Raw genomic sequence first — 71,862 nt, forward strand, 5'->3', positions numbered from 1 at the left:
AGTTTGGAACTTAAGCCTGAAATCAAAGACACTTCAAAGAACAAGTGAAAAATAGTGTGTGTTATGGCAATTCGTATCAAATAACCACTATTACCATTAGCGCCACGATGGGCGGCAAACTATTTACCCTAAAAATTGGATAACAATTGAATTTACACATAGTTTTAAGGATTCGTGATCTAACTTGATACAAATTGATAAAATCAGATTAATATTGAAATCAATGAACAAAAAGTAAATGCAAACCACACAAGTTGAACAATCTTGGCCTTGGAGGTTGGTCACGCTCGAGTTAAAAGTGCCTTAATCGGTATCAGAACATAATGATAAGATAATAAGAACTAGCAATTGTCACACCTCCTTTTTCCTACCTCCAGAAAGGGTATAAGGGAGTTTTTTCCAATTTACGTGACAATCGAAACGAGATTATTTTATTTAAAATTTAGAGTCACCACTTAGGATAATTTATGGTATCCCAAGTCACCGGTTCAAATCCCGAATTGAGGAAAGATTGGCTCTGTTTTACAGTTCGCGAACATAGAAATCCGGATAAGGAATTCTATTAACCCGGGAGAAGGTGTTAGGCATTACCAGATTCCGTTGTTTTAGCACGGTTGCTCAATTGTTATTATTGGCCTATTTATTTGATTTTAAAACATCTTTGAAACCTATGTACATTTTATTCCTTTTAAAAAATCGCTTTTAATAATCCAATTGTCATATAGCTAATTATTTAATTACACATTGCGAATCATGTCACGGGAACCGTACCCACGATCCAAAACGTGTTTATTTATGTAACAAGATTAAATTGTGGCCGGGATAAATATACCCCCAGATTTTAGAAGCTAAGCATCACAACTATGTCACGAGAACCGTACCGGTAGCTATGGCAATTTATTTAATAAAACGCGCCTAAAGCAAACTACGAGAGTTCAAGGCATTTTTTTACACTAGTTAAGATATTGATGTGAGGGCCATAGACTATGTGATTCAAATGTATGAATGGCACGTCTCAATTGCTTTCAAAGGAATTGCATTTAATTAAAAGAACTACGAATAATCATATTTAAAACTAAAGGGATTAAGTATCACAACTACGTCACGAGAACCGTACCCATAATTGCGATGATTCTTATTATAGCGCGCCTAAAGCAAACTACAAATATTTATAAGCTATTTTTCCTGAGACTAGTTTGAGATTATTGAACTCTATGCAAAATGGGTGAACAAAGCAATAAGCTCAGATAATTTGGATGGATGCGTATGAATTAGAGTTAGCATTGCAGAAGCAGAATTCGACGTTGGAGAGAAACAATGGAAACATCCGTAGACCGAGAACCAGAGACGTTGCTCTTCTCCAAATGCCACAAGAATTGGGACTACTACATCAACAATGTCCCTGCCTAAACAAACCATATCCATATAATATTGCATAAATTTGACCTAATAGAAAAGGGAATATATACTTAACTATACTTACATTACCACTGAAACAAAAAGAAACAGAAGCCAACTACAGAATGAGTTATTAAATCCAAAATATGAGGCAAAATAAAACTGACATCAGAATGGTCCATATTTCAACAATCAACAGCATGTACTTCATCTTCAAATTTGCATTCAAGAATCTTAGGATCACATTAGACAAAACTATTCAACACATGTGCTAATTTAACTAATGAATCATGACAAACAAAATAGCTACAGAGATCAACTGAAATAAGATTTGAAATATAATAAAAACTAAAACTATTCAAGCTAAGAGATCAAGTTAAGGGTGAACGAAATTTCAGGAAGCTCAATCAACGCAACATAGCTTGGTTCGAAAATTGAATGCAATCCCAGAAATTACTACTGATTTTAGCTCATCTTACTCAAATTAGCCTCATGAATCAGTTAAGAGAACACAATAAAGAAGATTTGAAATAACAACCATCCAAGCATCAAATTAGTCATCCATAATAGGAGCAAATCTCGAATCCAAAAACTCAATGAAACAAGTAGAACGGACCTTCAAATAAACTTTCTTCAATGTATTGACAAGCAAAAACTCCGACAAGCCAAATAATACAGCAGCAACAGAATCGGAACGGTACCGCGAACCAACAACGAAACTCGATTTGGCAACGACAATCTCCAATCAGCGAACTCACTCAAAATCAACAGTATTCAATTAGAAACCCTCCTCGAATGCAAATCAACTCCACGAGAGGAGATCAAAAATCACAAACTAAGATGCATTTTTCAGATTTAAGAAAGAAGAAAAGGAATTTTTTTTGTTTCTGTTTTTATGAACGAGAAAGAAAAAATCAGAAAGGGCAAGATTAGAAAATAGGATTAAACCCTCGTCCTCTCACTCTCACTATCGTTCTCTCTGTTTGTTCTCTGGCGAACTGGGTGGTATAGAAAGATGACTGATGCTATGGTGTTCTTGGAGAGATGACTCACGATTGAGGCGAAAAAGGTCCAGCTTGTTGGCTTCTGGTGTTTTGAGGTCGCTGGTTTTAGGGGGGTCTGTCGTGTGGGGTGTCAGCGGCAAATTTTCGGAGAGTAACGAAGAGGATCCATTGATGAGGGGAGGGGGGGTCTGTGTATTTGTTGAAGAATGACGCTCCTAGCGGTCTATTTCTAGCGTGATCTTCAGCTCCTCCAGCTTTAGGCGTAGGTCTAAGGTTATACTTTTGTTTATTTCTTGGCTAATTGCTCTTAGGTACTTAGAGTCTTTTTATTTATTTTTTGTTCCAAAAGAAGAGTCTAGAAGGGTCCATAAGTTTAACGACCTGACCGGTTGTTTTGAGCTTTTGCACTTGGATCACCAGTTCTCTGGCATGACTTGCCCTGTGTGATGTATTATGACTCATGTAAATCGTTGGTTTTGGTTTCCAGGGTAATTGGCATGAAATTTGGAAGAACAGTTCTCAGTTTGAAGCTTGTAATTCGAAAAGTTTGACCAAGATTTGACTTGTTTGTAGATGATCTCGGATCAGAATTTTTATGATTTGGTTAGCTCCGTTAAGTGATTTGGGACTTAAGATCATGATCGGAATCCATTTTGGAAGTCCGTGGAAGGTTTAGACTTGAATTGGCGAAATTGAGATTTCGGTGTTTTCTGGTTGATAGGTGAAATTTTGATATAGAGGCCAGAATGGAATTCCGAAAGTTATAGTAGTTCTATTGTTTCATTTGGGACGTGTGCGCAAAATTTGAGGTCATTCGGACGTGGTTTGATTGGGTTTTTTATCAAAAGCGAAATTCGGAAGATTTTAGAAAGTTTGGCTTGAATCCGATGTGTTTTGGGTGATTTAATGTTGTTTGAGGTTTATCGATGATCGGAAAAAGTTTGAATAAGGTATTAGAATATGTTGGTGCTTTTGTTTGAGGTCCCAGGGGCCTCAGGGTGATTTCGGATGGTTGACGGAGAAGTTTGAATTTTGTTGCAGCTGCTGAATTTGCCGCTTCTGGTATTTTTGCACCTGCGGATTGGAGATCGCAGGTGCAGTGCCGCATAAGCGGAGTTTTAGTCGCAGAAGAGGAAAAGGGATTGAGGAGCAGAAACCGCAGAAGCGACTATGTGGACCGCATCTGTGGAATCGCAAATGCAGAAGTGTGATCGCAGATGCGTAATTTCGGTTGTTTAGTGATTTCCGCAGAAACGGGCGAGAAACCGCAAATGCGGTACTGCAGGTGCGTGGATTGACAGTTGAAGCGGGTCCTGGTGTCATAAGTGAAATCCACAGAAGCGGATGTTTTTCCGCAGAAGCGGAGGCACAGATGCGCTTATAGGATCGCAGGTGTGAAAGAGCTTGGCAGAAGGTATAAAAATGCCCCTTCGCGATTTTCAGTCATTTGTTCACCATTATTGTACGGTTTTGTAGCTCCAAGCTGTGATTTCAAGAGGGGATCAAGTGTATCCACATAGGTAAGCTACATGGGTTTTATATCTTGTGTTTATGGTGATTATATCATTGTTTAATCATGAAAATTTGGGGGAAATTAGAGGAAGAGTTGAGAATTTAGGGCTTGAAATTGGAGAGTGAATTTTTAGAATTGAGTGATCAGATGAGGACGGAATTTGGTAAATTTGATATGTATGAACTCGTGAGAGGATGAGGATTTCATTGATGTTAATTTTATCGAGTTTTGAGACGTGGGCCCGGGGGCCGGATTTGAGCAATTTCGGGATTTGGATGTAAATTGGATATTTTCGAGTGGGCTTCGTTCCTTTTGCATATTTTAATGATTATGTACTGATTGTAGCTATATTTGAAGCATCCGGAGGTTGATTTGTGCGAGTGAAGGCATCAAGGGCTAGAGGTTGGACCGGGTCAAGTTGAGTAATGATTGTAAATGATGTTCTGAGGGTTTGAAACCCCGGATTGCATATCATAGTGCTATATTATTGTGAGGCACACGCTTGATGACGAGCGTGGGGTCGTGCACTATTGGGGGTTGTGACTTGGTCCGTCCCGATTGATGATTTTACCGCATATTTGACTGAAAACTATTTGCTATCATCATTATTTGGGTTGAATGCCATATTTGGGCTTCATGCCAAATATTTGAACCCTTCAGGGATTTTTATTGATATTTCCTCACTGTTTTGACTTTAAACTTGTACTCAATCATGCTATATTCTACTGTTTTCAAAACTCAACCATGTTTACTCTGCTTTAACACTTGAAATGATATTTTAAATCGTATTTTGGGCTGAGGATCATGTTTTACTGTTGCCCGAGTGGCTTATGTGATTTTTGACTGAGTAAGGTTGAGGGCCTGTGTTGTGAGGATACTTTTGGTCGGGTTGCACGTCGCAGCGGTGATACACTGATTTGATTACGAGGCCCAGGGCCTAAGATATGTACACCACGAGGTGGCTTGTTGATATTGATATGAGGCTGAAAACCTGTTTATGATGTCACGAGGTGGCTTGATATTGCGCTTGGCCACAAGGTGCCCTTCCAGGAGTCTGCACACCCTAGTGAGCGCGGGTACCCATTATGATGTGAGATATAGCCCGAGGGGCTGGTATTGTTCTGAGATATTGCCCGAGGGGCGGATTGGTTGACATTGTGCCCGAGGGGTGAACCTTATGTGCTTATCTATCTTATTTGCCTGTCATGTACCTATTTAATTGAGTAATTGTGCCAGAGAGGCGGATTTCTGTGCTTATCTGCACTAATTGTTTTGCATTCATTTGTGCAACTATTGAAAAAGTCATTTTCAAAGAAGTTTAAACTGAGCTAAGATATTTTAAGAGATTTTACAGCTTCATTGCTTTCTTACTGGTTTTTGAACTGCTTCTATACAGCATGTTGATGCACTTTTCGTGATTTCTTACCATTTAGACTTTAGTTATAATTATTACTCACTGAGTTGGAGTACTCACTTTACTCCCTGCACCTTGTGTGCAGATTCAGGTATTTCTAAACTCGGTAGCGGGTATTGGCTGCTCGGAGGCAGAGTCATCGGAGTTTAGCAAGGTAGCTGCCGGCGTTCGCAACACTGCTTTTCTCCCTTTTTATTTCAATAGATCGTATTTCGTACGTTTCAGACTTTTCAGTTGTATTTAGACCCCAGTAGATGCTCGTGACTTGTGACACCTTGGTTAGGGCTATGTTGGGTTGTACTTCCGCATTTTTATCGATATTATCTGCTACTTCGTATTATTAATCATGTCTTAGACTATTTTACTGTTGTTTTAACTGTTTAACGTCGCATTGGGAATAGTTGGCTGGCCTTGTCTTCACGAGAGGCGCCATCACGACCGAGTCCGGTTAGAGTCGTGACAATAGGGTTAGCTTAATAGATATTGGGTATTAGGCTTAATGGGCTAATCCGAATTGGGCCCTAAAACTCTTAAAATTGTGATCCAACACCTTAATTGACTCCTTTTAAAATAAGATAAAAATACTACACAATGCAACAACTAATCCTAATTAATTAAACTAAACTATATTAAAACATGAAACTTTTATATATATTTTTTGTATTTTCAAAATTATATAAAGATAAAAATAAGGTACTACTTTTGTATTTTTTAAAAATTTATGAAAGATACATAAACTATTTTTTTTTTGTAATTTTCATTTTTCTTGTAATAAAATAAAGTAAAAGAGTCAAAATTAGTTGAAATAACGATATTAGACCTAAATTAAGTATTTACTTGCTAAAATATAAAAAAAATTGGAGAAGGTCAAAAATCACATGTCTACAACAATAACAATATATTGCTTTGGTATGCGTGTTACAATGTCTCTTACAAATAATCATACCCCCTTTATATAGTAGGGGAGTCCTTCTTTAGAAACAATTCTATCAAGGGTAAGGAAACTCATGATTTGCTAATTAATCGATCTCTCATTTATACATGCCGAGATTCCCCCCGTGATATTCGACCTGTTGCGGATATTTTGGCCTTCCATTATTTGTTCCGATAGTGTTTCCACGAGCTTATTCGGAGTCAGGGTCAGTTTCGAAGTCACGGGCTCGATGATCTTGAAGATGTATGTTGTAACTTCGTACCTTGGTTCGATGGAACCCGTGGTCAATCTTCAACCTATCACATTTCAGTCCCGATCTGTCGTGCAATGAATGATCCCGGTTTCGACCGTATACAATTTCTATGTGAAGAGGTAAAAACACTTACTTCAAGTTAAATATGCTTTGTTACATATCGCACAAACAAAAATAGAGTTTATCGACATGTGGTGAATCAAAATGCAATACCCAAATTTTAAAGTTTTTTTATTTTTATTTTGAAAATGTTTAATTTGATCCTAATATTTTATCTATTACATTTTATGTGAATTTGTTAGATTGACCCAAGCATTAAGAAAGAAAGAACTAAATAAAAAAAAGTGATGTTGGATGCATAAAGCATTTCATGTTGACGCAGGGGAAGGGTCGCACATCCCTAGGGGTATGGTGTAGACAATCTGTCCTAATGCAATCATTAATGGCTATTTTGTGGCCTATAGGTCATGAAGATAACTTTACCGTGCCCCAATGAAATTTTTTGTCTTAAGCATGTCATGATATTTTCATGAACTTTTAATTTTTGGAACGTTTTGGTCTTGAACATGACATAATATTTTTGTGGCTAAAAATATTTTTCGAATTTAAAAACGGAGCATCTTATTAGAAAATACTATCATAAAATTGTTGAACCTTAATATTTCCTTGAATCCATGAACCCTTTGATCATTTAAACTCAACTTGCTACTTGTGTTGCTCCTTCTGAATTATTTTCACATTTGATGTGCATGGCCAAACTTTCTTTGTATAATTAAAAAGCTGGCAACAGATTTTGAAGTACTTTCTTGCTTGTTTAACAAAAACTAACTGAAATTAAAGGGACTTAAAGAAACAAACTCAAAAATCGAAGCGATGTTGTTTCAAAACAATGAGAATAAAAAAAATATTTTGAAAAAGGTGTCCATTTGGGGAATGAAGGAAAATGAGATTTATCTAATTGGCGTAGTTACTCTAACGATCATGACATACATTTTAAATTGAACATCTTGATCTATCAAACCAATATGATCCTTCAGTTTTTGTCATACCTCCAGACTTTGAAATCGGGCTTCACTGATCCAACTCCTCAGTAAGATCCACAATCCTCATTTGATTTGTAGTGCCCAAGGATTTTTACTATCAAACATTTCTTATTTATTTATTTATCCCTCGTTTTTGCCTTAAGGTACTGTGACGACCCAAAGGGTCATCACCTGTTTTCTTACCCATTATGTGCTTTTAAGGCCTTGAAAATCTCATTTAGAGTCACTTCAATTTGTGTGCGCAATCCGGGCACGTAGCCGGAACGCTTAAATATGAAATTCTGTGAAAAATGTTAAGTCTTGACTTTAAAATGAATAAATTTGACTTCGGTCAATATTTTGGGTAAACGGGCCAGGACACGTGATTTGATGGTCCCGGAGGGTCAGTAGGAAAATATGGGACTTGGGCGTATGCCCGGAATCGGAATCCGAGGTCCCTAGTCCGAGAAATGAATTTTTAAGTGAAATTGTTTTTAGAAATTGTTTCAGGAAATTTGAAGTGAAAACTGATTAGAAAACAATGGTATCGGGCCCGTATTTTGAATCCGGTGCCCGGTACAGATTTTATATATGACTTGAGTCATTCCTGTGAAATTTGGTTAAAAACGGACGTCGTTTGACGTGATCCGGACTTTAATTGAGAAATTTGATGTTTAAAAGAGTTTTGTGAAATTTTATTGATCTGGAGGTTTAATTCGAGGCTCGTGATGTTATTTTGGTCATTTGAGTACACGAATATGTCTATAGGATGTTTTTTGAGGTTGTGTGTATACTTGGGTTGGAGTTTCGAGAGCTCGGGTGAGTTTCGAGTGGGCTCCGGAATGCCTTAGGCTTAGAAAGTCAGATGTTGCAGGTTCAGAAAGTTGCAGTCTCTGAACCCTCTAGTGCGGTACGCGAGAAATCGCGTACGACCACGGAGGGGCCAACACGGCCGCGGTCGCCTTTGTGCGGTCTGCGGTGGAGGCTGTGCGGCCGCAGTTACCTTTGTGCGGTCCGCCCAGGGTGCTGAACTACAGGTCTTCATGGAGGGGCCAGCGCGGCCGCGATCGCCTTTGTGCGGTCCGCGGTGGAGGTTGTGCTCCCGCAGTCCATTTGATGCGGTCCGCACTGGGGGTCTGAGAGGGGTATAAATAAACAGGAATTTCAGTTATTTTTCATTTTTCAAAACCCCAAAGCATAAGAGGCGATTTTTCAAAGAACTTTTCTTCTCCAAAACGTTGGTAAGTGATTTCTAACTCATTTTCTTCACTCCTTAACATCTTTTAACATGATTTCAACTTCAAATCAAATATTTTCATGGGGGAAATTGGGTGTTTTGGGTAGAACCTAGGTTTTCTAAAATTGGGGATTTGGACCTCAATTTGAGGTCTGATTTCAAAACAAATTATATATTTGGATTCGCGGGGGAATGGGTAATCGGGTTTTGGTCCGAACCTCGGGTTTCGACCACGTGGGCCCGGGGTGATTTCTGATTTTTGGGTACAACTTTAGAAAACTCATTTTCATGCATTGGGATTGATTCATTTAGCACTTATTGATGTAATTAAGTAACTTGTGACTAGATTCGAGCGGATTGGTGGTGGAATCAAGGGGTAAAGCTATAGTTGAAACTTGAGTGGTGATCAAGGCATCGAGGTAAGTGTTTGGTCTAACCCTAGCTTGAGGGATTAGGAGTTGAGTCATACTTGCTACTTGTTTCTTATTGAGTACGACGTATAGGCATGGTGACGAGTATCTATACGTTGGTGTCAAGCATGATCGTGAGTCTTAAATTGAAAGTTGTTGTGTTCTTAAATGACACTTGGGTGCTTAACTTAATGATCTTCGATGATTGAGCATTTTCAATAATTGAATTGAGTACAAGTTGAGTTGAGATTGGTTATAGCTGATTCTCCCTTGCCGGGATGACTAATTCAATATTGTGTTCCCTTGCCGAGAAGTTATTATATTATTTATGTTCCCTTGCCGGGATTTCTTGTGATTGTGTGATGAAATGTAAAAGGGAGTGGCTGGTACGCCTACCACAAGATACAATGATATGAGAGCGGGTGGTATGCCTACCACGAGATACAATGAAATGGGAGCGGGTGGTACGCCTACCATAAGATATAATGAAACGGGAGCGGGTGGTACGCCTACCACAAGATATGATGAAATGGGAGCGGGTGGTACGCCTACCACGAGATATAATGAAATGGGAGCGGGTGGTACGCCTACCACAAGATATACTGAAATGGGAGCGGGTGGTACGCCTGCCATAAGATATGAGAAATGGGATCGGGTTGCACGCCTACAACAAGATGAAACTGAAAGTGAAAGTTGCCTTATTTCTCTTTTTCCGTGTTAGAGTTAAATTGTAGTTTCCTTACTATTCTTTGATATTCTGTTTTATCTGCTACCCTGGAGCATGTTTTCCCTTTCCCAGCTTTGATTGCTTATTACCTGTTTACTTTTCTGCCATACAGTATATAATTGCACAAGTTTATCTGGAGTCTAGTCCTAGCCTCGTCACTACCTCGCCGGGGTTAGGCCAGACACTTACCAATACATGGGGTCGGTTGTGCTGATACTACACTCAGTGCTCTTTTGCACAGATCCAGGTCTTGGACAACAACAGTAGCGCAGAAGCCAGCTTTCAGTCTAGTGAGACACTGAGGTAGCCTTGCAAGCGTCCGCAGGCCCGACGTCTCCTCTACCTTTATTTCAGTCTGTTATCTCATGTATTCGAGACAAACAATTTATATTTTTCTTTCAAACGGTTGTATTTAGTACTCTTAGAAGTTCATGAGTAATGTGACACCAGTTCTTGGGTAGAGGCATATGTTGATTTTCGTATTATTGTTCAGTTTCTTTAATTTAAGTCTTCTGTACATTTCTTAAATTCCGTTGTTTTCATACTATCACTAATAATCGTTAAAAGAAGTGATTTGTTAATGAAGTAAGCTGTTAAGGATTGACTTGCCTATCTCACATTAATAGGCACCATCACGACTCCCGAGGGTGAGAAATTCGGGCCGTGACAGGTACCAATGATGATTTTTACTAATAAAACCCACTCTATTTAACTCTTCCTCATTGTCACCTTACGGTGTTCGTGATTATTTTTTACCAATAAAACTCTCTTATTTATTTAGCGATATGAGACCACTTAAAATTAATTTTAATTATTCATTTAGGAAGGTTATTCGCCAAGCCTTCTCCACTACTTGACGGACAATCTAGAGGGGTGTGCAGATGCTTTGAGATTTGTTGAGAAGCAATACCACATACCCGAAAAGTTATTCGGTGGTCAATTATTTTTCGACATGTTTTACACAATAGGGTAAATATTAGTATGGTACGTGAGCTATGTCGTTTGAAGTTTATGTGAATTTTGGTGTTGGTTATTAGCTTAGTAGCTTGTACTCAATGAGACGAAGCTAATGGATCAAGAACTATAACAAGCTGGATAAGGCTCGTCCATATTGTTTGGTTGAGAGCAATATTTTTTATTTCTTGTGGGATAAATAGTGTCACATAATATGAGACAACAATAACAACGACCCAGTATGTCACATACTATGAGACACTGGGGTATATTTTTTTTGTGCACATGAAAGTAAATTGATTCAAAATCAAAGGCGGAACTAGCCTGTTTGGTGCAGTCTGTTTGGTGCGAATTTAGCCGAACCCAACTATTTTTCTAAAAGAAAATAGTTGTATTAAAAAAATTGATAAATATGTATAAATATTTAATTGCAAACCCCAGTAATTAAGACGATATATTAGACGATATATTAGTTATGTGAAAATTCACAATTCATAAATTTTAAATCTTGCCTCTACCTCTATGAATCAAAACTAAAGATGTATCATGTGGAAAGGGCATGACCTGATAAAAAAAATGGTATTATGGTATCACAATTCTTCCTTCATATCTTCTAAAGGTAGATCTTTTGATAAGATAAGTGCACTATTACGAAAAGATTAATCTAAGCCGAAATTTAACGGGTAATCTTTAAGTTCATATCATTGAATCCCTTATCCTTTTGAAAATATTTGTTCAAGATTATTATCTTTTGAGTATATATATATATATGTAGGACCGGTCGATTTCACTGACTATATATTATCTTTTCGATTGCTGCTAATTTCAATATAAATATTTAACTTAATATAATAACTTAATATAAAATAATTTACAATGAGAAAAGTAAAATAGAGGTTTCAACATGTCATACTTCAAATTTTCAATAATCAAAACCAAAAAGAAAGAAAGAAAGAAGTACTAGATTAAAATGCAAGAAGGAACATTATGCATGCTCATCCCAAAGGGTAAGATCAATCCTAAAATAAGAAGAAAAATTAACCTAAATAATCGTTTATCTAACCGTTTAAATTAAAAATAGTCGGTAAAAATTTAGAGCCCGTTTGGATGAGCTTGTTTTAAGTGACTTTTAAACCAAATAGCTTTTAAGTCATAAGTTAGGAATTCTAACTTTTGGCTTTTGGCTTGTTTTTTTTTATTTTAGTCTAAAAACAAGTGCTTAAAAATACTTTTTTACTTTATCCAAATACTACAAAATAGCTTAAAAACTATTTTGGCTTAAAAGCACTTAAAATAAGCCAATCCAAACGGGCTCATAGTATGTGCATAATTTATATGAAATATGTGTATATATTGGTATTAGTGCATTTTATTATTAAAATTATAATATTAAAGTGCATTATTTCTTGTGAGGTAGCGGTTATAAATTGGCAAAAAAGTGATCAATTACTTTGGTGTAACTCATAAAACTACTAATGCCATGATCTACCACTAATTATCCACTAAAGATTAAATTTTGTAACCACCAATCATGTTCTACATTTTTATTATCCCACTACCTTATTCTTTATTTCATGGAAGAGATTCTACACCTATAAATAGTGATGTTTCTTCCTTGTGTTTGGAATGGGAAAAATATTGTAGTGTGCTTAAAAAAAAGTGAAATTGGTGTAGTGAAAAAGAGAGTTAAGAGAAGGAGAAAAATCTAAGCTAGGTTTGGCCATAGATTTCCAAATTTGTTTTGGAAAATCTGATTTGGGTGAAGTTTGGTTTGAAAATGAAAATGTGTTTGAACATTAGTTTTCAAAACATATTTCCCAAATTTATTTTGGAAAAATATGAAACATAACTTATACGCACAAGTTCTAAAAACTATCAAAAATAAACAACAATACATTCATCAATAACATTCATTATATTATCATAAATCATAGTCCTGAACATAAATAAATTCGGAACACAATTATCATTTTTATAATGAACTACATGATACACTATCACATGACCGAGAAGACGAAACAACATTATTACAAAATAATAAATGGTGGGCTCTTTTATAAAATACAAAAGTTTGGGGTAATTTTAAAGGAAAATTTTCGTTCCTATACCATATAGGAAACTATATTACCAAATATGTTTATAGTTTGCATATTACCTTTCATGCTAATAGTATTTCTACATAATATATACAATGCATTAAATAATGAATCATTATAGCTGTAGGATCCTTTATTTAGGCGCTAAAAAAAGGGAAATTAAATATTTTTCAGATCTTCCAATGCACATCATGCACAGTAATCACTATCGTCGACTTCTTTACAAAATTTCCATACTCAATTTTTTGCGCTAAACTCTGTTTCAACATTTTCTCTGATTTCACAAATCAAAATCGACAAAATCTTCTACAATTCTTCTGCAACAAAAGCAATTATGGCGAAAATACAAAGCAAAGGAAAAGAGAGCAACAATTTCACCATTGACAACCATTAAAAAGCTTTGAAACTTTGAATTCAAATTTGGGTTTTCAAAAATCATTATTTGTTTAGATTGAGTGTTGTTGAAAATAATTGGAAATATGGTTTGGAGTTTATATCTCAATTTTGAGGGGTTTTGGTGAAGATTAGACTTGGTTTTGACTGAATTTTAGATTGAAACTAGAAAAAGAAGAAGAAGAAGAAGAAGAAGAAGAAGAAGAAGAAGAAGAAGACGTATATTGCAAAAATTATAGAAAAATTGTAGACAGTTGTTTATTTATTTTTCTTTTATTCATTTACCTATTGTATAAAAGTTGAACAACATTGTATAAAAATTGTATTTAAGTGGATGATTTAGTACTGTTTTGGACAAAAATATGTATCAAAAATGTGAAACATACATTTCAGGGGAAACATTTCGAGTTCAAACATGTACCCAGTTTGTAGATATTTTGTGGATAAATTATAGATTATTTGTATTCTGATTGTAGATGCTTTATTTTCTGTTTTCACAAATATAAAAATGACTAAAACTTCTACAAATCTTCTGAAAAACGCAATTATGTCAAAAATCTCAATTATGCTACAATTCAATGAGAATTGGGATATTAAAATTTAATGTACCCAGTTTGTAGATATTTTGTAGATAAATTGTAGATTATTTGTATTCTGATTGTAGATGCTTTGTTTTCTGTTTTCACAAATTAAAAACGACTAAAACTTCTACAAATCTTCTACAAAAAACGCAATTATGTCGAAAATCCCAATTATGCTACAATTGAATGAAAATTGGGATATTAAAATTCAATGTACCCAGTTTGTAGATATTTTATCGATAAATTGTAGATTATTTGTATTCTGATTGTAGATGCTTTGTTTTCTGTTTTCATGAATCAAAAACGACTAAAACTTCTACAATTCTTCTGCAAAAAACGCAATTATGTCAAAAATCCCGATTATGCCACAATTCTGTGATTCTCCAATATGCTCTTATTACTCCTTACGAAACTGCAATTTTTCTCCAATATACTCTCTAGTATGCTAAATATGGAATCCAAAAAAATATTTCTGCAATTTTTCTTCAAGAAAAATAAATAAACAACAGTCTACAATTTTTCTTCAATTTATCTACAAATTTTCTACAATTTCTGCAATATACGTCTTCTTCTTCTTCGAATTTCAATCTGAAATTCAGCCAAAACCAAGTCTAATCTTTATCAAAGCCTCTCAAAATTGAGATATAAACTCCAAACCATATTCCCAATTATTTACACAACACCCAATCCAAACAAATAATGATTTTTGAAAACCCAAATTTAAATTCAAAGCTTCAAAGCTTTTTAATGGTTGTCAATGGTGTAATTGCCACTGTCTTTTCCTTTCCTCTTATATTACTGAAAAAACCCGAAATGGCATAGAATTGATAATTAGGTATACTAAATGTAATTATATCAAACTTTAAACATCGAGGGTAATATAGTTTCATATATGACATAGGAATGTAAAAATTCCATTTTAAAAAAATATAAATAGTAATATTTTGGCCCAAAACCAGCTTTTGAGATTTGGGATTTTGCCAAAATCTATGGCCAAACATGTGTTTGACAAATAAAATCTAAATTTATTTTGGCAAAATCTATGACCAAACGGATCCTATGTCTCAAACTTATTATCCACACAAAAAAAATATTTATTATTTTTTCTTCATCTTATTTTTGAACTGTAATTACTTGTATTTCACCAACAATTATGTATGGTCAATGTATAATTTATTTACAAACAAAAAAAAGAATTTTTTTTAACACGATTAAAACCACTTCAATAACATCACAAACCATTAACAAGAACTGCTGAATGTTTCTTTCTTTGGTTTCACTAATTATATGTTAAACCAATTTTAGATAAATTGTCTCTAATTATTGGTTCATGACTGTCGTCTGGCGAGTGCTGGAAATCACAGTCCACGTCATCGATCCATGTGAGAATAAAACAATTACCATCCGTCTAACTCCACCTTATCAACGGCCCATAATAAGCGATTAACAAACACGCGGATAGCAATCTCTAGCCGTCCATTTAAAAATTCCCCAAAATAATTCATTCCACCGCCAATATCTTCCCCCTTCTAAATTCAAAAGCCATCAAAATTTCCTCTTTATATAAATCCTTAGCTCATACCCCATTCTTCACCATCAATTCAATCTCAAAATCTTCTAAAAAAAGGCTTAAAAATGTCAGGCCGTGGAAAGGGAGGCAAGGGATTAGGAAAGGGAGGAGCGAAACGACACCGTAAGGTATTACGTGACAATATTCAGGGAATTACAAAGCCTGCTATTAGGAGGCTAGCTAGAAGAGGTGGAGTGAAGAGAATTAGCGGATTGATTTACGAAGAGACACGTGGAGTGTTGAAGATCTTTCTGGAAAATGTGATTCGTGATGCTGTGACTTACACTGAGCACGCTAGGAGAAAGACTGTTACTGCTATGGATGTTGTTTATGCGCTTAAGAGACAGGGTAGGACTCTTTATGGATTTGGTGGTTAAGTTTTTGGATCTGGGTTTTGGGTATTTTGTTTAGTTTACTTTTGTTGATGTAATTCACTGGCTTTTTAAATCAATGAAATATCTTGTTTCAGTTTCGATTTGGTTGTGAATGACTCTGAATGATAATTTTTCATTGTCAAGCTAGGAATAAAGGTTGAGCGGCTAATTTGAGAAGCCTTGTTACTAATCATCTTTTAGTATGTGTTACTAATATGGATTATACTATTCCTAGTACCTTTTGAGGATATTAATTGGTAGAATAATTGCTTTTAATGTTGTAATTTTTACCTCTTATAGCAAAAGTTAACATCTATTTATTTTAAATAAATATTATTTAAAAAATTATATTCTATAGATACTTTTTAATGTTTATAGCAAATATTTAATTTTAGTTAACTTCTATTCATAAGCTACTATATATGTTATTTAGTTACACAATTTTCTTTTTCTTTCTACTTTGATATGTGTAATTCTCTTCATTCATTCCCTGAAAATACGATGTTCAATCTCAAAATTCTTCTCGCCCACATCACCTATTGATCATACCCAACTATGCCTTATAAAAAGGACAATGCGGTCGTTGCAAATATAATTCGGTTTACAAGTCTGGAGTCGAATTCCACAGAGAACTAAGGCTTAGCTATAACTGTTCACTATCACCAAGAAGACAAGCTTGAACAATTCCTAACTTATAGATATTTAGATTCTTGTGTTTAACTAATTGATTAACAAATTAAAATAATAAATTAACAACTAAAGATACTAAGAGTTAGAGATAAGATTAAGGAGGTCTAGAGTTATGATTTCCCCAATTGTCGGAATCCTTCCCGCTATGTCTTCTATAATTTCGCCTAAGTATTCTCTACCGATCATGAGCACTCTTATTACCGTAAATCTCTCCTGAGTAATCACGACAATTTACTAGACGCACTCTCCCGAGCTATGCTAGCTGGCTTTTGATACAGCTCACTTCAGATCGCACCCATGGCTTCGTTATCCATAATCTCGCCTTTATACCCTCGGTTATTGATCCCTCATATACTTTGGGAGTGGTGTTGTTCAACAATTACCTAAATATGCACTCTCTCCCGAGTTATGCATACTAAATATGCACAACTAATTGAGAGCTCTTCAATTAACTACAATAAGAACGTAGTTGAACAAATAGAAATTATACTACGGCTCAATTATATAAAAACATAACAAGAATTTATCCTACAAAAAGTTCTATCAAAACTCTAGATAACAATTTAGCTATTCATAATAGTATGTAAAACTACACTACTAAAAGTCATAACCAACAATAAAAAATAGGAAGAGAAAAGAAAAAACTTGTAGAAGAATTCCCAAGCCTTGCTCCTATTGTGTTTCTGTCTCCTTAGGTCAAATCTATGTCAAAAATATGTCATCCCCTATTCTTGGCCGGCTTCCTTGGTTTAATATAGGGTTTAGGGCTTAAAATCCCGTGTTTTGCACTTTGGTCCCTGAAATTTACGCATCCTGCCGCGGTTCCACCGCGGTCGCGCCGGAACCGCGGCCAAACACCCTCTCAGATTCTTCAGTTGTCCGCGATTGCCCTCTGCCGCGGTTCTGCCGCGGTCGCGATTTTTGACCCTGTTCCGTTTGGAATTTGGAAAAACGTAAAACATGAAAGTTGTATCCCTTTGAGTTAGCTTTCCAACCATATATTGTGGAGCTCAAATGGAGTTCTGAGTAAAAAGTTATATCTATTGTACTAGACAGTGCACAATATACCTCTTCGAGTTTTTGTTTTGTTGTTTTATCATCCGTTGATCCCCGAACGCGATCCCGGCTTAATTCCTTGAGCTATTACTCAGACTTCAAAGCTCCAAACCACTTAAATTCATTACATAATATCTATATAGCTCAGAATCACAACAAGGCATAAAACACACAATTAGTGCAAACCACTAGCGATTAAAGCGCAAACTCAACTAAAGTGCAGTAAATTAGAGTGTAATAATCGACTAAAATATGTAATTATAGCCTATCATCACCTACGTTCTCTCTGATCCCAATTTCTCCAATTCCATCGGATGTTGCTTTCTCTTAAATTTTTTAATGTATACCCGATTTGAGCAAACTTCAAACACTACCACTTCCTTTTTCTCTTTTTCTTATTTTCTTTCTTCTTTGTTGCTGTTTGAAAGCTATAGTTATGTTAATATTGGAGAAAGAAGAAACTAATTGTTTGGATTCTGATAACTTGAATTGTGGGATTTGTTTTGAGCAATATACTATTTTTTTCTATCGGCGCGCACAACACAAGGGTTTTTGCTCGATGGCGGATTTGTCGAAAATTTGCGTTTGTTCTTGAACAAATATGACGAAGTTTGGGGCTGAACAACTTGATTTTCTGTTAATATATTTCAATGTATTTTCAACGTATCACGCTATATTTTCATGTATTTCATTGTATTCATTGTCTTTTTTTCATTGTAATTCAATATATCTTGTTGTATTCTATGTATTTCATTGTATTCACTATTTTTCTCTATTGTATTTCAATGTATCCCGCTGTATTCTATGTATTTCATTGTATTCGCTGTCTCGCTATATGCCATAAATGTATTCATATATTTTTTTAATTAATATAATTTATGTATTCAGATGTATTATATAATTTTTCTGAAGATTGCAATGTTTTTGGGGTATTTTTTGGTTGAGAATATTTTTTATAACTGGAAATACAAATATTTTGTGTTATAATTGAGTTTGTTGAGTTATATTAGGAGTCTATTATGTTAATTGATTTACTTTTCATTTAAAAATAGTGTAATACAGTGTAATCCCCCGTTTCACGCTGTGAATACAGTCGAATACAATAATCTGTCCAGCTGTAATCCCATATTTCACGCCATGAATACAGTCGAATACACTCGAATACAACAAATGATTAGCTGGACTTCCCTGATTCACGCCTATTTTGCTATTGTATTCATGAATACAGTAGCTTAAATACATCTAATACATCTTATAACAACATAAAACGTATCTACAATCCGTAATATAACAAATGATTTCTATAGATTGCTAATTACCACTAAAAGATAGTGCTTTATGAAAATTTTGTGAACGCTACTGTGTTAAAACACAAAATTAGAAAGACAGTTAGGAAAAAAACTGTAAAAAATAGTAAACTATAAAAAAAATATTCCGAGTCCACAATTTGCTTGTGCGTCCTTAAGGAATTTTAACCCCCTCACACGTTGCCAAGGTAATGGATTAAATCCTCTCAGGATGAAACGGAATAAACCTTCCTGCAACAGTGGCAATACAAACTGCAGGATCCCAACGAACTCAAAGAACAGAGCAAAATCATACTTACGAATTTAGAAGAGATTTTGCGGAAAAAAAATGCAGGATTTTCAGAAGGAAGGAAATTCTATCTATCTTTTTCAGTGTATGGAAAAAGAAGCCATGCCTCAGAATTTATAGGCAATTATCGGAAAAGGTGTGATGTCTATTCAGGAAAATGTGTCTATTCAGGAGGGAAATCAACGTTCAGCAAAGGCAGCTTAATTTCCTTAATGAACTGTGGCATTTAATTAATTAAATAAATTTTGTCCAAAAATAATCTTATCGATCGTTTGACACAGCCAAAGCCGAAGCCGAGCCGAGCGAGCGACGACGACGGCCTGAGGGTTCATTCTCTTCAACTCCTTTTAAGAGCTCTAAGAAGTGATCCTATATTTATACACACAAGTGTAGTTGTCTTTCACCAATGTGGTACAAAGTTCAGGACAAAACCTCACTTGATTCAAATTTTTATTTCCCTCCATTTTATTTCCCACCATTTTCCAATTTACACTCTTAGACTTTAAAGCCCAATAGTTAAAGTCTTTGAAGCCCAATGATTAAAGTCCAACAATCCCCCACATGAATGGGAATGGCTGTAACAAGAATGATCATAGATGAAAGCTGTGTGATTTGCAAGTAAGGATTAATTGCATCTGGATAAGTAGGTTTCCCTTTGAACTTTCCATAGTGAACATATGTCGGATATACTCGGTCAATCGGTAGATTTGATATCTTTGAACCGTCGAACTTTAGTGTATACCTAGACAGCCATATGCCACACAATAAACCCTTAACCGTCTTTTGGTTCTCATTGTTGTGTTTGTTTCAGCCATGAACACCGCCAGGTTTCATAAGTGCGTAGAGAATTGGCCTTACAGAATTCTCATTGAAGCGGCTTCCACTTCACACTTACATAGGTGATTCCTAAATGTGTAATCCTTTAGATTGACATTATTTGATAAATACCACATCAAACTTAGGTAATCATTAAAGAACGTGTAAAGTTTTATCCTTGTTACTGAACATTGTCTTCATCACGAGAAGGGACCAAAGATTTTACTTTGACAATGTTGAACCGGTCAATCACAACTTTGTTTGAGCTCCTTGAACCTAGATCTCGGAATATCCAAAATTCTAGGTAGAGTTACCGCTATGTTGACTTGTCCTTGGCCATAGTCCCATTCCCTTAGATGATTTCTCAATTCTCTCTCTAGTTAAGCCTTTTGTAAGCGGATCCGCCACATTATCCTTTGATCTTACATCATCAATAATGATAATTCCACTAGAAAGTAGTTGTCTAACGGTGTTATATCTTCGTCGTATATGACGAGACTTTCCGTTATACATAACGTTCCCTGCCCGTCCTATTGAGGCCTCACTATCGCAATGTATGCATATAGGAGCCAAAGGTTTTGGCCAGAACGGAATGTCTTCTAAGAAATTTCGAAGCCATTCAGCTTCTTCGCCGGCCTTATCCAAAGCTATAAACTCTGATTCCATTGTAGAGCGAGCGATGCACGTCTGTTTGGAAGACTTCCAAGATACTGCTCCTCCACCAACAGTAAAAATATATCCACTTATGGACTTTGTTTCTGTTGAGCCAGTTATCTAATTTGCATCACTATATCCTTCGATAACCGCAGGATATTTATTGTAATGTAAAGCGTAATCTTGGGTATATTCCAAATATCCTAGAACTCGTTTCATTGCCACCCAGTGATGTTTGTTGGGATTACTTGTGAATCGACTAAGTTTACTTATTGCACAAGCTATATCAGGACGTGTACAGTTCATGATATACATTAAGCTTCCCAATACACGAGCATACTCCAATTGAGACGTGCTTTCACCTTTATTCTTTATAAGATTATTGTTTAAGTCAATTGGAGTTCTTGCACTTCTAAATTCCAAATGTTTGAATTTTTCAAGTACCATTTTCACGTAATGTGATTCAGACAAAGCTAGACCCTAAGGAGTCCTCTGAATATTAATTCCTAGAATTACATCGGCAACTCCTAAGTCTTTCATATCAAACTTACTAGCAAGCATATGCTTAGTAGCTTGAATGTCGGCAATGTATTTGCTCATTATTAGCATATCATCAACATATAAGCAAACAATGACTATATGATTTGGAACGTTCTTAATGTAAACACACTTTTCACATTCATTAATCTTAAAGCCATTTGACAACATTGTTTGGTCAAATTTCGCATGCCAATGCTTGGGTGCTTGTTTTAGTCCATAAAGGGACTTAACAAGTCGACACACCTTCTTTTCTTTTTCCGGAACCACAAACCCTTCAGGTTGGTTCATGTAAATTTCTTCCTCTAGATCACCATTTAAGAAGACTGTTTTTACATCCATTTGATGGATTTGAAGACCATACAAGGCGGCTAATACTATTAGCATCCGAATGGATGTAATTCTTGTTACCGACGAGTATGTGTCAAAATAGTTAAGACCTTCTCGTTGTCTAAATCCTTTGACAACAAGTCTTGCCTTGTATTTGTCAATAGTACCATCGTCTTTCATTTTCTTCTTGAAAATCCATTTAGAACCCAATATTTTGTTACCTGGAGGAAGATCAACCAATTCCTAGGTATGGTTGCTCAATATAGATTCTATTTCACTATTAATAGCTTCTTTACAATATTGTGCTTCTGAGGAAAACATTGCTTCCTTGAAGGTACGAGGCTCATTTTCTAGCAGGAAAGTTAGAAAATCTGGACCAAATGAAGTAGATGTCCGTTGACGTTTACTTCTTCTCAGATTTTCCTCATTAGGCATACCATCTATTATATCCTCCCGAGGTCGTTTTGACTTTTGGTAGGTCAATTCACTTTCCTTTTTATATGGATAAATAGTTTCAAAGAATTCAGCATTATCTGATTCTATTATCGTATTAACGTGAATCTCAGGATTTTCTGATTTATGAACCAGAAAACGATATGCCTTGCTATTGGTTACATATCCAATAAATACACAATCAACCGTTTTTGGACCTATCTTAACCCTTTTAGGTTTAGGAACTTGTACCTTAGCTAAACACCCCCACACTTTGAAGTATTTCAAGCTGGGCTTCCTTCCTTTCCATTTTTCATAAGGAATGAATTGTGTTTTACTATGAGGTACACGATTGATTATTCGGTTAGCTATAAGTATAGCTTCCCCCCACAAGTTCTGTGGTAAACCAGAACTTATCAACAATGCATTCATCATTTCTTTCAACGTTCGATTCTTTCTCTCCGCAATTCCATTAGATTGTGGAGAGTAAGGGGCAGTTGTTTGGTGAATAATGCCAATTTCCAAATATATTTCTTCAAAAGGAGGTTCATATTCGCCACCCCTATCACTTCACTCTTGTATTGCTTGAAAGCATCAATTGCCTCATTTTACTATAAAGTAGATAAACATAGCAATATCTCGTGCTATCGTCAATAAAAGTAATAAAATATTTTTTCTCACCGCGAGATGGTGTTGACTTCATGTCGCAAATATCTGTGTGAATTAAGTCTAAAGGAATTGAATTCCTTTCAACGGACTTATAAGGATGCTTAGCATACTTTGATTCCCCACATATTTGACATTTAGAATTAATGCAATCAAATTTTGGCAATACTTCTAAATTTATCATTTTTCGCAATGTTTTGAAGTTGACGTGACCGAAACGTGCATGCCATAAAGTGTTTGACTCAAGTAAGTAAGAAGAAGCATTAACTTTATTGATAGGAACTGCTATTACATTTAGCTTAAAAAGGCCCTCATTCAGGTAACCTTTTCCTACATACACATCATTCTTACTTAGTACAACACTATTAGAAACAAAAATACATTTGAATCCATTCTTGACAAGACGTGAGGTAGACACAAGATTCTTGCGAATTTCTGGAACATGGAGAACTTGGTTTAAAGTCACAATTTTTCCCGATGTCATCTTCAACGCAATCTTGCCAACTCCTTCAATTTTGGCTGTAGACGAATTTCCCATGAAAATTGTCTCGTCAGGTCCTGTGGGGGCATAGGAAGAAAATAACTCCTTGTTAGCACAAACATGGCGGGTGGCTCCAGAATCAATCCACCATTCATTAAGATTTCCTACCAAGTTGCATTCAGACAATATGGCACACAAGTCCTCCATTTCTTCAGCATTTTCAACCATGTTAGCTTGATTCTTCTTCTTCTTATCATTCTTTGGTGCACGACAATCCACGGCCTTATGCCTAGATTTTCCATAGTTGTGGAAATTACCCTTGAACTTTTTCTTGCTTGGGTAATTCTTTGGTCCAGAAGCCTTCTTTCTCTTCTTATTTTGTGGCGCCTCCTCAACAATGTTAGCCCTTATTATTGTCGAGTTTCCACGTGACTTCTTTTCAGCATTTTTGTTGTCTTCTTCTATCCTCAAACGAACAATCAAGTCTTCAAGTGTCATCTCCTTCCGCTTGTGTTTTAGATAGTTCTTAAAGTCCTTCCACAATGGAGGTAACTTCTCAATGAAAGCGGCGACTTGAAAGGCCTCATTTATGACCATACCTTCAGCAATAAATTCATAATTAATAACAAGATAAATCTTATTAATAAAATTATCAATTCGGGTCATACCTTCAGCAAGGAGGTCATGCACAATGACTTATAATTCTTGAACTTGAGTTATGACCGACCTAGTGTCAATCATCTTGAAATCCAAAAACCTTGCAGCCACGAACTTCTTAAGTCCGACATCCTCAGTCTTGTACTTCTTCTCAAGCGCATTCCATAACGCTTAGGAAGTTACCATAACACTATAGACATTGTACAAGCTATCTTCCAAACAACTTAAAATGTAGTTTTTGCACAAGAAATCAGAATGTTTCCATGCTTCAGTTACAACAAATCGTTCGTCATCCGGAGTGCCTTCAGCCAGGACCGGAGGATCCTCCTTGATGAATCGCTGCAAACTCAACTTAGTAAGATAGAAGAGCATCTTCATTTGCCAATGTTTGAAGTCAATACCGAAAAACTTTCCGGGTTTTTCTGCTGGTGCCATAACATGAGCAGGAGTTGAACGGCTTGACGAGGCAGCAACACTCGTACCAGTAGCACCCGTTCCAGCAACATTTCCATTAGTTTGGTTTTCATTCGTCATGTTTCTGTAGAGTTGGAAACAAAACAGAACTTTGTTAAATCAGTGAAGTTTTGATATCTTCAAACTGAATACCAAACCAAACATACAACACGTAACAATGGTGAAGTTTTTATATACTTCAAACCCGTACGTTTATTATTCTGGAAAAGTTTTGTTATACTTTAAACCGGACAGAACAATTATTGGAGTAGAAAGCACGAAGGCTTTAGTCTCCAAACCAGTATACAAAATATAGATAACAGTTTAATATATATTTCAACGCAGAAACGTTAGAAAATTCCTTAAGCTTGTGAACGTTACTGTGTTAAAACACAAAATTAGAAAGACTGTAAGGAAAAAAACTGTAAAAACAGTAAACTATAAAAAAAATATTTCGAGTCTACAATTTGCTTGTGCGTCCTTAAAGAATTTTAACCCCCTCACACGTTGCCAAGGTAATGGATTAAATCCTCCCAGGATGAAACGGAATAAACCTTCCTGCAACCGTGGCAATACAAACTGCAAGATACCAACGAACTCAAAGAACGGAGCAAAATCACACTTACGAATTTAGAAGAGATTCTGCGGGAAAAAAATGCAGGATTTTCAGAAGGAAGTTCTATCTATCTTTTTCAGTGTATGGAAAAAGAATCCATGCCTCAGAATTTATAGGCAATTATCGGAAAATGTGTCTGTTCAGGAGGGAAATCAACATTCAGCAAAGGCAACTTAATTCCGTTAATGAACTGTGGCATTTAATTAGTTACTAAATAATTAATTAAATAAATTTTGTCCAAAAATAATCTTATCGATAGTTTGACAAAGCCGAAGCCGAGCCGAGCGAGCGACGACAACGACGCGAGAGTTCATTCTCTTCAACTCCTTTTAAGAGCTCTAAGAAGTGATCCTATATTTATACACACAAGTGTAATTGTCTTTCACCAATGTGGTACAAAGTTCATGACAAAACCTCACTTGATTCAAATTTTCGTTTCCCTCCATTTTATTTCCCACCATTTCCCAATTCACACTCTTAGACTTTAAAGCCCAATACTTGAAGTCTTTGAAGCCCAATGCTTAAAGTCCAACAAATTTCTTATTTGTGCGGTGAACTTGTATAGTGTTTGACTAAATTTTAAATAATTGACAAATGTTGGATATTTTTTAAATAGCCGCTTGTGTGGCTACTAGTGAAAATCGCCCAAAAATTGGTGAAAATAGCACGGGCTAGTTAGTATTCGGATTGGTAATTGAATAATAGCCGGCATTTACAAAGTCGTTAAAAAATAAATCACTATTTTGGCACGTTATGCTGGAATTTCATGTAAACAATTAGAACTCCAACATATTATGCTGGGATATTTCCGGATTTTAAGGGTATTTTTGTTCAGAGTGACAATTTCGAAACTTTTGAAAGTGTGAATGTTTTTCAATTATTAGTTGTAAATCTAGTTATTTCTGATTTTTCCCCAAAAATTGCGATGTTGCCATATTTAAGCCGTCTTGATCCAAAATTATTCCAGATTTAGAACTATAAGCACTCTACATCTTTCATGATGCAAATAGAAATAAACTACATGGACGAAAACTTAAAGAAAATTCAAAGAGGCAAGAAGATATTCGGTAATCATATATTAAAATTGGCATAAAATGCAGGTATAGCACTAAGGCATACTGGTATTGTTCATTCTCCATGTACTAAGATAGCCAGAGGCAAAACATCCTTTGATACAATGAAAACATAAAAGCATACCCTCTTTTAACAAGTTTGCCCCTCAGTTAACACCAATAAAAGCTCAATTCTTTCTAGAGATACAAAGCCTGCCACGGAAATCATCCTCCATAAGGGGAATACCATCGCGCAGTTTGATCGTTGGTTCCCAGCCTAGTAGTTCTTTCGCCTTTGTGATGTCTGGCTTTCTCTGGCGAGGATCGTCTGGTGTATTTTCCACTGTGATAATTTGCACTTCCGGATTGATAAGCTGCAAAACAAAGAATAATCCGCGTTAACACAATGTTAACGTGCCAAGTGAATACATAGTCGGAGTGCAAGTCCAGCAGATTATACCTCCTTCACGGTCTCAGCAAGTTCAAGCATTGTGAATTCACCTGATTGCAACAATATGAGTTGTTATTTTATAAGCTAATAAAATTAAAGGCATGGGTTTTTCAATCGGATACGCCAAGAAATGAAATAAACAGAAAGCTAACCTGGATTTCCGATGTTAATTGGTCCAGTATTATCTCCCTCCATAAGCCGAATAAGACCATCAACCTTCATTATCCAGAAAGGAAGGTAAGCAAAAAAGAGAAGACAGAATATGAACTGTAAAAAAAGTGATCCACAGACTGTAGTATACCATGTCGGAAACATAACAAAAGCTGCGAGTTTGTGTTCCGGGCAGCTGAACAGTCAAGGGTTCATCACTGTAAAATTGCACAAAAGATAGGGTTGGCCATTATTAACTCTCACAATACAATTAAATATCGAACAGTACGAGTAATAAATAGTGAGGTTCAGAAAATTACCGGATAGCCTGGGCAATGAAATTGCTAACAACGCGGCCATCATCAATATTCATTCTTGGACCATAAGTGTTGAAGATTCTAGCAATTCGTATTTCTGTATTTGATCCACCATCAAAGATGTAAAACAATGCTTCAGAATGCAAAAGTTCACGAAAAAAAAATCCAATAGATTTGAAGGAAAAGCAGTTGCGAGCACGTGGTCAGTCACAAACATATACATGTAGGAAGTGCTAATACCTATTCCATGCTGCCTGTGATAATCAAACATCAAAGTCTCAGCCACTCTTTTCCCCTCGTCATAACAACTCCTAACTCCTGAAATTAGCAAGCAACATTATTCAACAAATGCAACCAAAATCCGCTCCAATTCTTGTAAACTCAAAAATAGGCTATTTATGAAAGAAACAAGTCGTTTCTTTGTAGATATTCTCTCAGGCAAAAGAATTGTATGACCTTTTAATGAGTCATTTTCACTGACCAATGCTTTGTTTAGTGCCAAATCATCAACAACAACAACACCAAGAACAAACCCAATGCAGTCCCACAAGTGGGATCTGCGGAGGGTAGAGTGTACGCAGAATTTTACCCTGCCTTTAAAAAGGCAGAGACGCTGTTTCCGATAGACCGTCGACTCAGGAAGTAAAAAGGGGAAGGGCAATAACAAGCAAACCGACCTGACAACCGAAGTGAAAATACAAAACTAACACTAAGTAATGTAATCAGGAAACCGAAACAAAGGCAGCAACAAGTAATGATAGAAGTCTAGGGATAAGAAAATACACGAATGACACTAAGTGATGTATCAAAGCTACTGCACAATTTCAAAAAGCAGAAAATGCATACCGATCGGGTTGACGTTGCCCCAGTAGCTCTCATCTTGAGGGTGCACAAGTGGATCTCCATAAACCTCGGAAGTTGATGTCAGTAAAATCCTGTTTGCGCAATGGCAGTTAGATTAAAGGATTTACGTATAACAAAATGTTTTATTGATAACAGGAGTAGATTCAGACCTCGCCCCAACTCTCTTGGCAAGTCCCAACATGTTCAAAGTACCAATTACATTTGTCTTAATTGTCTGAAGATATCATAAAACATGTAAATCAACAGAGACATCATAACTAGTTTGAGAAAATATAGAAAAGATAGAAAATTTGCAATAGTCATGTCTTCTTTACTGACCTTAACAGGATTGTATTTGTAAAAAATTGGAGAAGCAGGGCAAGCAAGATGGTAAATTTGGTCAACTTCAATCAATAATGGCTCAGTAACATCTGCATATCATATAAGGAGAAGAGTATAAATTGATTCAGTAAAACAAAGATCTCATAATAATATGTATATTAGTCACAGATAGTCCAGAACAAGAATTTGGAGATATGATGAAAGGTAACAAAACCACGAACGTTGCATTACCATGCCGAATTAACTCAAATCTAGGATGACCAATCCATTGCTTTAGGTTATCCTTTGATCCAGTGAAGTAGTTATCCACAACAATCACCTAAGAATAATGCAATACAATTGTGTAAACAGTCATATTTAAAAGCTTGAAGGGGAGCTTTGGAGCAACGGTAAAGTTGTCTCCATATGACCTATAGGTCACGGATTCGAGCCGTGGAAGCAGCCATTAATGCTTGCATTAGGGTAGGTTGTCTACATCACACCCCTTGGGTGCGGGCCCTTCCTCAGACCCTGCGTGAATGCAGAATGCTTTGTGCACTAGGCTGACCTAGTCGTATTTAAAACCTTATCATTTATAATAGTATTCAGTGGTTGCAAAGCCAGGCCTAAAAGCATATACCTCGTTTTTCTCATTTTGCATCAGTCTGTCAACGAGGTGAGAGCCAATAAATCCAGCACCACCAGTCACCAAAATTCTCATGTTGGCCTGTAATCGGAAAGTTTACAGATAACAATCAGTAAAAACACAAGAAATATCAAGATAAAAGCAGAAAATTGAAAGAATGATCAACGAGATAAAGTATATACCTGGAAAAATTTTGCTTTTCGCAACGGCGATGGTTCTGGTGGTGGTTTTGCAGAAGCATGGTTGTCTCCATTGGAAGCCATTTCTAGATCACTTCAATTACTGAACCCAAAACCAAATCTAAAGTTCAAACGCAATAATTAAATAAGATTCAAGCAAACTATCGCAACTCTACAACAAAACCACCACATGACCACTGCTTATAGAGTGAAATTCATGCACAAAGAAAAATAAAAATATCAAAAGATAAATGTCATCATCTTTCCAATAGCCAATATATATCAATAATCAACTACATGAATCGTAATAAACCCTCTTTATTATTCGTTTTTTAGTCAACCATCCTGGCGTCCGAAACTCACTAGTCCGACTAATCCAGATTAACGCCACTAAAAGCCCGGCATGGGTATTATAGCTTTTTACCTAAGGCGGCTCCAGTTTCAGGCTCGAACAAGTAACCTCTGGTCAAAAAGGAGGAACCTTTAACATTCGGCCACAAACAAATCAATCACAATTTCTAACGGCAAGAAAAGTTTTTTTATAAATATTTTTGGCAGAAAATGAACAACACATTACGCACCAAAGGGCAACCCGATGCACAAACATCGGCGTTCAGCAGGGTCGGGGGAGGGCTGCACCCCAAAGGGTGTGCGCCCAAACAAGATTTGTGAGTGCTTCTCCGACGTAGACAACCTACCCTAATGCAAGCATTAGTGGCTGCTTCCACGGCTTGAACACATTACACACCCAAATCAAAACTCAACAACAGCGGAAAGTTTTTTCTTTTCCAGAGAATTAACAAACCCAAATTAAATATTCATCAACAGAAGATAAAAAGCTAACAACTTGATTCCATATATTTAGAAAAAAATACAATTTTGGATCACCTGATCGTCTACAATGCTAATAAAAACAGCCCTTAACACAAACAATTGCGAAATATGAGAAGCTTTTTTTTAATTATCAGAGGCTCAATGCATGAATTTGTAGAACAAAAATCATAAAGATTCAGAGCAAAGAACGTGAAAAGCACGTAATCAAGATCCATATCACACCAAACATGCCAACTAAATAAAGATGGCAGAAATAAATAACAAATCTTTGAACAAAAAAAGAGGGAAATCAAAGCTTCTGAGCTATTCTAAAAAGACCCCACATCAGATCTGACCTATATTTCACCAAAATCCACACAATTAATCAACACAATCAACAACAAAATTAATTTATATAATTGCAAAAGAATAAGAAAAATTACCTTTTTTTTTTTGTGAAATCTTTTTATAACAAAAGAACAGAGGACAATGATAATGCCAATGTAAAAGAGATATATAAACACGTAGAAATTGGGTAGATGGTGAGATGCTGTAAAATAATTGTTGGGTAGTAAAAAATCTGATTTTTTTTTGTTGAGAGGAAAAGTAATAAATGTTGGGTGGTGGAATTAATTGGATTTGAAGTGGAGGATTTGTTTTACTATATTATGATATGATTTATCCGCTACGTTGGATACATGTCAGTAGTTTAGACTAAATTGAATACGTTGTCTTCTCCAATCAGAACCAAACAACATTAGCTAACGTAGTATTCACTACTCTCACATATATGTCCGAAAGTAGTTTAACATCAGTACATCACTATTATTGTGTTTCAGAAATTTAAAAAGATCATGCCAATTTTTCGAAAATAAAAAATAAAAAATTCCAACTACGTATTAAGTGGGCGTTTGGACACAAGAATTGTGAAATTTAGAAAAAAGTGAAAAGACTTTCAAGTTGAAAATGATATTTGAAAATTAGAGTTGTGTTTGGACATGAATATAATTTAGAATTATTTTTAAAAATTTTGTGATTGATTTAAAGTGAAAATTTTAAAAATAGCTTTTTGGAGTTTTCCAAATTATGAAAAATTTCAAAATTCAACTTCAAGTGAAATTTTCAATTTTCATGGCCAAACACTAATTCCAAAATACAACGAATTTTTTCCATAGAAAAAGTGATTTTTTAATGGCCAAACGGGCCCTAAAAAAGAAAGTTTTTCGATCATTTGCAAATCCTGAATTATTTTTTGGTATTTGATCGGAAAACAGTTCTATAAAGTTTTAAAGAAAAAATTGGTTGAAAACATTATTCAAATCATTGAAGCAATGTATATTTTTAACCGATCCAAACAATATTAGCTAAAAAATATACTCCATATTTCTTGTGTGTATATATATTGGTTGAAAACATTATTCAAATCATTGAAGCAATGTATATTTTTAACCGCTTCAACAAATAATAGCTAAAAAATATACTCCATATTTCTTGTGTGTGTGCGTGTGTGTGTGTGTGTGTGTATATATATATATATATATATATATATATATATATATATATATATATATATATATATATATATATATATAAAATGCCACTGCGCCAACCGGTCAATTTTGTATTTTGTCCAAAGTTTGATGGACAATTAAGGGCTTGCTTTTTTTGGCAACCATTCTTGTTAAAAGAGTTGGTTATGGTCCTTTTCTAAAGGAGCACATCAAGACTGCTTTGGGGACAAAATTCCATATGATTTTAGGAGAGTTGAAGTGAAATTAAATTGTTAGCCCAATGCTATGTTACACACCTATGTTTTTAATCGTATTTCATCTTTATTTTGAAGGATTCTTTGATAAATATGAACAAGTTTAGTTTAATATGTATGTATTTATTAGATGTAAGCAGTGTTTTAAAGGGCAGGAGCATGAGACGGGGTATTTTACTTAATATGAGGCGAGGCAAGAGCCCCGAGGCACCGCGCATAAACCCCATAGATCTTTAAATTTTTTTTATTTTAATTTATAGATTAATAAAATAGCATAATAACACAAAAAATATAAAAGGTACATTAAAATTAATAAGGATTAAAGAAACTTATAAAAAGAAAAGTATCTAGCATTTTTTTACAAATACAGATAATACAATAGTGTTAAAGTTAATATGAGATATAAATTAACCATACTTAACTTTCAATTAATTAAAAAAATATATTTCTTAAAAACTATTATCAAACAACACATTTTACCTCCATAAAAAGTAAATAATTAATACACTTCATCAATATTATAATTTAAAATATTATACCTTCATGATTAAATATAATATTACTTTCAAATTTCAGAGACGTTAAACTAAGACATGAAAACCATGGCTATTTATTTCCCAAAGAAATGTTCAAATGAGACTCACTCTCTTGATGTTCAATTATATAATATGCAATACTATGACTCGTTATTTGAGTAACTCTCTATTTTTATATTCCTACCGATGAAATTATTTTTATTATTCATTTGTTATAGAATTATGAGGGCGAACAATGCTAATTAGGAAATTTAACACATGATTTGTGTAAGAACTGTTAGGCGAACCCCGAGCGTGTTCAAGGCGCACAGTCTGACGCTTGAAGTGTAAGCCTCATAGAACTAAGCCCCGCATATAAGCGTTAGGGCGTTTTGATAGTACCTGCCAAAGGACGAGCCCCAAATGAATTCCAAAAAAGCCTTTTAAAACAAGTAATGTAAGAATCGAATACAAGCAAATTTTATCTTGTACTCATTGTTCCATTATGGTGGACTTAAATGCTAGTCCTTACATCTTTTGTCTCCTCTATCAGAGTTTGCATATGTTGATTGTGACATTGTGAGATCTTTACAAAAAGTACTTAATCTTAAAAAAAAAAAAAATAGTTAGTCATCTATTGAACAAAAATGAATATTTTGAAAAATATTTTTATGCTTTTGATGTGTATTTTCGAACAATTTTTTTCTGTATCTTTGTCAAAATTTGGCCCCTTACTAAAATGCCTCTCTACTATATGAAATAGGACATCAAAACCCTACATTAAAAGTTGGCCCCTTATCTGCTCTTGCCGTCTAAAAATGGGCTCAAAAATGTCCTTCTCCACTAACGGGAGACTCTAAAATCCACGTGGAATTACATTTGCCTATTTAAAAATTCCAATCTTAATTTAAAATGACACACGGATTTAAAAATACCCCAACCCCTTATTATTTCCCTACTCCCTACCCCGGGCCCACCCCCAATCTTTACTTAATATAGCCGTTAGGTTAATTCCAATTACCAGACCATTTCCTTCCCCATTTTCATCCCAAAAGCTTCTCCCTCAAAAAAATTGACCTTCATTGATGTCTGATTTCTCCTACTAATTGGGTCACCTTGTCGATTTCGAGTTGGGTTCTATTTTAGGTTTAATTCTTTTTCATCTTTATCAGTTTGTTTTGGAGATTTCTCTAAAACAATGTCGCAAAGTTCGAGTAGCTTAAATGGGTCGATTAGGAGGTGTCGTTGTGGACTTGTTGCTAATTATTTCATGGCGGGGACTCCTTTAAATGCTGGAAGAAGATTTTTCAAGTGCCCTAAGCATGAGGTAAGTAAATTTGTTGATGGGTTCTTTTAATTATTTCGATTTGACTGTAATTTTTTTTTTTGGTTTTAGGATGAAAAATGTTCCTATTAGGAATGGCAAGACGAGGAGCTTCCTCTTAGAATTTCAAATCTCATATGCAGTTTAAAGAAGGAAAAAGAAGCTATAATTCGTGAAAGAAATGTACTCCAAAGGAAAGTTGTCGATCTTGAGAATGTTATGATGCTCGTCGATCATGAAGGAATAGAATCCTTGGAAGTGGAAAGAAATGTTCTAATGAAGAAGTGGTTGATTTAGAGTACTCAACTGTGCGTGATGCTAAATTTCGGAATAAGATGTGGATTTTCTTTTGTGTGATATTGAGATGTTTTGTTATATTCTTTGGATTAGGGGGAAATGATATATAATGTTAGTGTTATTGTGACTTAATTGTTGTGTTTTATTATGTAATGAAATTTTATGTTTTTATGCAAGGATTTAATGAACCCACTCCCATTCATTTGAATGTTTGTGTCTATGATTGAGTTACTTGCTCTGATAATTAGTTTGTGTCTATGATTTAGTTACTTGCTGTGATAATTAGTTTGTTGGTCTCAAATAGGTGTGTGAGTAAACTGATATGGTGTGAAGTGTTTGAGAATTGACTACTATAACTGACTCGTATATGACCCTGTACAATCCAAAAAGGGTCTAAAATGCCCTCACATATACCTGTTAGACTAGATTCAAACAAGATTTACAGAAGAAAGAGGCGATTAACCAAGCACAAATAGTCATCAACTAGTCATTCAAGGGATAATAGAAATCAACAGAGTTAACTAGTCATTCAATAAATATCAACATAAATGTCATTAACAAGTAGGTGGTTAACCAACCACAAGAACCATAATTGTGGTTGGTAACAAAGAAGGTTGTTCATCAACAAAACATAAGTTTAGAACCACCTACATCTAATGCCATCACATTCAAAATAATTTAAAAATCTGCAGATTTAATCTTCACATGGGTTCTTTCCTTTTCTTCCCATCATCTTAATATTCTTTCTCCTTTGTTGTTCAATGCCCCTATTTTATGTGTAGAGGGGCATTGTATTTCCTTTTATAACAAATATGGTTAATTATTTGTTATGTAGCATCAAGTGGCTGTAGTTTAGTGGTGAGAATTCCACGTTGTGGCCGTGGAGACCTGGGCTCGAATCCCAGCAGCCACATTTATTTTTCCTTTTTTTTTTTTTGCCCAAAATCAGATCTGATTTGATTATGTTTACCTCTGTGTTTAACTCAAGTTTAATCACATTAGTTAGTGCCCCATCTGTATTTATGTATAACTCCTTTTTCTCTCTCTCTCCGTCCGAACACAAGGTGGATCTCATTCGACGTCTTATTCAAACAAAGGTACAGATCTCCATCTGTTCAATTTTTACACACACACTCTCTTGTTTGATGTTTACACATCTGTGACTGTGTATTCATTTGAATATATACAGATCTGAATTTTGTTGTCTGTTATTTCTGGTTTCGTTTTTCCATTGATTTTGATTTTGTTTGTTTCTTCAAAAAATGGGGTTTTGATCGGTGAAAGTGGTACCCATTTCTGATCTTCCTTTGTCGCTTTCGATGATAGTAGAAATGTTGTACATAAATAAATGACGGAAAATTGGAGAAGATGGTAACAATGTGATCACATAGCGGAGTGGATATCGCGTTAGACTCCGAATCTAAAGGTCGTGGGTTCGAATCCCACTGTGATCACTACTTATATTTTGCACCTTTTTTTTTTTTGGTTTCATATTTTGTGTTTGTACTTATTGGGATATAAGCCTGAGGTGACCAAGAATCCGAGCAGAAACAAAACACACTAGTTGATTTCTTCGCTTATGTTACCCAATACCTGCTGGTGGGAGGTGGCAGGTATCGGTGGAATAGTCGAGAGGCGCACAAACTTGCTCGGACACCACCATTGTCCAAAAAAAGAGCTCGAGGTGATCAGTTTGGGAGGCATTAATATCTGCTTCCTCTGCATATACTTAATAGTTATGAACTTGGTGCAACTGCTAAGTAATTTTTGTTTTGATTGGGCATTTTACTGGATTATGGGCAAATTATGCCACCAAAGATATTTCTATTGGAAATGCAGGCTGGTTTTCACTGGTTTGATGGTTTACAACAACAATATATCCAGTATAATCCCACAAGCGGGATTTAGGGCGGGTAGTGTGTACACAGACCATATCCCTATCTTGTGGAGGTAGAGAGACTGTTTCCGACGACGATTGATGGTTTTATTCCTGTAAACTTTTGCCTTGGCACAAGAGATGGTTGTGTAGTTGATATGAGTTTAATTTTTCATTTTTTTCATTGCATTGGTTTTGGGAGTTTGTTTAGCAAAAGTCTCCCTTTACCAATCTAGGGGAAGTACTTGAAAGTCTCAAGGGTATTAGTTAAGCAATTGAAAGAAGAAGAACTGCACCTTAAAATTTTATAGTAAGCATAGATTTGTATGGGTGTTTACCATGATGTTAGGTTTGATTTAAGCATTCTTTATAAAAATGTTAGGTTGTAACAGTTTGGCTAACTGGGTAGATGCGTTCACCATTAGGTACATTGAGACACAGAATTTTAAGGTATCGAAGTGGTTTTAAATTGTCAACAAGTGTAAGGAGCGCTTGTAGAGCTTTAGTATTTTGAGCTAAACAAGTGAATGCTGTCCTCATGATAGGTACCTAACTTGCGCAATGGAGCTTTGCTCTAGTGGTAAAGAGAAAGACCGCTACCTTGAGGTTGTGGTTCTTAATTATTGAGAAAAGAGGTAATTCATAACTATTTTGCGGAATTGGATAACTCTAAATTGTCATTGATCACTGGTGTGTAAAGTGTAACTAAATATTTTTAGGAAGAACTTTGTCTTAATATTTTTAGGAAGTGTAGATTTGTGTGGGTGTTGACCGTGACGTTAGGTTCGCGAATTTAATTTAAGCATTCTCTATAGAAGTGTTAGCATTAGGGTAGGCTATCTACATCACACCCCTCGGGGTGCCGAGTTGCGGGATGCTTTATGCTCCGAATTGCCTTCATTTTTCTTTCTGTAGAAGTCTTAGGTTGTGGCAGTTGGATTGATGCCTGACTGTGGTAGATCATTAGGTATGTTGAGACACAGAATTTTAAGGTATCGAATGGTTTAGATTGTCGACATGTGTAAGGGAGCTGTTGTAGAGCTTTGGAGTTTTAAACAAGTGAATGCTGTGCATATAGGTACCTAACTTGGTCGGTGAGGCTTTGATCTAGTGCTAAGGAGGAGGACCAATACCTTGGGTTTGTGTTTCTTAATTCTTTTAAAAAATGAAAGGTAGTATCATAAGTTCATATCTCATTCCAGAAAATGGATAACTCTAAAATAATTTGGCTTTGTAATCCTCTGTGATAGTCAGTAACTTGTGCTCTCATCAGTGCATTGGATGTACATAGTGAGAGCAATGAGATCACTGCCCGAGTCAGGGTTAAGTTTAAAAGAGAATATGCACAAAAGCGAGATGTCTCCCCAAAACAATGAAAGTAGGGTGTAAAACAAATCAATTGAAATCATTTTCCAACAAATGAGATAAAATAACTATGTAGCAATAGGAATAAGAAAGGGATCTTTGCTTGTTCAAATCCATTTTGCACTAAATAATAAGAAAGATGTTATTTCGCCAAGTGCTTGTCCTCAAAAGAGAAATAAAAAGATATAGTCCAGTTTGCACAGACATAGGTTGAAGTTCTTATAGTTTTGTGCTATACCAATACTCTGGTTCCAAAAAGAATTGAATGTCGATTGTTTCATGATAATATTTTAGTCACTTTACATGGTTACCTTGAAAAGATACAGGGACTGATGAAAAGTAAAAGGTTATTTCAGGAAATTAACTATTGTGTTTAACACACTTGCTTTCTTATATGGACTTTCACTTCAATTAGCATCTATTAGTTCAGTATTATTCATTCTTGTGGTTTTGGAAGGAATTATGTCCCTTGTTTTATTTCTGATCTAGTTTCCGGGAACCAGAGAAGGGATGCCTTGGAGCAACGGTAAAGTTGTCTCCGTGTGACCTATAGGTCTCGTCGTAGAAACAGCCACTAATGCTTGCATTAGGTTACGTTGCCTACATCACACCCTTGGGGTGTGGCCATTTCCCGGACCCTGCGTGAACGCGTGCTGCTGTGTCCTTTCCGGAAGCCAGTCATTGCAAAGTTGTTGTAAATCTAACTTGTGTAACTCAATGTAATAGTTTTCATTTTGTCCTAAGTATTGGCGCTTCAATTTCCTCTTGCAGATAATGGATGATCAAGATTTGGGATTCTTTGCTAACTTTGTTGGCATCTTTATTTTTGTATTTGTTATTGCTTATCATTATGTAGTGGCTGATCCTAAGTACTCAAGCAACTAACTGATGCCAAGCATACAGTTATTTTCCTGGTCTCGTCGAGTCAGAGCTTTTACTTGCCTCTCCCAATTTGTGAATCTCACAGCACTTAGTCTAATGCAAATATGAAGAATTTGTGGTGATAGTTGAGTCTGTACCTAGAGCGTTAAAGCTTGAAGATGCAAAGTTATGTTTAGCAGTAAGTTTTTACTTTGGGTCCCTGAGATCTAGAGGAAATGTGTTTAAACAGTGGAAGGGTAAAAGAAAAAGATCAAGATTAACTTTGTTAAGGAACAGCTCTTCAATCCTTAATATTCGAACAGTAATATTTGTAGTAATTGTTTTTTTGGTTGCCTACATTTTTTGTTTTTGTATTGCTTAGGTCTTAAAAGAGGGGATATTCTTTAGAGAACAGCTTTTCTTCTTTAAACAATTGCTCGAATGTACTTAGAGTTTGGTTCTCCTACGTAGCAAAGCCTTTCACTAGGGGTGCCAAACGGGCTGGTCGTGTTGAATATGAGCGGGTCGAAAATGGATAATACAAAATAAATAAATTATCCGACCGACCCATATTTAATAAGGGACCAGACCATTGAACTTTTCTCTTTTCTTTACTCATCTTTAGTAACCACCAACACTATACGTACATCTTTTGTAAGAGTAGTGTCAGGGTCAGTTTGAGTATACTTTGATTACTCCATAGTATTTTTAATCAGGCCTGTCTATCCACTGAGATTTAGATAGGTAAGATGAAATTGCGTAGATTTGTTTGTTGTTGCTTTTGCCTCTTTTGGTATTTAAAGCAACGTCATATCCTTAGATGCCAACACTAATAACATAATTGTCTCCTATTACCATTACAAAAACGATACTCCTATAATAGTTTTCTTGATAAGGAGCAAAGAATAACTTTACATTTTACTCAAAGAATAACAAGCAAATATCAGATAATGTAAAGGGGAAAAGTTAATTTAAAAAATCAATTTATTTTACATTTTTCTTTAATTTTCTCCACCACCCCACCCTTGCAACCCCCTCTGTCTTACACATGAAATCGAGAGCCATTGATAATAAAACTTACAACCCGGAAACCCGACAAGAGAGAAGAAAAACCCAAGAACATAAACCCGGCGAATCCAAAGGCTATTGAAATATCAGATTGCACACAGAATGCATTGTTGACCTTACACGTGTCCATATCCCTCATCGTCCGAGCCAACGACGTTCCGGCCGAATCCGCCGATAGTAATAGGTACGCAAAAACCTAGGCAAAAAATGATTGAAGACAACATTAGAGGTGTCAAATGTGCGAATTGAGTTGACCTGAATCAGGTTAAAATGACCGAGTTAATCGCCCAAAAATTATTTGGATTGAGATAGGCTGAACCAGATGAGCGAAAAACTGAGTTAGAGCCTAACCCGTCCCGCCCTTAACAAATTTTTATTATTTTTATTTTTATTTATAAAATATCAAAACTAGAAAAAAAGCTTATTTAAATATATTTTGATAAAGTTTCTCGTGAATCGATTTAAATAATATATTTAGGCCCCGTTTGTTCCTTTTTTTTTTTTTTTTGTAGTTTTTTCAAAATGTGTTTGTCCATCAAATTTTTTGAGTTTTTTTTAAAAAAATTAAGTTTTTAAAAATTTCGAAAATGAGTTTTTCAAAAAAATTTAGAAAAACTTTTTCCGCTCACAAAACTCTGCAATATTTTTTAAATAAAATGAATGTCCAACCATAATTTCAAATTTCAAATAGTACTATTTTTTAAGTTAACTTCAAATATGACTTTTTTTTAAAAATTACAATGGTCATGTTCAACCGCCTACTTAGTTCAAAGCAGTCCAACTTTTAAATGAACTGAATTTGAACGGATTAAAATGAACTGAGTTTACGAACCTGGTCGTGGCCGAAATCGAACCAAACTTGGAGCGGTTCAGGGAACACAGTGGCGCCTCTTGAAATCTCCCAAACGGATGCTCCTACTTCGAACAGTGAATATAATGCAACAATTCCACCGGCAACAGCCACAAACCTTTACATAAAATAAAAAGCTTTTAAAAAAATTAAATATCCCAGCAAATTCGAATTCCAGAGTACTAAAACGGAAACGACGCCATTTTATCAATATTTCAAAATTTTCAGCAAAAATTCCATCAATTTTCAGCTCCAGAGTACTAAATCGTCGCGCTTTATCAGTTTGTTTATAAGATATATTATGATTTCAATTTGCCGTTCAATGGAGTGAAAAGAGTTTACTAAAAGCAAAACTGAAATAAAAAATTAAAAAATCAGCAAATTTGAGCTCCGGAGTAATAAAACGACGCCATTTTATCAGTATTTCAAAATTTTCAGCTAATCTGAAGGGATGTAATAAAACGCCGTTCAACCGACTGAAAAGAGTTAATTAAAAGCAAAAATAATATAATAATATATACTATAAAAATACCAGCAAATTTGAACAACGAAATACTGAAACGACGTCATTTTATCAGCATTTCAAAAATTTCAGCAAAAAATCCATCAAATTCCAACTCCGGAGTGTTAAAAAATCGTCGTGTTTTAACATTTTGCTTTCTGTGCGATGTCAATTTCCAGTTTAATCGAACGAAAAAATGCATCAAATTTCAACTCCCGCAATTAAAAACGATGTCGTATTATCAAAAGGCTTTGTAGTTACCTGAAGGCGTCGAAGTGGTGCCACTGAGGAAAATCTGAGCCGCCGCGGCGAGAATTAGTAAACATGAAGATAGTAGAGGCAAGAGAGAAGCAGAAGGAAGCAAATCGGAAGACGATAATCAAAATGTTGAAACGCCGGAGCTTGTGTACAGACACGGTGGAGTGAAAGTGTGACGGCGACGGCGTATCAACGACGCCGTTTCGTACCTGAGGTGACCTCATCATCTTTTTTCTTTATCCTTTATTTATCTTCTCTCTAGCCAGAGACAGCGAAATAACGGTGCATTGATAAATAACAGGAAGAAATGGTAAAGTTAGAAGCTTTTAGTGTTGTGTTTCAATGGAGGAGTAGGGTTTTGAGTTGGGAGTTTGAAGTCACGGGAAATGAGATGATTCCCATGAAAGGATAGAAAGACAGAGAAAAAGAGAGGAATATGTCTGTAAAAAGATAGAAAGGAAATTGTAAGGAAGGTGACAAAAGGGGCAACAGAACAAGAGGAATATTGCCTGTAAATTTGAAATGAACTTATTTTATATTTGGTTGAGATAAAATAGTGGTATAACTTATCTCGGATTAGTTATCTTGGCATTGTAGTATTTTTTATCCCTATGAAAATTCTAGAATAATTAATTCCGGAATAACTTAATTCTCAACCAAACGACCCCTTAATTCTGTGACACAAGGTAAAATCTCAATAGGATAACTTCCTCCTAATCGTTGTAACCAAACGAACCCTTAATATTTAATTACATAATTCGGTGTAAAACTTAGATGCATTATTCGTAACCTTTTACTAATTCGGTAACTGATGGGCTAGGTAAGACAAGTCTCATTTTAAATGACATGCGCTTCTGACTTATACTATTTCTTCGCGTGCTGCGAGAGATGTCGTTGGATTTATTTTTTTTGGTACAAAAGATAATATTTATATATATTTAAGTACTGCGTACAGAGAGTGGCTGGTATAGCCTTCCATTACAAGTGGCTTTAGTGCCATACTGTAATAAGCTACTACTAGACGAAGCTACATTAGTACTACTATGTATTAAGCTACTACTAAAGGAAGCTACATTAATACTACTACTACCATTAACATGCAGCATATTGTTTACATAGGAACTGCTAATAGAGCCATGTGTTGTTTTGCTTATATTTACATCCAAAAAGTGCTTCTTATCAGCTTCCAAAGCTTGGTTCACAAAAAGTGGTGCCACAGGATAGACATACGGATCACAAGTATGAACAAAACATTTGGCTGCCTTTGCTAGGTGGTCTGCTACAACATTCTGCTCTCTGTACGCATGTTGGACAGACGGATTATTAAGTTGGTGGAGGAGGTACCTGCAGTCATTTAGCATATTGGCAAATGGAAGGTTGTCAGTTTGCAACCATGTAATAATATGTTGAGCATCTAACTCAACTTCAATAGGTATTAAATTATGTTGTAAGACCAAGTTAAATCCTGTAATTAAAGCATATAACTCCGTTGATAGCGTCGATCCCTTGTGGATAGCTTGTGCAAACCCTAGTATCCATTCACCCTTTGAATCTCGAATTGATCCTCCAATTCCACTTGCATTTGTGCCATTGGCTTTAACTTATAATTGTTTTGCACAGGAGGTTGCCATCCAAGGTTAGGCAAACACTTTTTCTTAGATTTATGATAATAGACTGTCAAATAAGCATACTTAGTAGCTTGGTAGGTTGTTATGGAAACATTAACTCTTTCCTTTAATAAATTAAAATTATTCTTGTTACGAGAATGTTCCACAAGCTTATAGGCAAGTATGTTTTGGGGCTTAAATTATAAGGGAGGATTAAATTCTTAGAGCTAATAAGAGTATATAATCAATTCTTAGTCCCTTGGATGGTGCATATATATATCAGTAGATTTTTAAGTCCTAATTCCTTCCAGTATGCAGTAGCATTTTCGCAAAGAAGGAAGATATGCCTAATATTTTCTTCAACATTTTGGCAGTAAGTGCAAGTGTTGTTTTGAATTAAATGAATATTGGTGAGATAAGCTTTGGTGGGTAATCTATCATGGTATAACAACCATAGAAAAGCTTTTATCTTGGGTAAGATTGGTAGCTTCCATATCCATGAAAAGTTAGAGGGAGGTGTTGGTGAAGTTGTGAATTTGTCTACCAAATTATGGTACATAGAGCGAGATGTAAAAGTACCCGTTTGTGTTAATCCCCAGTATGGGATGTCCGGAGTTTTGTGAAGTTGAGAAATATAAATTTGCTGTATTGGTTGTGTGATATCCTTTGGTAATTCAAAAGGCATTGCCTTCCAATCCTAACCAGCATTATTTAGGAAAGAAGATACTTTGATGTTATCTTGATTTAGAGGAAGTGGTCCTTGGATTAAGGAACGAATTGTAATTCTAGGATTTAACCAAGGATCATTCCAGAAATTAATGTGTTGGCCTGTTTCAATTTTCTATTTTAACCTATTTTGGCATTGTTCCCATCCTTTTAAAATATTAGACCAAATCCTAGAGTATTTAAAGCCCTTCTTTCTAGTCAAATACTTATTAAGGAGTACCTGAGCCCATAAAGTGTTAGGTGATTTAAATACTCTCCAAGCTAAATTAGCAAGGAGTGATGAATTTTTTATGTCAAGCTTTTGAATTCCTAAGCCTCCTAAATCTTTTGAAGTAGTGATGATATCCCATTTTAGAAGGGGAATTCTTTTCCCCAGAGGAAATTCCGCTGGTATTGATTCATTTTAGCAATAATTGTAGGTGGAATGTTAATATATTGCATAATATGGTTAGGTAAGTTATTTAAAGTTGATTTTATAAGCGTAGCTCTGCCTGCTATTGTTAGGAACTTAGTTTTCCAGCCTGCAAGTCTATTTTTAAAATTATCTAGCAGGAATTGGAAATTCTCCTTTTTTGGTTTCCCTTGGAACATTGGAAAACCTAAATATTTTCCAAATGATATGCCCTCTTTAATACTAAAGGAGTCCGTAACAAATTGTTTATCTACCTGCTTGCAATTTTTGGAGAAGTAAATCTTCGATTTGTCAAAGTTAATTTGTTGTCCTGAATGATGCATGAATTGGTTTAATACATCAACCATTGCATAACAACTTTTAGTAGTGACTTTTGAGAATAAGATAATGTCATCTGCAAAGAATAAATGTGAAAGTGTTGGTCCTTGTTTAGAGACCTTGATAGTTTGCCATTGGAGATATTCTATACCTCTTGAAATATTATGCGATAACATTTCCATACACATTATAAATAAGTATGACGATAAAGGATCTCCTTGCCTTATTCCTCTAGTAGGTGTAAAATAATGAGTTCTGGATCCATTAATGATGATTGATATGGAAGATGTAGTGATGCATGACATAATTAAAGAAACAATAGGTTCTGAAATATTAAAATAGTGAAGAGTTTGTTTGATGAAAGACCATTCCAGTCGATCAAACGCCTTTTCTAAATCCAACTTTAGGATCATGGCAGAAGACTTACCTTGCATTTTTGTAAGATAATTTAGAGTTTCTTGAACTATTATGGCATTATCAGAAGCCCTTTTTCCTTGTTAAAACTTGTTTGTGTAGGTCCAATTATTTTATTGACAATAGGTTTAAGACGATTAACAATAATTTTAGTTATAAGCTTATATAGAGTATTGCAAAGACTAATGGGACGAAATTGCTGTATTATAGATGGATACTTTATTTTTGGTATTAAACAGACTAGTGTTTTATTCAATTCTTCAGGAATAACATTAGTGATGAAAATTTCTTCACAAAAATAAATAACCTTACTTCTAACTTATGCCCAGTATCTTTGATAAAAGAACGGGTGCAAACCATCCGGACCTGGGAATTTATAAGGTTTAAAGCTAAACATAGCTTCCTTTATCTCCTCATGGCTAATTGGGGCACTAACCAATTGAATGTCAGTATAAGACATGTTCCAAGTACTAGGGTTCCAATGAGAATTAGCCGTACTTATATCTTTAGTGTTGAACAAAGATTTATAGTATTGTAGGATAAAATTATGTAGCTAGGATGGTTCATCAACCCAATTTCCAACTGCGTCCTTTAAAGCAGTAATTCTATTCCTATGTCTCATATGTAGAGTAGACATATGAAAAAACTTAGTATTAGCATCTCCATCATTTATCCAATTAATGCGGGATTTTAATTTCCAAAATTCTTCTTCAACACGTAAGAGGTTACTATAGTCTAAATTGAGTTGTATTTCCAAGTTTTGAAGGAATTGACTTGTAGGATAATGAACTGATGCCTGTATACCTCCTAGTCTAGCTAAAATTTTCCTTTTTTCTTGGAATATGTTACCAAAAGTTTGCTTATTCCATCTAGTTGCTACTACCTGAAAATTATGAATAGTTTCAAACAAAAGTTGTTCGTCAGACCAAATATTATGAACTAATTGTTGAAAATGTGGGTGTGAAGCCCTCATAGTTTCAAAGCGAAAAATATTATGATGTATTGTTGTTGGGGGTTCTAAAGTAATTAAAAGAGGGCAGTGATCGGAATGAGTACGAGGTAGATGATTAACTAGAACTTCAGGATATAGGTTCAACCAATCATAGTTAGCCAAAAACGATCAAGTCGCTCTAGGATTGTGTACCCATGTCTACGTTTATTAGTCCAAGTATATCTACTACCTTGAAATCCTAAATCAACTAACTTGCAAGTGTTAATAAAATTGCCAAAGTTATCAGTTCTTCGATTATTAATGGGAAGTCCACCAAACTTTTCTTTTGATTCTAAAATTTCATTAAAATCACCCCCAATTAGCCAAGGCATAGAAACAATGTTATGCAAATTCAGTAGATTATACCACAGTATATCACGTAGTTGATAATAAGGGCTAGCATATATTGCAGATAAAAGTCAAGGTTGTTTATTTGTACTTACCTGGACCACACAATGGATCTCTTGCTGAGAAAGCCTCATTTCAGTAACATTGATACTAGCTTCATTCCATAAAACAAGTAATCCACCTACGAGACCATTAGATGACACTTGTGACATATTAGTAAAATTAAAGTCATCACGAAGCCTAGTGTGATCTTGCATGTGAGTTTCTAGTAGAATGGCTAACACTGGCCTGTGATTATCTAAGAGAGATCGAAAATGCCTATGAAACTCAAGATTGTGTGACCCCCTACAATTCCATACTAGGAAATTCATATAAGAGTTAGGAGAGGTTATCTCCCTCATGGGAGGTGGAACCATCAGACTGACTGCCTGAGTCATCATCTGACCTAGACTTAGAGAAGGAGTGAGCTGAAGTAGTGTGGGGATGATCACCATCGCATATTTGCCTATTTCTGGATTTGTTGTTTGACGAAAATTTAGACTGCATTCAATCATTTCTGGGGGGCATTTGAGAATGATTTTTTTCCGAACTGTTCTTTTAGGTTGTAAAATTGAATTCCCTTCAGCCACCAAAACTCCGTCCTCGTTGCCCTCATTTCTGCTAGTATCTCTGCTAATTCTTGCCTTGTTCGAGTATCTAGTGCGGGAGGAGATTGAGGAGGGGTATCTTGTGGACTCTCCTGTGGTGTAAGGTTCTCCAAGGGACTCAGTGGGCTCACATAGGGAGAAAGAGGGTTGAATGTGTCTAGTGCCTGAAACCAAGAGACATAGATTTGCCCCATGTGATGAGGAGGGTAGAATGGAAGAAGTTGGAAGTTCTGATTTCCTAATGGATTCAGAGGAGTTGGAGGGTACTGCCAGTGTGCTTATGTTGAGGAGGATGCCTGGATCTCTAAGAACAATGGGGTCTGAGTCGAGTACCATTGGTTTTGGTTGTAAGACTCCATTCCTATCCTTATTCCCTCTATCACTATCTCCGCTAGGTGAGTGGGATTTTGAATTAGCAACACAACTTCCTGGTTGTTTAACTCCATTGTGAATACTAGGGCATAACCCTGCAGACCCATCTCCAGCCAGGATTGAAGGGGCTGATCCATAGACATCTGTTGAGATGTGTAGATCATCAGTATGGAGATGTGTGGAACCTGGGGGCCCTGCATGATCAACCTTGGTAGATGGAAAAAGTGATTGTTCACCTGCATGTTCTCCCTGAAGTATTGGTTTCGACTATCGTTGATGAAAGTTGGCCTCTGCATTTTGTGTGGTCTCAGAGGAGGGAAGCAATGGTGTTGTATTTGTTAAAGGGTCTGTATTATTATTATCAAAAAGCTTAAGAGGCGGAACTATCCATGAAGACTTTAATGGGATAGAATGAGTAAGAATGGGTGAATCACATGGATAATAATCATTATGTTTGCATGGATCAGCTTCATTGCTATCCCGAATTATTGTGGCATGCAAATTACTTGAAGAGTTATTGGGTAATGAGGAGGACGTGTCTAAGGGTGTGATAACTAGATGTAATAAACCATTTAGTGATAGGTTCATATGAGGAGGTGGAGTGTTACGTGGAAAATCCATCCTATGTGGATTCTGTTGCTGAGGAAACGTGGTACAGTTCTGAGAAAGATTTATAGGCTTAGGTTGTGTATCAGATAAGGTAGAACTGGGTTGAGTAATTTTTTGATTGGGTAAAAAGGGGGGCTGTAATAATGAAGTGTTGGAATGGTGTAAAGTGGTCTCAGTTTGCATTGTTACTACTTTATTAAGTGAACCAACTTGGTTAGGATTACTATTCAGTGGGCTTGAGTCCATATGATCAGCATGTGGTCCATATTGCCCAATAAGAGGACTAAACATATTAGACAAATCCTTATTGGGCTTAGACAGCTCATCTTCGTTTAACAGAAAGGAGGAGCCCAAAGATGGGCCTTTAGGGTTTGAGGACTTACCTGGTAGCAGATATGCCGACGTTTGTTCCAGCGGCGGAGTATTGGTGGGGCTGTTATTCTGTCGTTGTTTATATGAAGAGTTGAATCTTTTTGGAAAAACAACTGTTTTCCACTCTGGTTCAGGTTTGGCAGAAGTGGATGGTTGATTTGTTATAGGATTTTGTATAGTTTGGTTAGGAGTTGGACAGTTCTGAATTATATGACCTAGATGGACGCAACTAGTGCAGAGTATGTTGATACCTTCGTATAGGAGGATTTGCTGTGATTTCCTATGTTTATGTGTGTTTTGAGGGGTCGCTCCAAGGGTACTTTAATGCAAATACGTGCATAGCGTCCTCTTGTAGTTGTTGAAGTATATGTATCAATCTTTAAGAGATGTCCTAATTTAGATCCAACTCATTATAATATCTCTACATCATAAAATTCCGTTAGTAGCTCAGGGAGCCTTACCCAGATTGCCGAGTAGGTTAGCTGTGTGGATGGTTCAATAAACTTGGGTTCCCACCTACGTACTGATAAGAAGTGATTTAGAATAAACCACGGACCTCCCTGTAGAGCTTTTAGCATGTTGTCTTCCTGTTGAAATTTGATAAGGAAGAAATCTGACCCTAGGTCAATAATAGAGAGTTCTTCTGTGGGTTTCCAGATTTCTATGAGCTTGGTCTTTAGTAGATGGTGTGCAATTCTTCGTCTAAAAAGCTTAATAATTACTGAGTATTTCCAAAGTTCATATAAACGCGCCTTATCAGTAGTTGAAATTGGTATGAAAGTATCATCCTCATCTGTGTCTTGGATGAATTCATCAGATAGGTCAGGCTTAGATAGCGGTTGGTGATGGTTGCTGATAGATGTAGAGAGGTATTTGTTAGCAAGTAGTATTTGGAGGAAAGATACTGGTTTGTGGTTTATGAGTTTGTTATCTATTTGCATAGAAGTGAGGTCGGGTGGTTCTTCAAGTTGGTAATGGGATAAAAGGTTGTTGTTAGGAACATACATTTTTAGGAAATATGTTGTGGTTATACGTATCAGAAGATATGAATATTAGTGGAGTGTCTACGGTGGAAAGTTAAACGGAGGAGGAAGGAAGTTTAATTACATGAGAGCAACAACAACCCAGTAAAATCCCATTAATGGGGTATGGGGAGGGTAGTGTGTATGCAGACCTTACCCCTACCCCGAAGGGGTAGAGAGGCTGTTTCCGAAAGACCCTCGGCTCAAGAAAGCAAAAAGACAAAAAGGAGATAATATTAGTATCAACAAAGAAATCATATGAAAACAGGAACAACATAAACTTTAGAAGAAAGATGCAAAGCAAAAGCGATAGCTAGTAAATCGTTCCTGCGCTGAAAAGTGAAATAGTAAGACACAACATTGCCACTAACTATCCTACACAAAAACCCTACCAGACTGGTACCTAACCTACAACCCTAATACTAGATCTCCACATCTCCCTATCCAGTGTCATGCCCTCGGAAATCTGAAGCCTCGCCTTTTTCGGCCTGATCACCTTTCTCCAATACTTCTTAGGTCGCCCTCTACCTCTTCTCGTGCCCTCCACAACCAACTGCTCACATCTTCTAAATGGTGCATCTGGGCTTCTCCTCTGAACATGCCCGAACCATCTGAGTCTCGCTCCCTGCATCTTGTCATCAATGGGAGCCATATGCACCTTCTCCTGAATATCATCATTCCTAATCTTATCCATTTTAGTATGCCCGCACATCCACCTCATCATCCTCATTTCTGCTACTTTCATCTTCTGGATATGTGAGTTCTTTACAGGCCAACACTCAGCCCCATACATCATGGTCGATCTAACAACCGCTTTATAGAACTTACCTTTGAGTAACGGTGGCACTCTCTTATCGTACAAGACTCTAGATGCTAACCTCCACTTCATCCATCCTACACCAATACGATGTGTAACATCCTCATCGATCTCCCTTACCCCTGGATAACCGACCCAAGGTACTTGAAGCTTCCTCTACTTGGGATGACCTGTGATTCAAGCCTCACATCCATGTCCACTTCCCTCAGCTCAGAGCTAAACTTACATTATAGGTATTCTGTCTTCGTCCTGCTTAGCTTGAAACCCTTAGACTCAAGAGCCTGTCTCCAAACCTCCAACCTATCGTTAACACCGGCTCGCGACTCATCAATTAAAACTATGTCATCGGCAAATAACATGCACCATGGCACCTCCCTTTGAATATGGTGTGTTAACGCGTCCAGCACCAGGGCGAACAAAAACGGACTGAGGGAAGAACCTTGGAGTAATCCCATTTCCACCGGAAAACAATCAGAATCGCCTTTTACTGTCCTAACTCGAGCATTTGCCCCAACATACATGTCCTTAATCGCCATAATGTAAGGGACCGACAAACCTTTTGCCTCCAAGCATCTCCAGAGAACTTCTCTAGGAACCTTGTCATACGCTTTCTCTATGTCAATAAACACCATGTGCAGATCCTTCTTTTTCTCTCTGTACAGTTCCACCAACCGCCTAACAAGGTGTATAGCTTCCGTGGTTGAACGACCCGGCATGAACCCGAACTGGTTATCAGATACAGACACTATCATCCTCACCCTCGCTTCAACCACCTTCTCCCACACTTTCATGGTATGACTCAGTAACTTGATATCCCTATAATTGTTACAACTATGGATATCACCTTTGTTTTTATACAATGGAACTATCGTACTCCACCTCTACTCATCTGACATCTTCTTCTCCTTAAAAATAACATTAAACAACCCAGTCAACCACTCCAAACCTGCTCTCCCCACACACTTCCAAACCTGATCTCCCCACACACTTCCACACACTGCTCTCCCCACACACTTCCATTTTTATACAATGGAACTATCGTACTCCACCTCCACTCATCTGCCATCTTCTTCTCCTTAAAAATAACATTAAACAACCCAGTCAACCACTCCAAACCTGCTCTCCCCACACACTTCCAAAATTCCACAGGAATCTTGTCTGGCCCGGTTGCTCTGCCCCTACTCATCTTACACATAGCTCCTACAACCTCCTCAACCATGATACGCCTGCAGTACCTAGAGTCAAGGTGACTCTCGGAATGCTCAAAATCTCCTAGCGCAATAACCCGATCCCCTTCTTCGTTCAGGAGTTTCTGAAAGTAAGTCTGCCATCTCCTCTTAATCTGGGCATCTTCCATCAATACTCTACCATCTTCGTCCTTGATGCATCTCACTTGGTCCAAATCCCGAGCCTTCCTATCCCTCAATTTAGCCATCTGGAATAACTTCTTCTCCCCGCCTTTTCCCCCTAGTTCCTCATACATACGACCATACGCTGCGGTCTTAGCCTCCGTGACCGCCAGCTTAGCTTCCTTCCGTGCTACCTTATACCTCTCCATTCATGCTCGCCTCTCCTCCTCACCTATGCTCCCCACTAACTTCAGGTACGCCGCCTTCTTAGCTTCCACTTTACCTTGGACCATTTCATTCCACCACCAATCTCCTTTGGGCCCACTAGAGATGCCCGTCGCGACCCCTAACACCTCCTCGCAGCCTCCCTTATACAGTCTGCTGTCACGGACCACCTAGAGCTCGCGTCGCCACGTCTCCTCTAGGCTCCCTTAGCCGACAACCGCCCCTCCAGCTCTTGGGCTTTATCCTTAGTTAAGGCTCCCCACCTGATTCTTGGTCTTCCTCGAGCAGACCTTTTCCTCCTCTTTAACATAATACCCACGTCCATCACCAAAAGCCTATGTTGCATCGCGAGTAACTCGCCCGGAATCACCTTGCAATCCTTACACAGACCTCTGTCATACCTCTTGAGGAGGAAATAATCAATCTGAGTCTTCGCCATTGTATTCTGAAAAGTAACCAAATGCTCATCCCTCTTCGGAAAGCTAGAGTTCACAATTACCAAACCAAATGCCTTAGCGAAGTCCAAAAGTGAGGTGCCTCCCCCGTTCCTCTCCCCAAAACCAAAGCCTCCATGCACTTCGCCATAACCACCAGAGATCGACCCAATATGACCATTGAAATCCCCTCCTATGAATATCTTCTCAGCAGGCGGAACCTGGCGCACAATCTCATCTATCCCTCCCAGAAGCGTCGTTTAACCTCCTCATCTAGGCCCACATGCGGCATATAGGCTCTAACGACATTTAGGATGTACTCACGAACCACCAACTTAATAGTCATCAATCTATCATTCACTCGTCTAACCTCAACTACAAAATCTCTAAGTTTCCTATCCACCAAGATACCTACTCCATTCTTACCTCTCTGGACTCTTGAGTACCAAAGTTTATACCCGTCTACGTCCCTCGCCCTCGACCCTACCCACCTTGTCTCCTGAACACAAGCTATATTGACCCTCCTCTTCTGGAGGATCTTCGCCAACTCTATAGACTTACCCGTCAATGTACCTACGTTTCATGACCTAATTCTCAACCTATAGATACCCTTGTTCCTTTTACCTCTATTGCCTCCCGTACGGCCCCTAACACCCGCCATACCCCACACCCCACCCCACGCCTTACCACACGCTCCTCCCGAGGACATGACCTCACTCGACCAATCCAAGCCACAACCACTATACCTACAATAGATTAAAGGAATCACTAGCACACACAAGGCAACAGACCCAACTAGGGAAAAAAAACAAGTTGCAACTACAGGAACACTAATACGGTGAATAACTAATACGAAGAAAGATGACAACAATTTATTTAGCCAACACAACAGAGATAAATAGCAAAATGAGAGGTACCAACTCCCGCTAGTAGAACCTGGGAATTTTCTCGGTATATACGAAGATGTTGCAGCCACCTAGCACGTTTGCGTCCAACTCCCGCTGCCCCTTGCTGACACTCGCTCGGGTTGTTCTTTAATGTTTGCACGCACACATTTCGTTCACCGTTAATAGCCACAGGTCCTAACATGAAATACACACAGAACACCACAAAGCCAAACAAAGGCAGGAGGGGATATCACCGCTACCACTGGTGAGGCCCACTCACAGCAAATGAGCGCAAAAAATGGGTGAAATAAAATCTAAAGTTGATTTACAAAACAGGGTGAAATAACACAAATAAAGGTTAATTTCCTTGAATTATCAAGTTAAAAATTCAATAAATTTGGTCAAGGCTTCCCAAGAAAATGGGGCGTAGATTTTTTGGCCTTTTCCGTTGAGATAACCAGAGAGGACCGGAAAAATATTTTTTTTTAAAAAACAAAAAATTATGGAATCGTAGATCTAAAAATTTAAAGCCTATGAGTCATGCAAAAAAGTTTCTACAACTATTCAACTAAACTACAAGAACGCATATACTACTGTAAAAGAATTTTTTTACAGATAATAAAAATATAAAAGAATTTTTGTCAAATATACTATTGTCAATGTATATTAGAGTCGAAAAATCAGATTTCAAAGAAATCGTCATGACGATATCAACCTGAGATGAAACTCTAGGTTGAAATAGCTGAGAAATCGCCAGAAAAGGAACAAAAAGGTGAACAAGTGGACCTTTTTGGTGGGGGGAGAAGATGAACCAGTGAAGTGGGTTGAGGGAAAGACGATAGAAGAGAGAGAGAGGATAAGGGAAGGAGGGAGAGATGTGGGGGGGGGGGGTGGGTAACCTGTTGGAAGGTGGTCGTCGGCGCCGGTACTTTGCCGGCTGAATCTGGAAATTATTTTGTACGTTGGGGGAGACAGTACTTCAGCGAAAGAGGGACAATTTAATTACATGAGAGCATTTTTGGAAAAGATAAATCTCTATACGTATAATTCCATCCATTTTGTTTACTAATTTTCTTATCTTTCTTTCTCTCCTTCTTCCCTCCGTTGGAGTTTCATTCCCTCACTTAATTGTTAGCTAGTTTTTGGTTGCTTTGACTCTCTTTCAAAAAAAAAAAAAAAACTTACTGAATATTACGTACCATTAATACTGGGGTTGTTTGTTTTTTCAATAAGATATATTAGATCATAATGTAGGAATTGTAATAAGAAATTAAATCATAACAAAATTATTTAGTAGATATATTTTGTTAGTAGTGTTTGACCAAAAGAGTGCTAAACGTTTTAGTTAAACTGATTAATGATGAGATACATGATGAAAGGTAAATTTTAGCCAAACATAATTAACTCTAAATCCAAACATATTGAATATCACAATCAAAGGAAGACAAGTTTATATAAGATTCCTTAAGATGATTGACAGACATCAAATGTAAATAATAAGCTTACATTTTTGATATGTTTGTACCGTACTTGTAAGATCAAAGAAGGAAAAGAGGGAAAGTTGTTGATAATTAAGAGATCTATCTTTGTTGATTCAACAAGGATGATTACAAAAAGTTGTTGCCAAAATCTGGGCTGTTGGTTTGTTGTTGGGGATCTCCTCTTGTTCTCGTCTTTGATACATTGCTCCTCTCTTTTCTTGAATGAGCTCCCCCTTTCTCTTGTCTTCTCTGCTCATATATATATTATCAACCTTTCCCTTTATCCAACGGTCTCTACCCAATGGACTCTCTCATGACTATACTCTTCCTTACTTGTCTGAGTGGTACGATATGTGCTGTCGTGCGGGCCTTCTGACAACTCGATCACGACAGTGGCCGAGATGCTCGCCGATGTTACGCTTCGTGGGTAAGACTACGGTTTGGTCGAACCCTTATCGTTTCTTTTAAGGACAACCGTCTTGTGGTAAGATTTTGACCCATACAAGTAGGAAAGAAGAAATATATTCTATCAGTATATGTTTGATTTATTGGACTAAAAATAAAATATATGAGATATAAAAAGATAGTACATATTTAGTTTAGTACTTATATATGAATTTATATTCTATGTAGTGACTATCACTTTTTTAATTATGCATTACTAAGCCAAGTTGAACTATTACAATAGGTGAATCTCCATACGGTAACTTGAAAGATTAGTATACTTATAACATGACAAAGTGTGCAAAAATATAAAAGTTCTTTGAATTGTCGGTACTCAGTATGTATAAAATTTAAACTCTTTATATATATTTATATTGACTTCGTATTTAGTATTTACACTTATGATTTACCGTATTAATATAGTATGAGTCCAAATTTGAATGACCACAATCATTGACGAATACGACAAACGACGAGATCTTCATAGCTCGATGTCCTGTGGAGTACGACAGACAGCGAACAGAGGATGCATGACTTTTACAGTAGTGTAGGCCCAACAACGGGCGCTAGGAATATTCTTTCGAATATTCCCTATGATATGTCTTTTAGGGTTCAGAAGGGGTTTGTCCCTTGTATATAGCGGGAAAACAACCTTGTAAAGGGAACTTTTTTTTACCTGTTTAGCAAAGAACACCGACTGTAATACTTTTCTACACAAAAGATTGGCATTCTTAAAGTTCGATCACTCATTCTCGCAAGATCAAGAAATATTATCCATTACGTTCATCTTTTAAACCTTTTGTTCTATAGTTTATTATACTTAGCTAAGATTTACCCCTTCATTCCCTTTGATTGATTTATTCAAAAAGGTTCTAATATCTTTTGAGTCAAACAATTTGGCGCCGTCTGTGGGGATTTTAATTTCGTCTAGATCCTTGAAAGGGATAATCACCTCTTCTTAGCCTCGCAAGGACCAACAATGGAAGGAAAAGGGGAAGCAAGATTAAAGGCAATAGTAGGTGTCACGAATAACCTTCTGGATTCCATCAACGTAGCCGGCAGGGAAGACAATGAAAACGCAACGCCAAGCGCTACACCTGAGGGATATACCTCCCCCCCCAACGAAAGCGTGACTGTCTCGCGCGAGAGGGGAACCTCAACATCCGTAGCGGGAGAAGTACCACCAGGTAGTGAAAAGTCTATTAGAAAAGTGGTTGACAAACACCTTGAGCAACATACTCGACAAACCCGTTCAAAGGGATATCAGAGGCACAATGCACGCACAAACTGCAACTGTCGCCGATGAGCCAGAAACTCCATGCACAGGTAACACTCATACTGTCACTGATGCAGGTAATGATGCACTTGCAGCCATCTTAAAGAAAATGGAAGAAATGAAAACGAGAACAAAACGCTCCGTGATTAGATGAAGGAGCATCAGGAAAGGGTCGATAAAATACTGGGCGCTCCGAAGTTGCTACCAAAACGTGGCGTAGGCTGATTCGTCGAGAAACCATACAGTGAAGGGGTAGCTCCCTACTCTATTCTAAAAACCTTCAAAATGTCGTCATACTTGAAAATATATGATGGCACCATAGACCGGAAGATCACATAATCTACTACGTCATGGCAATAAAAGGCAATGATCTGTTAAAGAGCAAGTGTCATCGGTGCTGCTGAAAAAGTTCAGCGAAACCCTGACAGAGGGAGCGCTGACGTGGTATTCCCAACTACTGGCACGGTCAATATCAATGTTCGAAGAAATTGCAGATAAATTCGTCAGCGCTCACGCTGGAGCGAAAAAGTCAGAAGCTATAGTAAATGACATCTTCGCCGTTAGGCAGACGACAGGCGAAGGACTTCGGGATTTCCTGGCCCGATTCAACAAGGTAAGAATTAGCCTACCGAACGTATCAGAAGAGATGACAGTAACAGCCTTCCAAAATGGGTTAAATAGAAACGGGTTGAAAGTAACAAAAACACTGCTAAGTAGACTCATGAAGTACCCTCCTACCACGTGGCAAGAAATTCATAATGCCTATTGTGCCGAAGTAAGGGCAGACGAGGACGACCTAAATGGTCCGATCCAACGTTTAACCTTGGTTCAAACCGAAACAAGGAGAGATCGCCGCAACGATGGTCGAAGGGATCAACTATCCTATTTCAATCGAGAAAGGCATCAGCCCTACATCCAGACATCCATCCCACCTCTTCCATGACATGCAGATATCACGCCTCGACACATCATGCCAAACCGAAACGAAAGAGGTATGCCTCCACTGTTATCTACTCATAAATTTTGCGTTTCTCCTTCAGAAATAGTGTATGCACTAGAAAAGCTCGGCACAAAAGTGCAGTGGCCGCAAAAGATGAAGTCAGATCCGAGCACCCGGAGATCGAACGTTTTGTGTGAATTCCACCAGGAAAGGGGACACAAGACCGAAGACTGCATAGGTCTACGATAGGAAGTGGTAAGAATTCTAAACCAGGGACACCTCAAAAGAACTGTTGAGCGATCGAGGACGATTTAACTTCGCTCGTGGACGCGATCAACCTCAAGGACCCCCAAAACCACCTTCACCAGCTCGTACCATACAAATGATCATTGGCGGTGGCGATGATACGGTAATCAACCATGTAAAATTCACCACCACACATAAACTCAAGCAGACAGTCGCTCATGAACAGTACGATGACCTCGAAGATATTATCATCTTCGATAAGTCAGATACCAACGGTTTGTCTTTCCCTCACTATGATGCTTTAGTTATAACTTTACATATCGCGGATACCGATGTAAAAAGAATAATGGTAGATGACGGAAGCATCGCATGTATTATTCACCCACGAGTCCTCATACAGATGAGGCTCGAGGATAAGATAGTACCGTGTTGCATAACACTAACAAGTTTTAATAATGTAGTGAAACGAACCTCTGGAGAGATAGTGCTGCATGTTCTGGCAGGAGGAGTCACTCTGGAAACGACATTTCACGTCATGAACCGGGAAATAACCTACAACGCTATCATAGGGCGTCCATGGATACACGTCATGTGAGCCGTCCCGTCAAGTTTCTATCAAGTAATCAAATTTCCTACCCCATGGAGAATATTCAGCATCCGGGACGAGCAACGCACCACCCAAGAATGCTACTGAATCGCCCAAGATTGCACACACACCCAACAACTAAAGGGGTCAAGTGCGGAAACAAGCAATCAGCCATATCGGGAACCAAAACCAACATACAAATAGAGGCCATCAAAGACCTAGATGTCATAGAAGCCTGCAAGGAAACCATAGAAGACCTCGACCTCATTCAATTGGACAACACCGACAGCACAGAAAAAGCTTATATCGGACACAGCCTCCAGAACCAGGTAAGTTCCATGAGTTCTTAACTAACTATGTCAATTTGTTTGCCTTTTTCCATTCAGATATGCCGGGAATCCCAAGGGACATCGCCACACACAGGCTGAATATGGACCCTCTTTACCCGCCAGTGCGGAAAATGAGGAGAAAGTTTAATGCCACAATCAACGGTGTTGTCAACAAAGAAGTTGATAAGTTGCTCGCTAATGGTTTTGTCCGAGAATCAAAGTATCCTCAGTGGGTCGCCAATGTGGTCATGGTAAAAAAGAAGAACGGGAAGTGGCGGATGTGTGTCGACTTCATCGACCTGAACAAAGCATGCCCAAAAGATTCATTTTCGTTACCACATATTGACCTGATCATCGATGCAACGGTGGGGCACGAACTATTAAGATTCTTAGACGCCTATTCTGGTTACAACCAAATTCTAATGGCATAAAAAGACCAAGAAAAGACCACTTTCATCACTTACCAAGGAACGTACTGCTATAGAGTCATGCCGTTAGGACTCAAGAACGCAGGGGCGACGTATCAAAGGTTATTCACCAAAATGTTCAAAAAAAAACTCGAAAAGACTATAGAGGTCTACATCGACGACATACTAGTGAAGTCGAAAAGGAAGGAGGATCACATTGGTCATCTGAAGGAAGCCTTCGAAATATTGAGGCGATACAGAATGAAATTGAATCCTGATAAATACGCCTTTGGCGTAACCTCAGGAAAGTTCCTTGGGTTTTTGGTGTCGCAAAGGGGTATCGAGGTCAACCTAGATCAGATTAAGGCCATCGAAGGAATACCAGAGGCATTAACTAGCAAAAAGCAGGTACAAAAATTGACAGGACGAAGAGACGCCCTGTCGAGTTTCATCTCACGATCATCAGACATATGCCATAAATTTTTCAATATACTAAGGAAGGATCACGGGCTACAGTAGAATTCAGAATGCGTTGATGCCTTAAGAAAACTGAAAGTGTACCTGTCCTCGCCGCCACTACTCGTCAAGGTAGACCCGGGCGAATGCCTCCTAGTGTACCTAGCAGTCTCCGAAGTCGCGGTAAGTGCAGTTTTGGTCCGCGAAAACAAAGGTGCGCAATATCCAATTTATTATATCAACAAAACTTAATTAATGCCGAAACAAGGTACCTCCACCTTGAGAAACTAGCTCTAGCATTAGTCATAGCTTTACAAAAGCTTAGACTATATTTTCAATGTCACCCCATAAAGGTGGTGACAACCTTCCCCCTCAGGGGCATCCTACACAAAATCGAACTATCGATTAGGTTGGCCAAATGGGCCATAGAATTAAGTGAGCACGACATAACATATCAACCGTGAACTACTATAAAGTCGCAAGTGCTAGCCGATTTCGTCGCCGATTTCAACGCGGAAGTATTGCTGAAGTAGAGCAGGAGGCGCTCCGCGCTTCCGCACATTCCAACCTCTGGGTCCTCTACACTGACGGCGCATCTAATGCATCCGTATCGGGACTGGGACTCGTCCTCAAAGTCCCTACGGGCGAAGTAATTCGCCAGTCCATACGGTGCCCTGAGATGACTAACAACGAGGCCGAGTATGAAGCTGTGATTGCAGGATTGAAATTAGCCCTCAAATATGGCGCTCGACGACTCGTCCTCCATTGCGACCCTCAACTCGTGGTGAACCAAGTCACTGGGACTTTCCAAATCAAAGAACAAAGACTACAAAAGTACCAGTCAGAAATTCACAAACTACTACCAGAATTCGATGAATGCCGCCTCGATGAGATACCTAAGGCGCAGAATATTGAAGCGGACGGTTTCGCCAAGCTAGTAGCAGCCACCAGAAATATCAACAAGGAAAACGTGGTCACCCTTTGTCCATTCCTCAATAGACCAGGTCAAGGTACATTCTATAAACCTAACTTGGGACTGGTGCAACCGTATCATAACATATTTGCAGGAAGGGATGCTCCCAAAAGATAAGAAAGAAACCAAAAAGCTCCAAATACAGGCGGCCAGATACAACCTCGTAAACTATGATCTTTACAAAAGGACGTTCGGCGGCCCCCTGGCCAAATGTCTTGAACCAAATAAAACAAGGCGGGTACTAGAAGAAGTACACGAGGGGCACTGCGGCGCCCATATGGGAAACAGTGCCCTCGTCAGATGCCTCATCCGCGCAGGATACTACTGGCCTATCATGAAAAAAGAAGTCGCAAATTACGTTAGGTAATGTGAACAGTGCCAAAAATATGCCCCTATGATACACGAAGCAGGAGAACTCCTGCTTTCCGTCACTTCGCCATGGCCATTCATAAAGTGGGGGATGGATATTGTCGGATTCCTCCCAGCAGGACGAGGTAAGGTACACTTCCTTTTGGTTTTAACTGACTATTTTTCTAAATGGGTGAAAACAGGTGCATACACACAAATACGTGATCAAGAAGTTATCACATTCATATAGAAAAATATAATATGTCGTTTCGACATTCCCAAAGAAATCAGTTGTGACAACGGACCTCAGTTCATCGGAAAGAAGATAACCGAGTTTTTTGAAAAATTGCACATCAAGCGAATACTCTTCACACCATACCATCCCGTCGGCAATGGCCAAGCCGAATCATCCAATAAAACGATATTGAATATATTGAAAAAGAAGCTCGAGGACGCCAAGGGGCTATGGCCTAAACTGCTACCAAAAGTACTATGGGTATACTGTGCCACGCCAAAAACTAGCACATGCAAGACGCCATATTCACTAGTCTACTGGACTGACGCGGTTATACCCGTCGAAGTCGGAGAACCTAGCTTGAGATACTCCAACGAAAGCGGACCAAGTAACGACAAAAGTAGGCTACAAGACCTGGATGAAGTCGAAGAATGAAGAGATATGGCTCACGTAAGAATGGTAGCCCAAAAGCAACAAGTAGAAAGGTACTATAACAAGAAGGCCAAAGTACGACCACTCAAGGTTGGAGACTACGTTCTCAAGTCTAAAACCCAAGCAGTGAAAGACCCTAATGAGGGAAAACTGGGAATAAACTGGGACGGGCTATACAAAATCACGGCGGCAGCAAACAAAAGAGAATTCCAGTTAGAGACAATGGAAGGAAAACTACTCCAAAATGATTGGAATGTCACCCATCTCAAATACTTCCACTTCTGAAAAGAGGCGCCGCCTAAGTCGTACTCTTTTTCCCTCATCCGGGTTTTGTCCCAATTGGGTTTTCTCAGTGAGGTTTTTAATGAGGCGGCAAGGGATACGTCTCGAGGTCCGAAGTGTTGTTCATTACCCCGCCCGTCGACGTGATCTCCAGACCGAGTAATGAAGGGACTGGGTATAGATAGCCAAATCTCCATTATATGTACAAAGTCAACATGTATTTCCTACAGGAATATAATCAAATCTCCAATGTATGAATGAAACTAGCATCAATGATACTCCCAACAAATGAAATAGAACGCCACTCTTACGACGGGATACTACTTCGACGCCATCTCGAAAGTAACATCCCAATGGCTAAGGCCATCGACAAAAGTATAAGTTCGACTTCACTCGAACTACGACTTGATACTACTTTGATGCCAGTTCGAAAGTAACATTCCAATGGCTAAGGCCATCGACAAAGACGCGAAATCGACTTTACTCAAACTACGATGGGATACTACTTCGACGCCAGCTCGAAAGTAACATCCCAATGGCTAAGGCCATCAATAAAAGTATAAGTTCGACTTCACTCAAACTACGACGGGATACTACTTCAACGCCAACTCGAAAGTAACATCCCAATGGCTAAGGCCATCGACAAAAGTATGAGGTCACCTCATTCGAACCATGACGAGATATTACTTCGACGCCAACTCAAAAGTAACATCCCAATGGCTAAGGCCATCGACAAAGATACAAGTTCGACTTTACTCGAACTACGACGGGATAGTACTTCGACACCAGCTCGAAAGTAACATGCCAATGGCTAAGGCCATCGACAAAAAATATGAATTTGACATCACTCGAAGCAAAATCGACTTAACAGTTTGACAAATACCTGGGATATCGTAAATATAACAAAGATTGCCACCGAATCGACAAAACAATTTTTTCATTACAACAAAAAATTACTAACACCTATCTTTATAGTGGGCTCAAAGACGCCCTTACAAAAATCCTGAAGAAAAAGTAAGTACGAACCAAAAATTACACATCACCCACGGTAGCATACACATCTTCATACCAAGAGTCAAAGGCAAGACAGTTCACATCATCAGAGTTGATATCATCTTCGTCAGGCGTAAGCGGATCATATCTGCATGCCTCACGAGCTGCACGAGCTTTGGCACGCTTATCCTGAAGTTCTACTTCAGATGCCCTCCCGTCGGCATGAAGAGCCTTGTACACATCAAGCTGGGCCTCAGCATGAACCCACAACTCATATAAATGACGAGGAACAATAGGATCGGCCAAAGCATGAGATGTACAAGGTTACGAGTGTCGACATGCGTCCTCTGTTCTCAGTGATGCCACTTGTCTGGTCAATGCGGATAGCTCCGCTTCCAACTCCTTAACGCGCTCCTCAAGCCCCGCTACCTTAAGCGCGGATGCCTCCTTCTCCTTGGTCAGCTCCGACCTACATACACAGAGGGTATCTTCCAAAATCGCCGCTTCAGAAATAACAGTCGCCAGTTTATCGTCACTCACACTCAACTCACCCTTGAGCTCATTTATCTCCGCGGCCTTCGTACCCAATTCGGCAGTCAAACTGGCCATCTTTGCTTGTAAGTCAGCGTTCTCGGCCATCGCCCCTCAACTTAGAGCTCATCTTCCTTCACTTTAAGGGACGCCTCAAGTTCACTGTCGCGGGCGACGGCCTTCATAAGGTCCTTGTCTCGTTCCCTCAACTCCTCGACCTTGCGTGCCAATTGATCCTCCTTCTGTTTAAGCTCGTCGCTGAACAGTTGGAAGTCAGGGTCCTAATTGTAGATGTCGGCCATCGCATGATGCTTAGTGCTATATTCTTGAAATTTGGAAGATATCTTCCCGTAGATGGCCGTCCTCTTCCTTTCCTGGCACTCGCGCTCGATCTCCATGATAAAGGTCTGGCACAACAAGAAAGAAGTTAAAATATAAGACAGGTCGATGCAAAACCAACAACAAAAAGGAAAAGAAAGACATCTACCCGCAAGGCCATGCCAGCGACGTTCCGAGAAAACTCCATGTCGCTCATCGCTCTAAGCGCCTCGCTCTCGATTGCAGCACATAAAGGGGCTAAAACATACGCCATCTGATCACAGTTCGATAACAAGTTGTAGTCCCCTGGACAACTAAATGCCAATCAAAACCCTCCACTCTGACCTCCACATGAGTATGGCGTTCTAAAAAACTCACGAACATCCTCCGGGTCAATATCCGAACCCCATCCTTCGCCCTCGACATGTAGGCCCCCTCCAACGTTAGACGATACACCACCATCAGCGGAGCGCACATAACCACCTCCTGGGTAAGCCCCTTTCGTTTGGGGAGACCTCCCCGCCAAGATGGCATCGACCATAAATGCAGGCACAGGCGCCGCCTGCGACGCACCCGTCCTAATTTTATCAGTGTCCACGGCCACATCCTTCCCAAGCTCAACCCTCATCCTTTTACTCAGTAACGACTCATCCCCATTAGAAGATTCGTCCACAAGGTGACGGGTCGGTACGGAAGAGGTCTCTTCCCTCACGACCATATCGCGAGAAGGATCTCCCATCTGCATTGGTTGAGCACGACCCTCCCGGACGGACTCACTCAAGGTAAATTGCTTTCTTGCAGCAGCGACAGCCTGCCAAAATGCAGGGACTGGGGCACTCCGCCTAGAATCTCCTTGACCTGTCATCGTAAAGAGTCGTATCAATAAGACGACGGTATATAGTCAAGGAGCGACACAGAAGAAGACACTTACCAGATGAAACTCTCGGCCCAAAGCGTTTCACGAAAGCAGGCCAATCTCGAGTCTCCACTGCATGGGGCAACAGATGAGCTACCCAATCCCTTATACCTGCAAGAGGGCGGGGTGGATGCCCCATAGCTGCAAACGAGAAGTGAACAAACACTATAAGGAATAAAGAAGAAAAGAAAGAGTAAAATAAGTGGCGACACTTACGATTCTCGTTCCACCGCTCCGGGAACCTAGCAAGGTTAGACACGATGTGTTCGGTTCTGACGAAGAAGTACTTATGCCAAAATTTGCGACTTGCTCGGTCGTCGGTCCCAACAACCAGCCCTTTTGTCCCATGGTGCCTCAAATACACCATAGTTCCCCTATGAGAGCTGGGTGAAAACAAGTGCAGAAGGTGGTGAATGGTAACCTCACACCCCGCCAACTCCGCGTACTTTGTCAACAGCAGGAGTATTTTAAGCGTGTATGGGGAAAGTTGCCCCGGGAAAACCTGATAGAATCGACAGAACTCTTCCGCTAACGGGAGAAGGGGGAAGGAATGACCGATCACGAAGGGGTACTAATAAAAAGCACAATACCCAGGCCTATGGACTTCCATGAAGTCCCTTCCCGCTGGAACCATATCAACATGAGTGGGGATGTTATATTTTGTAAGGAGAGCATCGATATGAACTTGTTCCATTTCAAAGAGCACGGGGATAGGAGTAGGAGAAAGATCCTTGAGAAAGTAGCTTCGAGACATGGGGTGTCTTGGCAGCAACTCCTCCACAGTGGGAAAGTCATCCCCCTCTTCCACCGTCATGTCCTCACCGCCAGAGGGGAGCGCCACGGACAACAGGGTGGCATCAGAAACCCCCTCACAAGATCGATGTGTTCTAGGCATCTCTTCGGCGGAAAAGGTATTAAAATAACAGAGAATGCTATGAACAAAGAATGGGAGAAGAAGAAGCAGAAAAATCGTTGGAGCAAACACGGGAGGGATGAGAAAGGATAACCAGAAATGAAATGGCCAAGAGTCTTTGAAAAAATAAACCCTCCACCTATTTATAGGATTGGGTGGCGCCAGAATCGAAACGGAAGGCTATAGAATGGCACCGAAATTGAAGCGACAAGCCCTCAACCCCCGTCTAAAAAATGGGCATAATGATGACGCACGTGGAAATGACATCATTTCCCGATAAGATACACTATCCGGTGTCTTGTTGAGCACGCTATCCTCCCATTGTTGGCCAAGCCATAACGCTTCGTAAATCCAAATTTCTCCACAAGAGTGGGTGGTGTCTGCTTATCAAGGACGCACCAAGTTGCAACCTCGACAAGTGGAGGGACTAACTGTATGGGTCCAAATTTGGATGACCACGACCATTGACGAAGACGACAAACGACGAGATCTTCGTAGCTCGACGTCCTGTAGAGGACAACAGACAGCGAACAGAGGATGCATGACTTTTACAGTAGTGTAGGCCCAACAGGGGCAGTAGGAATATCTTTCGAATATTCCCTATGATATGCCTTTTAGGGTTTAGAAGGGGTTTATCCCTTATATATAGCGAGAAAACAACCTTGTAAAGTGAGCTTTTTTACCTGTTTAGCAAAGAACACCTACTGTAATACTTTTCTACATAAAAGATTGGCATTCTTAAAGTTCGATCACTCATTCTCACAAGATCAAGAAATATCTATTGTGTTCATCTTTTATAACTTTTGTTCTAGAGTTTATTATACTTAGCTAAGATTTACCTTTTCATTCGCTTTGACTGATTTATTCAAAAAATTTCCAATATCTTTTGAGTCAAACAAATATATACATACACATAGCCAAATTTTATGAAATATAAGTAGAATCAGTAAAAACCGACTTGGTTTGCTTTGCTGTATGTGGTGCTTTCTTTCTTGTTTCTTCGTTTTTATGTTTTCTTTAGTTTGAATGACATTCCATGTTCAAACTTCAAATGCTACATTCCATGTTCAAACTTCAAATGCTACTTTTTCTACACGTGCTATAAAGGCCGTTTGAAGTAAATTTGTTTATTTTTAATGGGGTTTGTACATACTGAAGAACTTTTTTTTTTTCATTTGCGATTCGGCATATATATATTGGGATTTAAATTCACATCGAAAAGTCTAATATTTGGAGTAGAGCTTTTCAACAAAGATAATTTCTTACCCCGAGTTTAAATTTGAGACCCTAACTCACGATAAAAATTATTTATATTCGGTAACCAAAAACCGTATAAAATTTGTATAATTTTTATATATAACTTATAGAGTATATATACAAAAATCTTTGTTCATAGTGAAGTAGTTGCAAGCTCCTTTCCTAATGTTTAGGATTTTATATCGGAGTTTGACTTTTGTTTTGTCCTTTTTTTCACTTCGCTGCAGCTGCTTGACTCATTTGCTCTTTAGTGGAACATGCTGACTAAGCTTTCAAACTAGAGAAATTTTCGTAAAGCACTATCTTTTAGTAGTAATTAGCCATTTATAGATATCATTCGCTATATTACGGATTATAGATACCTTTTGTGTGGTTATAAGATGTATTTGATGTATTTAAGTTATTGTATTCGTGAATACAGTAGCAAAAATAGGTGTGAATCTAGGAAGTCCAGCTAATTAGTTGTTGTATTCTAGTGTATTCGATTGTATTCATGGAGTGAAACATGAAATTACTGGACAGATTATTGTATTTAACTGTATTCGACAGTATTCACGGCATGAAATAGGGGATTACACTATTTTTAAAACGGAAAGTGAATCAATTAACATAATAGACTCCTAATATAACTCAACAAACTCAATTATAACACACAAATTTTGTATTTTCAGTTATAAAGAAGATTCTCAACCAAAAAATACCCCAAAACATAGCAATCTTCAGAGAAATTATATAATACATCTGAATACATAAATTATATTAATTAAAAAATATATATGAATACATTCATGGCTTATAGCGAGACAGTGAATATAATGAGATACATATAATACAACGGGATACATTGAAATACAATGAAAAAAGACTAGTGAATACAATGAAATACATGGAATACAACGAGATACATTGAATTACAATGGAAAAAAAGACAATGAAATACATCGTGATACATTGAAATATATTAACAGAAAATCAAGTTGCTCAGCCCCAAACTCCGTCGTCTTTGTTCAAGAACAAACCCTAATTTCCGGCGAATCCATCGTCGAGCAACGAAATAATCCACCTAGTATCCGGTCTATTATATCGTCTTCCACTTTGATTGAGGCCTTATCTTTCGATTGCTAATTTTTATGAAGAAAAAGATACCTGGGTTAGACAAGCCTGGAACCGACTCCCTTCTGATTGTTGTTTTTTTTTCCAGTCCACTAGTGGTTTTATTGCAATTACGAGATATGCAAGTGCTACTCCCTTGCCACCATCCGTACTCAACAGGGGTGTAGGTTGGCAGGTAAAAAGGTGTTTTCCTAGAATCGTCCCTCCTGCTCCCTTTCCTCCATGTTCTTTAGCAAAACAGAACATTGAATCATGAATAATGTCTTCTAGTTGATCTGGATGTTTACTTGCAATCACCGTAGCTACATAAAAGGCGGACTTTGGTGGTGGAAGTGGGAAGAGGTGGCAGGTCCAAGAGGGAATCCGTGGTGGTAGACGGCGGAGGTGGGTCAATTTAGGCATTAATGGTGGTGGGGAATCTGGTATGTTAGGGAACAAAGAAGCATGGGATTTTATTTACATTGAGAAATTTTAATGGGATGAGGGAAGAGAATGAGATGTATCAAAGTAGAGAGAAAAAAAAAGTGTAACTGATTAGCGTATTTAGTGGCTTAGGGCTAGGAGATAACCAAAATTAAATATTTTACTATAAACATTAAAATGTATTTATAGAATATAATTTTTTTAAATGATATTTATTTAATATAAATAAGGTGTTAATCTTTGCTATAGGAGGTAAAAATTCCTTGAAAGAACTTAAACATAATGTCTTCTACGCACATGTTCATCACCATTATTAAAATGTTTATTTTCATCTTAATTTATTCTTAACCAAGATATTAATATAAAAAAATTCGAATTCATTCACTAGTATGATATGCGTTACACTTTTTCTTTTATGAATATTACGAAGTGATTTAACACAATCTATATTCAACAAGATTTGTAACGTTTAAGAATTCAATCTTCTGAATTTTAAGCTTTTGGTACAATATTTTCTTGTTTAATTATTTTCTAGTTATTATTTTAATATTTGCTTTTATTGTCACTTACATACTCCATATATAAAAACTTAATATTTTAAGCAAGGGCAGAACTAGAAGGTCATACTTGGATTCTCTACATGCTCTAATAAAAAAGTGATCCATGATTCAGTGCACTAAATTCTCGCTATGCGCCAGATCCGAAAAGGGCCATACCACAAAAATCTATTGCCTATTGTACGCAACTTTACCACATGTTAAAATTTGGGACCATCTCATCTAAAATGAGAACGAATCATTAGAAGACTTCCTTCCCGTTGCATTCGTTACCCTTAAGTCGGTATTTTTTTGGGTATTATTTTTCCAAGTTACAGTTGACCCACATTTAGAACGTCGCATTAGAAAATTTTAAAAGGCAGAGGCCAGAGATCACAACGTTGAGCAACTAAGTTCTTTTATAAATAAATCTAACTTAATGGCAATTAACCTTCATCAAAGTAAAAGATAATAAAAATGTAAAAAGGACCAAACCCCCAAGACCAGAACCAGAAGGCACAACACAGAATCTGCAACGGTGAACAAATTCTACATTTTTGTAGCAATAAATAAACAGCCAGCCAAAAGAACGATGCCAATTCCTTAGCTTAATCGCAGAAATGCAGGTTGGCATGCATGTTTACTACATTTCTTGTGACCGTCTTACACAACGACTGACCCTTTTCTTGAATTCATCTCTTTTTTCCCTCCATTCCTTCTGCAAAACACCATACACGAGACATTAGAGATATTAGAAGGCGCAACAAATGAAACGGATACGAGTGTCAAGGAAATGAGGAAAGGGGCAACAAAGGGAAAGTTTAAAAGTGCAATAGAAACATTCAGACAAGTGTGTGTTCATAAAGAAGGAATTACAAATTGTTCCGTGGATTTTAATTATCAGCTACTTCCATATTGCAAACATGTGTTAAATCTAAATAATTGTAGGTTCGTATGCAAAAACAAAAATATCATTCATCAGCTAATTGATCTTTATCATTACACAGATCTTAACTTCAGTTAAGGTTTGACTGCCACAAGTTGAGAAATCGACAACATTTAGATTGAAGCAGGATATCGCTAAGCAAAAAGCTAAAAAATCCCAAATGAGTATGTGATACAATGTGAATTAGACAAGGAGAATATCGCCCTCCAACCCTTGCGGAAATTAAGTAGGTCCTGCTTTATGGGGGACCAACGAAAAGAAATTCATAAATCAGATTACTTACAGCAGCTTCAACGTTAGCAGGAGACTCATCGTTAGGGCTCGAAAGCATGGATATGATGCTTAAAACTATACTCTCCACCTGCATAAAACTCTCCAAGTCAATTTTGATTAATTAGAAGTTACACTGTTTAGTAAAGAAAACAGTATACACACGATGCTCTCCCCCAAACCTGTGTCACTCGGACTCTCCAAAATGCTGCCGCGCCCGTATCGGATCCTCCAAAAACGCATTATTTTTAGAGGATCCGACACGCATCTAACAGAATTTGAAGATTCCAAGCAACATAGCCCCAAACAATCACAAAAGAAAGAAAATGTAAAAAGGACATTTGAATCACAATAAATATGAATCACGTTGTATATACTATACTTTAAAGTGTTGAATGGTCAGGTCCAGTAAAACCTGCTGAAAACTCTCTTTCCCTCCACTTCCGGTGGGTCACTTATGGTCCCCCACTAAGCATAAAAGTTCTTTCAGTCAGAAAGAGACAAAAGACTAGAGCACTACTATTGTCCACTTACACTAAAAGGGCATAAATCAAAGATCATTCTTTGTTTCTTTTTTGCATTATAGAATTGCTTTTGGAAATGCTAGTATATAAATACCTATAGTGTTGTAAACCCTATAGGCGGTATGAGTTAACTACGAGACAAATTTATCACAAAAAGCTCAAGAACCAACTTACTTAAACAAGTGAGGTGTCAATATAAGCGATGATCAGCCAATATGCAAGAGTTAGATCATATAATAAAAGAACTCCCATGCAATTTCTAGACCAAACTTAACTCCTCATTCATATGTTCACTACTACATGGAGAGAGAGAGAGAGAGTAAACATGTATGTTCGCTACATCATCAGATATTATCAAAGAAATCTGGAACATTCTTTTCATGTATGCACTTGGGAATGAAGACAGTAAACATGATGCATTTGACAAAGGGATAAAGGATTAAAAGACGAGTCCATTCTGAAATTCCACGACCTACTCAATTGCAAAGTACCAGGATATTTCAAGAGAGTTGAGCATTAAAAAGAAGTATCATAACAAGAAGGCCAGCAATCACAAGATGCTACAACATGCATCACAGATCCCAGGTGTTGGGGTGATCTTGCCCTTACATTGCCTTTTACAAAGAAAAGAGTAGTGCAATGAATCAAAAGATCACTAAAAGAATTTTGGCAGTGTTTAAGATTAGGTCCAACGTAAGACCGGCAATTTCATATGGTAGTGAATGTTGGAATGCTAAAGTCCAACATATCCATAAGATAGTTGTTGCAGAGATGTGGATGCTAAGATGGATGTGCGGCCATACAAAATTATATAAAATAAAAATGACCATGTTCCACAGAAACATAAGGTGCAAGTAGAGCACGTATTGAGGATAATATGAAAGAAGGTCGCTTGAGATGGTTTAGCCCTGTCTTGCGACCTTCTCTCGCTTTATCCTCAATGCGTGCTACTTGCGTCGCCCTACATATGCACCAGTCCGTAGGTCGGTAGGTGTGGAAGTATGGTGAGTGAAGGCGTGTTAAAAGGGAACGAAGTAGACCTAAAATCACATGGATGGAAGCTGACTCGAAAGACCTACAAATCCTTGGAATCAATATAGACTTAGCCAAAAATAGGGCACAATGGAAGAAAAAGATCCATCTATGTGAAACTGTAGTTGGGAGTAGGCTTTAATTAGAGAACTTTTTTTGACAAGGTATTTTATTATTATTATATATATAAAAACTTATTTTCATTATTACTCTTATTTTATTTAGGCATGATGATGGTATGAATTGAGCTTAAAAAAAGAAGTGAGGATTCCAACACGTTTGGGACTGAAGCATAGTAGTTGTTATTCTTTAAGAGTAGTACCACAGGAGATCTAGGAGTTTCTTTTTTGGTTTTTCTTATTATTCGTCAGGAACCAAATTGAAACAGTAGCAAATTCTTGAGAGACATTAACCCCTTTAAGTACACTATAAGTAAGTTTTTTGCAGTATTGTTTGAAATGGATAAGGGAACAAATTTTCCTGCAAGAAGTCAGAGTGAGATTAGCAGGCATAGGAGGAAAGACAGATACTCTGCATGCATATTTCAGTAGCCATACCGTGTGGACAGGAGACCAACGCTCACTCGCAAGCTCATAGCCATTTGGATCATCACCGGGTGGGTGAAGAATTGAGATGCAAACCTTTCCGTCGGAGTAAACTGTATATAATACAGGAATACCAATCAAAAACTAAAATCAGCAATGATGATGGTAACGAAGATCAACAGCTTAATGAAGCCTATAAAATAGATATGTCGCTACAAACCATTAGGATGCCAGATATCTGTGGTAAATCTCACAGTTGGAGGACTGTTGGGATAATTTTGAGGAAAACTCATGATAGCATTAAAGAAACCCCCTTCACTGCAATTATAACAATTATGCAACGTTAGGCATTCCTCCCAAACTTATTTGTACATATTAACATTGGACAATGCAAATCTATACTCTTAACTAAATCACATGTGAAATCTTTCAGAAATCATATCTAATGTTATAGGACCATCAAACAGAGGAACAGTTATAAAACGGAATGCAAACACTGGAAAAGGGAAAATTAAGAATAATGTTTCTCTCAAAACCAGTAACAAGAAAGAGTGTAAAGATAACTGATAAAAGTTAACCTATTTTTAATAATTTTCGTCCCGTTCTTATTTCAAATAAGTATGCAGGAAAAGAAAATGCAACCGATAGAGCGATCATCCTCACGAAAAAGATGAATGCTAAGATCCTACTTTTCGACCAATCAATCTAATTCGATGTTATATTCTGCTATATTCACTTTAATTCCAATACAAAGTGCAAATCGACTGATAAGAGGTCCTTATTTATAAAGTTCAAATAAGTTTCCGCCCCAACTCTTATTTCAGACAAGTATCCTGTGAAAGAAAATGCTGTCTATAACTTGTTCATCACCACAAAAAAGGTGGACGCAAGATCCAATTTTTTCAACCATTCAATCAATATTTTCCAACCAACCAATCAAATCAACTACATATTCTGCCATATTCCATTCAGTTCCAATATAAAGCTAGTATCTTTACCAGATAAAATTAGAGAACCCTTGCACACACACAGTGGCGGAGCCACCTTAGGTTAAGGGGTGTCAACTCTTTAACCGGAAAATTACATTGTATAGCTAAGTCAAAAATTTATTTTTATGCATATATATTATATGTTGACTCCCCGTAGCTTCTTCGTGTATTTACTTCTTTATATTTTGACATCCCTTAGTGAAATTCCCACACACATAATTACAAACTTCGCCAGTAGACTTAAAACAGTTCAG

At 37.5% G+C, this 71,862-nt stretch overlaps 5 protein-coding genes, 1 long non-coding RNA gene and 2 other non-coding genes across 12 annotated transcripts in view; 4 read left to right on the plus strand and 4 right to left on the minus strand.

Moving 5' to 3' along the window:
- Positions 1 to 15,508: 15,508 nt before the first annotated feature.
- On the plus strand, positions 15,509 to 15,979 carry LOC107820123 (histone H4). The gene has a single exon (XM_016646339.2). The coding sequence runs from the start codon at positions 15,572 to 15,574 to the stop codon at positions 15,881 to 15,883; it is 312 nt and encodes a 103-aa protein (XP_016501825.1). The 5' UTR covers positions 15,509 to 15,571; the 3' UTR covers positions 15,884 to 15,979.
- Positions 15,980 to 25,927: 9,948 nt separating this feature from the next.
- LOC107820122 (UDP-glucuronic acid decarboxylase 5) lies at positions 25,928 to 30,391 on the minus strand. 4 transcript variants are annotated; one of them, XM_016646338.2, is made up of 13 exons: positions 30,080 to 30,391; positions 28,827 to 28,944; positions 28,639 to 28,725; positions 28,251 to 28,338; positions 28,017 to 28,108; positions 27,848 to 27,912; positions 27,681 to 27,769; positions 27,075 to 27,152; positions 26,838 to 26,931; positions 26,669 to 26,735; positions 26,520 to 26,583; positions 26,377 to 26,417; positions 25,928 to 26,290 (listed from the first exon to the last, which is right to left on the minus strand). In XM_016646338.2, exons 2-13 carry the CDS (start codon positions 28,905 to 28,907, stop codon positions 26,105 to 26,107), a joined length of 1,032 nt encoding a protein of 343 aa, XP_016501824.1. In that variant the 5' UTR covers positions 28,908 to 28,944; positions 30,080 to 30,391; the 3' UTR covers positions 25,928 to 26,104. The 4 variants fall into 4 exon arrangements, with proteins under 4 accessions (XP_016501824.1, XP_075089633.1, XP_075089634.1 ...); XM_075233532.1 differs by having other exon boundaries at positions 28,827 to 28,928; positions 30,081 to 30,309; XM_075233533.1 differs by lacking the exon at positions 30,080 to 30,391 and adding an exon at positions 29,405 to 29,644 and having other exon boundaries at positions 28,827 to 28,926.
- A 3,848-nt stretch (positions 30,392 to 34,239) lies between these two features.
- LOC107820121 (uncharacterized) lies at positions 34,240 to 37,994 on the plus strand. The gene is made up of 2 exons (XR_001655863.2): positions 34,240 to 34,634; positions 37,268 to 37,994. It is a non-coding gene; the product is annotated as an uncharacterized LOC107820121 (long non-coding RNA).
- TRNAH-GUG (transfer RNA histidin (anticodon GUG)) lies at positions 34,379 to 34,450 on the plus strand. The gene has a single exon. It is a non-coding gene; the product is annotated as a tRNA-His (tRNA).
- TRNAR-CCG (transfer RNA arginine (anticodon CCG)) lies at positions 34,919 to 34,991 on the plus strand. The gene has a single exon. It is a non-coding gene; the product is annotated as a tRNA-Arg (tRNA).
- A 593-nt stretch (positions 37,995 to 38,587) lies between the features above and the next one.
- LOC107820119 (CASP-like protein 4C2) lies at positions 38,588 to 41,073 on the minus strand. The gene is made up of 3 exons (XM_016646335.2): positions 40,321 to 41,073; positions 39,540 to 39,675; positions 38,588 to 38,903 (listed from the first exon to the last, which is right to left on the minus strand). The coding sequence occupies exons 1-3, from the start codon at positions 40,542 to 40,544 to the stop codon at positions 38,682 to 38,684; spliced, it is 582 nt and encodes a 193-aa protein (XP_016501821.1). The 5' UTR covers positions 40,545 to 41,073; the 3' UTR covers positions 38,588 to 38,681.
- A 452-nt stretch (positions 41,074 to 41,525) lies between these two features.
- Positions 41,526 to 46,116, minus strand: LOC107820118 (uncharacterized). Its single transcript, XM_016646334.2, has 2 exons — positions 45,229 to 46,116; positions 41,526 to 41,661 (listed from the first exon to the last, which is right to left on the minus strand). The coding sequence occupies exons 1-2, from the start codon at positions 46,114 to 46,116 to the stop codon at positions 41,641 to 41,643; spliced, it is 909 nt and encodes a 302-aa protein (XP_016501820.1). The 3' UTR covers positions 41,526 to 41,640.
- Positions 46,117 to 67,703: 21,587 nt separating this feature from the next.
- LOC107820117 (ubiquitin-conjugating enzyme E2 7) overlaps positions 67,704 to 71,862 on the minus strand; it is a 4,806-nt gene continuing 647 nt past the window's right edge. Inside the window, exons 3-6 of one of the 2 annotated variants that reach the window (XR_012700386.1) lie at positions 70,840 to 70,937; positions 68,701 to 70,732; positions 68,532 to 68,609; positions 67,704 to 68,020 (exon numbers count right to left, since the gene is read on the minus strand). Coding sequence is in view for 1 of the 2 variants with exons in the window: in XM_016646333.2 (XP_016501819.1) it covers positions 67,946 to 68,020; positions 68,532 to 68,609; positions 70,632 to 70,732; positions 70,840 to 70,937 (352 nt within the window). In the remaining variant the exon portion in view is untranslated. The remainder of the gene's footprint in view (positions 68,021 to 68,531; positions 68,610 to 68,700; positions 70,733 to 70,839; positions 70,938 to 71,862) is intronic. The other variant, XM_016646333.2, reaches the window with a different exon arrangement.

The sequence above is a fragment of the Nicotiana tabacum genome, chromosome 16 (assembly GCF_000715075.1).
Source record: "Nicotiana tabacum cultivar K326 chromosome 16, ASM71507v2, whole genome shotgun sequence".
NCBI lineage: Eukaryota > Viridiplantae > Streptophyta > Magnoliopsida > Solanales > Solanaceae > Nicotiana > Nicotiana tabacum.

Excerpts from the sequence above, each read along its gene's own strand:
- LOC107820123 (XM_016646339.2), top strand. The coding sequence starts at position 15,572 with ATGTCAGGCCGTGGAAAGGGAGGCAAGGGATTAGGAAAGGGAGGAGCG.
- LOC107820122 (XM_016646338.2), bottom strand. The coding sequence starts at position 28,907 with ATGGCTTCCAATGGAGACAACCATGCTTCTGCAAAACCACCACCAGAA. Across the intron at positions 27,913-28,016 it reads ACAAATACAATCCTGTTAAG|ACAATTAAGACAAATGTAAT; the intron begins GTCAGTAAAGAA and ends TGATATCTTCAG. Across the intron at positions 26,932-27,074 it reads TCACAGGCAGCATGGAATAG|AAATACGAATTGCTAGAATC; the intron begins GTATTAGCACTT and ends GATCAAATACAG.
- LOC107820119 (XM_016646335.2), bottom strand. The coding sequence starts at position 40,544 with ATGATGAGGTCACCTCAGGTACGAAACGGCGTCGTTGATACGCCGTCG. Across the intron at positions 39,676-40,320 it reads CACCACTTCGACGCCTTCAG|GTTTGTGGCTGTTGCCGGTG; the intron begins GTAACTACAAAG and ends TTTTATGTAAAG. Across the intron at positions 38,904-39,539 it reads TCGATTTCGGCCACGACCAG|GTTTTTGCGTACCTATTACT; the intron begins GTTCGTAAACTC and ends TTTTTTGCCTAG.
- LOC107820118 (XM_016646334.2), bottom strand. The coding sequence starts at position 46,116 with ATGGTACTCGACTCAGACCCCATTGTTCTTAGAGATCCAGGCATCCTC. Across the intron at positions 41,662-45,228 it reads AGATCCATTGTGTGGTCCAG|GTACCTCCTCCACCAACTTA; the intron begins GTAAGTACAAAT and ends AAATGACTGCAG.